Genomic DNA, 72,089 nt, shown 5'->3' on the forward strand with positions numbered 1-72,089 from the left:
GTTGAGGAAGGTGGTTTTGTGGTTTTTCAAAACCCACTAATGGTTTTCCACCTTGCTTTACCTTTTGGGAAAGAGATTGATGGTGGGAATTTGTTGTCTAATGGTTAAAAACAAGCCTTCTTTCAACCATACATAACCATACACCCATAAACATGTTCTTCTTTCAACCATACATAACCATAAACCTATAAACATGTTCTTCTTCAAATTAAATTGAAAAATTACCAAAATCACATGTGCCTTTGTCTCTTTCACCTCTTTGTCCACAAGTCTTTGACTGGTTTCAAGAAGATTGAATTAAACCAAAGCTCTATTACTATTGTCACGGATCCTTTTTGTACTTCTTGAAGAAATAATTAAAAACTCACAAATACATAAAAAAATAAAAACAAAGACTTGAATCAAATTGATATCAAAGAGCATAGCATAGCATAAGACAAGAGAAATAGAATAACATCACCATCAAAACAAGATTGGGTGCAATCTCCCCCCTCATGTGTGTAGCTCCACTTCCACCATATGAGTATTTAGAGAATTATATTCATAAAAATAGCCCAAGGAGCTAATAATAGATGTGCGTATAATTTAGACTTGCTTTTTCCACTTTTGGGTATTAAAGTTCCTAAGGTTTATACATATCAAAACCTTTGCCCAAATATAAATGTTAATGGGCTTTTACACATGAAATAACTTTGTGCACACTTGCACATACAATAACCTTATGCACATTCGCACATTCCATCAAACCGATTTCTGCACACATTAAATCAAGTATATTTTTACACGATTATTAAGCATTAAAAATATGATAAAATATATACCTATAAACAGACACTGTTCATCCAAAACAACCTAAAGCCTATCATAACCCACAAACCATTGGATATACCTATTGTTATCCTTGAGGTCAATGAGAACTCACCTGTCCCAAGCATGGAGATTCTGAACTCTTTAGGAGAATGTTTGAGTACGAGAACCTTGAACCCATTAAAAAGGTGGAAATTACAATATCATTAGCACCCTGAGGTGTAGGGTACTCCATTGAACATCCCTAAGTTGATCAATTTCATGGTTTCAAAAATTGAGACCACAATCACTACACGTCTGTGTAAAGACCCTCAACTCTTTGCAGCATTAAAAGCTCTTCTTAATGGGGAACTTAATGTTAGGCTACCACCCTTTGTAGATATGCATCAACGACATCCTTCTTTGAGACCATACCAAAGCCTCAAATGGATGAGAACAACACCAAATCTGTGGTCAAAATAACATTGAACAAACTAGGACAATACTTTGAGAGTGATGAGACTAATGCAACCCTCTCTGTCATTGTCAAGGGAATCGGAGTAATGGGAGTCCTAGATGTGTTGCTACGAGAGTGAGTTTAATCACCAAAAAGTGTTGGGAAAAGATGGGTAAACCTCATCTTGAAGTGTCTGACATTGTTGTCAAGATGGCAAATGGAACGATTGCCAAACTTATTGAGAAGTTATCGGATCTTAGGATCAAGGTACTGAAACATCGGGTGAAGTATACCTTCATTATGATGGATTTCTCCTAACAACTAGACTCTTATAAGATGATCTTAATATGAACCAGGGACCATCCCAATCAAAGGTCATAGATGAAGGTGATGATTTAAATTAGATTCAAATGATGGCCACCATAGACACTTGGGGAAGGTAAGGATCAACATGGGGAACACTGGATGGTAAGGAACTCCTCAAAGTTGTACCATTGTGAATGATGAGTATAATGCACTGAGACAATGAGGGACAGTGAGCTTTAATCCACATGGGAAGAAGACTCTAATTCCTACACTTCTAAATCTTACACCTCTGATCTAGAAATGAGATGAAGACAGAACTAAAGCAAACCCAAGTGAGTGGAACCAAACCAACACGAATTAAGATAAGTGACACAGAAACATGATCAGATGAAGAAGCTTCTCACCAAAGCAAAAGAACACTAAAGAAACAAGACAAACGAAAGCATCATAAGATAAACACGCACATGAGGCTGCAAGAAAGAACAACCATGGCCCAATGGCTACACTACATTGGTACCGTATACATTCATCGAAAGTTTATAGACAATTGGGGAGAAGAGTTGCAAAAAGTCATGTATTGTAGACCACCCCCAACTCATATAGCACAGGTAGAAGTCTTTGGCCAACCCAAACTTACTCGTTTGGCCCAAAGAAACCAAAACTGTGCGTTTGCCTAAAAGGAACGAGAGGCAAAGGTTAAAGCTATCAAGACAGCTGAGGAAAAGAAAGAACAAGAACCTAACTTATGCTAGGTACCGAATCATTAAAAATTATACACCGTAAGGGATTGTAAGTTAGTGTTTGAAAATTCAAAACGAGAACCTATGAGTAAGGAGAGTGGAGGCTCTAATGGACTCGCTAAAGTGAAGGAGGTAGACTTGGTAAAATTTGGTGAAGACTCTAAGCCAGTTTACATTACTAAAGACCTCACCAAGAAAGAGGAGCTTGAGCTTTTTGCTCTCCTCAAGGAGTATAGGAATTGCTTTGCCTGGACATATACCATGACATGAAGGGAGTTCGTGCAGAGGTGGTACAACACACCATCCCCATGGTACTTGATGCCAAACCAGTCCAACATCAATCCTATCCAATGAATCCCAAATATGCAAGCATTGTTAAGGAAGAGATTGATAAACTCATTGAGTGTGGATTCAACTATGAGATTGAACACTCAGAGTGATCTCACCCATTATTTTTGTGACCAAGAGGAACGGAAAACTCAGAGTGTGTGTCGATCTCAAGAAAGTAAATGATACCATGTGCATGTATCACTACCCCTTGCCATATTTAGAACATGTGCTTGAACAAGCTGTAAGCAAGGAGACTTATAGATTTTTGGTTGGATACTCGGGCTATAATCCAATTTCAATAGCACCTAAGGACCAAGCCAAAACATCTTAACATCTTTTGTCCCACCACCACTGAGCATGGTGTGTATGCTTACAAAGTTATGCCATTCAGTCTAACCAACGCACCAACCACATTACAAAGACTTATGAATACTTCTTTTAAGGACTTCTTAAGAAAGTTTCTTGAAGCTTTCTTGGATGATTTATGCATTCATTCATCTTGGAAAGAGTACCTAGTGTGCCTAAAAAGGGTGTGTAAAAGGTGTCAATTTTATCGCATATCCTTAAACCCTTATAAATGCTAGTTTTGGGTGAAACATGGAGTTATTCTTGGGCATATATTGTCCAAAAATGAGATTTCCACTAATGAGAGCAAAATCAAGATCATCTTGAAATTACTCCCACTAATAAACTACATGGGAGTCCAAAGATTAATGGGCCATGTCGACTACTACCGTCGATTTATTTTTTTCTATACAGAAATAGCTCATCCTTTGTATAAGCTATTGATTGTATTTATGTGGACCGAGGAGTGTCAACATAAGCTATTGATTGTATTTATGTGGACTGAGGAGTGTCAACAAGTTTATGACGTGCTGAAGTAAGCCTTGGCCAGTGCTCCAATCTTGCAAGCACCTAACTAGGATGTCACCTTTCATGTGCACATTGATGTCTCCAATTTTGCAATTGGATATATCTTAGCACAGCCAGGGGAACACAAATTGGACTATCCTATTAGTTTTGCAAGTTGGAAACTAGACTAGGCTAAAATTAATTACACCACCACTGGGTGTGAAGGGTTAGCAATGGTTTATGCTCTAAAGAAATTTTGGCATTACCTTCTTGCTTATTTATTTCTATGTCGATTGTCAAGCGTTGTTGTATCTCGTGAACAAACCATGCTCCATGGGAACGATCACAAGGTGGTTGTTGATTCTTCTTGAGTTTAATTTTACAATAGTTGTGGGGCCTCGCGTAAGAAACATGCTATGGCAGTTCATCTATCTCGCATACCTAATGGTGAAGCACCAATCGGAGTTAATGATGAGTTATCAGATGGTACATTATTCAAGGTAGAGGCTATTCTAGAGTGGAGTGAGAAAATCGTTAACTTTTTAGCTTGTGATTTTCTAGAAGGAAAGGAACTGCAGAAAGATTCAACAAGAAAGTTGCTAAAAAAGAGTAAGCCTTACCAACTTATTGCTATTGGAACTCTTTATAGAAGAGGTAAGGATGATATTCTTAGACGCTTCCCACGAGAGGACGAATATCTCATGATCATGGAATAAGCACACGAGGGGGTAGCAGGCGGACATTTTGTGATAGAAATGACAACCAAGAAAACTACTCCACTTGAAGTACTTGTGGCTAATGCCTTTTAAGGAATGTGTGCTATTTGTAAAAGGTTGTGATGAGTGCCAATGTTGTGCCAATCCATAGAAGGAGGACATGATGCCATTGCATCTTGTCAAAGTCGAGCAACCTTTTGAAAAATGGGGCTTAGATTTCATTGGCCCTATTAGTCTTACTGCACGTGGCACACAAGCACGCTTGATCATTGTTGCCACAAAATATGTAACCAAATGGGTTGAAGCAAGAGCTTCATGAAAAGAAAATGCCATGACGATTGCTAAATTTCTCTATGAGAACATCATTACTCGCTTTGGATGTCCATTTGAGCTAGTGAGTGATCAAGGTAAGCATTTCATCAACAATGTTATCAAAAATCTCACTAACACATTCATGATTGCACACCGCAAGTCAACGCCATATTTCCCACATGCAAATGGCCAAGCTTAGAGCACCAAAAAGTTCTTATTTTGGCTTGATGCACTGATTGGGAGTCTAAGCTCACATCAGCCTTATGGGCCTATCACACATTATACAAAGTTGTAGTTGGTTGCACACCATTTAAGATGTTGTATGGACTTGAGGTAGTAATACCTTGGGAGTTCCTGATCCCTAGCTTAAGGGTAGTTGTAACTGAAAAGCTTGATGGTAATGAATTGGCTAATTGGTTGTTTGTTTTGGAACAACTTACAGAGGAATGACAAACTGCAGTGCTGCAAAACATGCTGACACAAAAAGTACTGAAGAAATAAGTGGTTTGAACAAAATGTCAAGGACAAGGAGATCTTGTACTTATGTATGGGTCTGTAGTGAAAAGAAAAAGATCAAATATACTGGAAAGGGACCATTTCTCCTTAGGCACATGAACATATGCCGTGCACTCACTGCCGTGCACTCACTGACAAAAGGTTAAAAGCCAAATCTAGAATATAGAGAAGTATCTCTTGTCCTCGTCAGAACGGAAGATGGGGATATTGCCATGTCCATGCACTGGCACCATAGAAGAAGAATCACTCAGAGTGATCTCGCCTGATCTGGTAGTGAAGTCCTTGAACCAATCTCGATGGGGTGTCATATGAGTAGTAGCAGTGCTATCAACAATCCAAGACCATGACACTGAGAAGTCACAAGGGCAAGTATACGACCGAGTACCTGCTAAGAGAAGAATGCCATCATCCTTCTTGGGTTGAGACACCGCCGGTTGCTGCTTCATCACGCTTTTTCTTGTGACATTGGGGTGACGTGACCCTTCTTGCCACAATAATGACATTCAATGTCCTTATTCTTTGAAGATTTGTTGTCTTTATCCTTGTCGGAATCCTTGGAGTTCTTGTCAGAACCCCCTTTTCCTTTCTTTTGTTGATTCTTCCCTTTATCTCGCACTACTGTGCCAAAGCTCCATCAGGGCACCAGAGGTGCCAGTCCGCTCCTCAAAGCAAGACTCAATCTGCATAACGGAGGGGAGAACTTCCTCCCAAGTAACTGGAACAGGACGAGGAGAAGAAACAAGAGACTGAAAGTATGCATCAAACCTCTCTGGAAGTTTGGAGAGCAGCCGAATAGCCATGTCCTCTGTGGAGATGTCCTTGCTACAAACAACAAGCTCCTCCCCCTGGAGATCTTTCATCTTCGAGAGATGAAAGCAGATAAAGATGGAAAGGTAGAAACTGATAAGTTCATAAGCTGCTTTTCCAACGCCAAAATCCGACCCGGAGACTTAATCTCATAGAGATCTGCAAAAGCCTTCCAAACTTCATGTGCAGCATCTGCTGTACGCACATGTGAGAGAACAGAATCCTGACAGTTCAACATCAAAAAGGAGAAAACGCGTCGATCATTCGATTACCAAATATCAATCTGTGCCTGAGTCGCACCACCGGAAGTAAGGGTGGGAGGAGTGGCATTGGCCGGTGTAACAAGCCAATCCCAAAGATCCACGCCACGCAAGGCCAGTGTAACAAAGATCCACGCCACGCAAGGCCGATTTCACCTTCACCTTCCATAGGGTGTAGTTGGAACCATCCAACTTCGCAGACTCAGCAAACATATGAAGAGAAGTCGGTGCAGCCATCACAAAAGCTTGGGCTCAATCTCAAAAAAAAATTTGCACAAACTCTGAAGTAGAAGTGTCCTCCTTCATAGGTACCAAGAGTGCCACCAAAGCCTGCAACACCAAATACCCCCTTTGCAAGGGAGCAAACCCACGGGAGAGGAAAAATGCAGCAAAGGAAGCTGCTGTCCTGAAGAAAACAGGCCGCCTATGTCCCAAACTCCACGTGGAATAGAAGAAAACTAGTCAAACAGTACCTGAAGGCTGTGTTGATGAAGCCAAACTGAAGGGCGCATCAACTAGCAGGTTCAGTCCAGAAAACGCAGCAAAGGAAGCTACAGATCTGAGAGAAAAACATAGAGGCAAAGTGACCAGGTTCAACCCAGAAAATGTGGCATGAAAGAGCTGCAGATCTGAAGGAAAACGCAGAGAAGGAGGTGCTGAAAACAATGCTGAATCTAGGGCAGCAAAGAGGTTGCTAAACCGGGAGCGATGATACCATGAAAGAGTGCACAGAGCGGAAGCAGAGTGGCACTAGAATGTGTTGAACAGAGAGTGCAAGAGAGAGAGAGAGAGATACGGAGAAAACTATGCTGAATATACTAAAGCAAAACAGTCCCAAGCAAGAGACACAACAAGTCTCATAAGTGAGGGAGCAAAATATAGGCTGAATGAATGATGAGAGGCCAGCACCCACTATATATAGTAGATGTGAGCTGGCTGACTGGAGTTGCAAAATAGGCCGATTGGAAAATGCCAGAAAAGCTGGGAAAAATCCCAGGAAAATACTAGAAAAAGGGGTGGCCAGCCCACAAGCAAGGGCCATGCAAAAGGGACCAAATGGGCACCATAAAAGAGCAGAATCTGGGGATGAATGTGCTAACATATGGCCACAGGCTCAATTCCAGAGAGGCTGAGTGTGGGTATGATCCATTTGATTCCCATGGATGGTGGAGATAGATTGGAGACTCTGACGATGTCCTCTCTCGCACCCTTTCTTTTCTTGTTTTTTGTTGCTGAGGACATGAGCAGCTTCCTCTCTGCCTAGGAGATTGGTTTACAAGGGTTGTGCACCTACCTATATCAGCTCATAGGAGGAGCTGCTTGACTTAGAGTTTGTCGAATAGCAGTATACTTGTCATGAAATGTGAGGAATCTCCAAAGATTCATCGATGCGATAGAGATCTTCTATCATGCATCCGGCGCACATAGATCAACTCGCACAAGTCATGTGGATTTTGGGTTGGATCCTCGCCCACCCTGACTTGGAGGCCAGTTGAGGTTTTTCAATGGGTCTCGAGTGGCACTCCTGTTTGGTATCTTGGATGCCATGTTGGTATGACCATTTCCCCAATGCAGTTGCTAGCCCTCCTCTTCTAAGCATTCGGAGGAAGTTGTTATACTGGAGTTGAGTTAGGCTTTCCTCAGCAAGCTAGACGAGTCGTGGTAGCGAACTAGGTTCTTCTCCTATCATGTTGTACATCAATTCTTGTTGGGATTTCTCTCGAGCATGCATTGGTTAGGTTCAACAGTTGATCCGCAACTTCGTTTGGGTTGGTAGTGATGTGAGGCCCACATGGGCCAAGGTGCGAGAGATCATCGATCCTTTTATTTAGAGTCGAGCTCTGCTAGGCAAGTTGATCATTCTTCTTTCTTTGGAAGGACTTTCTCTTACCTCAGATCTTAGCATGCACCCCTGTTCTCGTCTCGGTGGTCCCTACCCCTAGAGTCCGAGATGGATCTTCACAAAGATATGGGCCGGTGGCTTTAGCTCAGCATTTGAGGACACATTTGCGGCTAGCCTCCTTCAAGCTTGGGACCACCTCAGACTAATCCTCCCCAACTTTAGCACCTCTGATGAACAGCCCCTTAATATGGAAACCTCTAAGTCCGGCTACCCAGTTGTCATATGCTAGGTGCACATCTGCACCTATCATGGGGAGCTTTGAGCATGGGCCCAGCACAATCCCTTGCGGATTGGTTACTTTTCAGACAACTTCCCCCGGAGGCCTAGGCAAGGAGCTTGGTTGGGATATACAAAGCAGGGATGGACTTAGCCTTGACATTGACTCTTCCATTTCTCGTAGTGGCTTACCTCGATCTCGAGCCCTCCTCCCTTGTAGTGACTGGGAGTGTTACCAAACATGACATACCTTTGGCAATGCATGGTGCTAAAACGAGAGTCCAACCTTCCTCCCTTATGAGGATCTCATCGGGGATGCACTCTATAGAGGGGGGTTGTATGTTTCCATGAGCATGGTTAGTACATCAACCCTCCATTGGCCAAGCTAGCAAAAGAGGGCTTTTGGGCAGTTATGGTTATGGGAGGGCTGCCGCTCACATGCCTTGAGTGGGACCTAGGAGAGTGGACATGGCAGATCCCTTTGCTAGTGAGGAGGCTCCGAACACCCCCTTCTTTACTTACACAACATGACAGGGCTATAGGATTCAGATGCATGAGATTGAGGGAGCTCTAGCAAGAGCAAGGCACTGACATTCCTAGGGCCTCCCGCTTGGTTTCTTTCAAATTTTTGGAACAGGTTATGGAATAGTTCTGGACATGCAAGATTGCACTCTTTCTATGGCAGTTAGCCCACCGAAGCCTAGCGGTTGGCCACCATCGGAGGTAGATCAACGGTTTGTTCATGGTGTGGCCATCTACATAGGAGTCCTAACGTCATTGCCTTTGGGATTGCCTGAAGTCTTAGCAAGTTTGCCAAAGGATTCTCCGCATCTTCACTATGGATCAAGCTTTGCCCCAGCACAATCACTTATGGCATAGTTCTTGGGCCGCCGAGGGTGAGGTAGCCATGGCATATGAGGAGGATGGTGGAGGTTGGCATTACAGGTTTCTCATCATTGGATCTCGACAACTCTAGTTCTAGCTCCCTCTTTAGTTTACTCAACCCGAGGCTCCTGCCAAAGATGGGAGATTTGCAATAGTATTACTGCATGGCATATTTGGCGAGCTCGCTCTCTGTAGCGAGGCCATCAAGGGCACCCCCGCCCCGCCAACGAAATCCATCCAAAGCATATGGCTTGAAATCATACGCATCCTCGATGGATACTTGGGGAAGCTTCAGGGTAACTCTGATCACATGTAGAAGCGCTTGCAAGCCTTCTTGTAGACTGGTGTTACAACCCGTTTCTCACTAAGAGTGGTGGTGAGCCCACCTAGCATTATCGACCACCGGTATGGTTGCCCCCTCCCTCCCCACCCGTCGTCAAGGCGCGCGCGCACTCGTTTTTGTCATTTTGATTATCGCTCTCTCTATAGAAGTGAGTTTGTGCTTAGCTTATGTGGCTATTCTTTTTGGTAACTAATAGAAGGATCTTTTTTAGAAAAAAAATCATTTCAACCTCTTGAATCGTAAATACTTTCCACCTAAGGTGAACTCTCTACACTTTAACTTGGATAAAGATGCCACCACATTTTTTTAAGCTTAGGGCAACTTTAAGGAGAGACAAAGATGTGGCACGCGTTGGATTTACAACAGGAGTGTCACGTTTGACAAGTTTTTTATGTTAACAAATAAAAGAATTATCTTCATGATGGCAAGAACTTAGTAGATGGTCCAATTTCCTTGTAAGAGCATGACCAAGTTGATCACAAACCCAAAACGAATTATCTTCACGATGCTAATAACTTACTAGATGGTCTAATTTCTTTGTAAGATTGACCACAAACCCAAAAAGATTTTGAAGCGAAGAGAGAAGCAATCGAGGAATCAACCTCTTTAAGGACATCCATTGATAGGACAAGGTTTAAGTGTGAAAATGAAGGTTTTTAAGAACAAATGAGCCAAGAAGATGCCATAGATGGTTCTAGATTCTAATTAAAGCTTTCTTGCACTTCAGTGCATTATAACACAACTTACAATTTGCACTAAGTTTCAAGCCAAAAAATGCAAATTATTAGTACATTGACTTTTTTCATATTGGAAATATAGTGAAGCAAGTCCAATTTGAAGTCAACTCCAAGTAGTCGAAAACTCTAGTTTTATAGATTGTTCTACAAAACACTAGGTTAGTCAAAATTGTTTAAAAAAAACCATGGAGCTTGAAGTCATGATTTTATTTAATTTAAAAAAAATTAAGTGAAATGCTTATGTTTTGCTCATGGGGAAGGACCTCTGAAAACTAAACCCAAATTAAACAAATCAATCAAAAGATTTTTCAATCATGCTTCATGCCTCACTTCCACTCTTGCAGGGTGTAGAATATTTAGTTAAACGAGAACACCCACTTGCACATAGGTTAAGGATGCCATTCGGGTGTTCAGTGAAAGGAGAGCACACACCCACTAACATTATCTACTACCAACTATGCCACTTAGCTCAAGAATGTTTCAGATTTTGCCTTAATTTTACAATTTAAGAATGTTTAATTTCAGATTTTGCTCAAGTTTGCTTGTTATTGTCACTTTATTCTCTTGCATTGCGAATGAAGATGGGGCTAGCATAATGACCCTCTGCATGTTCCAAGTGCTTCCTGACCACCCCGTGGAGTCCAAAAGTGCAGTCACATAGCTTTTTGAGGATCTTGAGCTTGTGTATGGCTTCATTGTAGCTAATGACTGTCCAACACTTTCATCATTACCAATTTATCAAGAGCATGTGGTTGCAAACAAGATCGACAACCCCAACATGCACATGAATGGAGCTTCAAAATCCCCCCACAAGCGTCCTTTCTGCACTGAAAAGACTCATGTCCGGCCAGCAAAGGCTTCAAAGCAGTGATTCAATCCCACATTCAAAGAATGACAACCCACATTGTTTCATATCCTCACCACTACATAGAAGAAAGTACAAGAAAACTTCTGATCATGTCTAGCCAGATAAAAAGGTTTCACCTTTCAAATTCTCACTTAGTCTCTGTATCTGCAGTGTCCGCTTTGAGTGTTTTCACCTGCTGGACTACATCCGGGTTTGCCCTCTCGGGGTAAGGCTTTTCAGGAGCAGTGTCATGCAAGAAGTTGCAGTAAATGCCATTACGGCAGCCTTTTGGTGTGTTGAAAAAGAAGCACTGCCTTTTAATTTTTGTGCCAGCCGGCCTATCATGTGGAGCTAGATTATTTCTTGAGACAGCAGCAGAAGACAGAATACTTGGATTACTTCCTAACCATGACTGCTGACCCTTTGATCCCGGAGCCGTAGTTAGTCGATAACGTTCTAAATCATGCCCTGGTTTGACTTCATCGAAAGCCATTGATGCAGAGCTTGGCCTTAAATGACCTTCATTAGTAATCATCCCTGCCATGCCATGTTGTTGGATGAGTTCTCTTGAGAAGTCTTGGCGGGGCAGGGGGTATGATCGCCCCAGGGGACCAGTAGTCCCAAATGCTCCCTGAACTTGTCCCAACATTACCTTTGTTGCACTCACTTGCTCATGAGTCCCTGCCACAGGAAAGCCCCTACCCTGGGAGACAGCCGAAGCACCAGCATGAAGATCCCACAGTTGTGTTATTGGGTTTCCTTGCAGCCCTGGCACAACCTTGCCTTCTGATGGATCATATCTTTGCCTTCCTTGCATGATGTGCGAGCTCAAAGAGCCTGCAGTGCCTATGTAAGAGCCTTTACCAAATGGTTCAAGTTTCATTTTGAGACCATTTCCACTAGCATTCTTTCTATTTAAAGATATGCTAGAAGAAACATCTTCGAATTGGTTCCTTAAACTTGGATTAGAAGCTGTCAAGGTTTCAATCAAAAGAGGGTTGCTCAAAATTTTGATAAGGAGGTCATGATCTATTAAGTTGCCACTCTCTTTTGCTTTTAAGACAGCATACGCTGCCGCAGCTGCAGCCGCAACATCCGGGTCTGCATTTTTTAAGAAGGTTGTAGTCAAGTCAGGGTTGAATTGACTGGCTGTTGAAGAGGGACCAAAGAAACCTCTCGATTGGCCTCCCAGAGCCGAATTCTGAGCATCCTTTGGTGGGGAATAACCAGGGGGCTGATTCAAAGTGGTCTTAGCCCCTGACAGGAAGTTTCTAGGGGGAGAGGAGACAGACTTGCTAGCCCCGACGTATCCTGCACATGTACACACCATCAGCATGTTGCACATTCCAGTGACAAGTTTCAAGACAACACTGAAACCTAGAGCATTCCCTTCTGTTCCCAAGACAATAGAAGATTATAGAGGACACAAGTTCTGTGAAACTGAGATACCTGAAACATTATCCTCCTCAATTCCTTCCTCTTCATCTTCTACTGGTATCAGAGGTATTTGAGGGACTTGTGAGTCGTCAGACTCTGTTGGTGCTTCTTGTGGCTCCGTGGAACTGTAAAACACAAAACTCGTGAATAGAAGTCAGCCTTCTTTCACTACAGTCTATCAAGAGGAGATCAAAGAAACAAAGACCTAGGGGGGATTGCTGAAGGGCGAGGATAGACAGCCTCTAACACCCTGACTTCTCGCTGTTGCTGTGCAGTGACTTCAGAGCTTTCATCGCCCACCGCAACTAGCCATGATGGATCATACAAAAACTGCAAAACAAATACTTGATGTAAAAGTGATTAACAGTGTTCGTACCACATGGACAAGGTGTAGCAGCATCACCCACCCTTTCGGGAGACCACCAAGTTATTTGTGCAACCATTGCAAGAATAGCAGTCGTATCAAGTCTTGCACGCTTTGTAGCAACACCCTCAAATCCTGGAGGCAAATCATCTGCAGAAACCGGAATCAATGCGTGCATAAATTTGGTCTTTTTGGCCTCCAAGAGGTCTTGCAATACCAATCCCGATAAAGATGGTGCATCCTCTGCTGCAAACAAGCGGACCTGAACCCAAGCGCATAAAGAATTCATCCTATCAAAACCCAAAGTCAGATCTAAAGACTGTCCTATCATTGTTACATGGAAAAACAGATAGCATTTACATTTTTTAACAGTAACTCTGGTTCAGCTTCCCAGACTTACCAAAGAGGAGCTTGCAACCTTTACTACATCAAAGCCTGCCCGCATTTTCCATGAGAACACCAAAATCTCACAGCTATCCGTTGTCACATGGATAAAATTCAGGGAATACTGACTAGTAAGAGGGCTTGAAACCATTTCACACTAGAATGCCAGAACCAACCGGGAAGGGGTGTTCACTGGCCCAAATCTCATCTAGATGCCCAGAAATCCATGCCAACACACCATTCAAGAGGAAGGACGACCATGCTGAAGATTTTTGTTACCATAGTCAGCACAGCAAGGAGCTCACAGTCCGGTAAAGCCATAAGCACTGAAGTGCCCATGCTTCGATTCCACATCAAGCTTCCTCACAGTCAGCCACTCCTAGAGAGTGCAACTCCTTGACTTCAACAAACAACAGTAAGGGTTTAAACATTAATCAGTGAAAAGAAAAAAGCTCTCAAGCATCCACTATAAAGAGAATAGCAGGGGACCAGCTCTCCATCTACCGCATGAGGAAAGGGCGACTACTCCCAAGTCCACTGGAAGGCCACACACACAGTGAGTCTCCTGTCAATTGATCCCACTGACTGCACAGGAGTGGATAACGTCCGTCCAAATGCAGCTGATAAACTCTGCTGGAGGGGTCAGAGATACCCTCAATGGCCTCGCCGCATCGCACACGCCAAACATGCCAGGCCACAATTGTCATGTGCACAGTGTGTATCTACCGTGTGCTACACGCACGCAAGACTAGTTTCGAGGCTTGGGGAAGCTTGGAGCTAGGCAGGCTGATTGACGAGTTGAGTTAGGGATAGACTAATGGGTGGGCACCCAAGTATGGACGGGCGGGCGCCCAAGTGTGGACGCCCGATGACCGGCCAAGAGCCTATAAAAGGGTGGCCAAGGTTAGTTATTGGGATATATAGAGAGTCTCGCGAGTTTGTGAGAGCTCTATGGTCTTGGAGCCTGGATCTAGTGCAGACGTGCACCTGCTTTACGCAGCCGAGGCCGGCAGCAATCTCGAGGCCCGCAAGGGTAGCTTCGTGGCGGTATGGGACGTCGCGAGGAGGAGATTGGTCGATTCGTCAACCTAGTTAGCTCAGCTCGTGGCTCGGTGGGGACAGCCAAGACTGTGGGCTCGCCCACGGCTGTCATGGTTGGGAGGTGAGTCAGGCCTGCACCCCCTTGTTGTTTGTTTGTTTGTTTGCAGGTTTGGAGTCTCGTACCAAGAACGATCACGAGGAGATCCCGTGGGGATTTGACAGTGGTATCAGAGCATACCTCGTGAACGAGCAAGTCGGTAGGTAGAGAAGATGAGGTCGAAGAAAGGAATGTGTTCAAAAAGCTTAGTGTTTTTTCTGTGCATACTGTTGTTTTCAGAATAGTATGTGTTTTTTTTTCATCAAAGAAACCCATGTTGATGGTAGGGTCGGTTTGCTTTGCAAAGAAGAGGCATGATGTTTGTGCAGTCGCACGAACTACATAGAGAAAACAGAAACAAAAAGCATGATTCGTTGCTTTTGGTTGAACGCGAACGAGAGAGAGAGAGAGAGAGAGAAAGAGGCGGTTTTGGAAGTGCTGGTTGAACCGGGCGAGGCTGGTGGGCAGGCGCTTTGTAGTCGTGCCTGTGCAGGCGGTAAGGCTGGCAGCCGGCCAAGCGTACAAAGGCAGCCTGTTGGCGGGCGCCTAGGGATATCTAGCCAAGCGGCCAGGCGCCTAGGCCTACGCAGCCAGGCAGCCAAGCCTATGCAGCGCCTAGGCCAGGCGGGCAGGTGCCCAGGCCAGGCCTACGTAGGCGCCTAGGCCAGGCGGGCAGGCGCTCAGGCCCACGTCGCCTTGTGGCCAGGCCTACACGAGGCTGGCGCAGGCAGCACCGGCCGTTTAGGTGGCGACAACTGCACATGTGACGCCTGCAGGCAGCCGGCGATGTTACTCCAGGAGGGAAGAGAAAAAAAAAACAAGGAAAGCACTCGCCGTTTTGGGCTTTCGTTTTTTTTTAAGTTTAATTTTTTTTAAAAAAAGTTTAAAACCCCCCCTCCAAGGTTAAAGGTGTTTTATTTTTTTAAGAAAATTGAATATATATATATATATATATATATATATATATAAACACAAAAGCAAAAGCTCAAGAAGCTTTTGGGGCTAGCTATATAAACCCCTTAAGTGGGCTTCTTGCCACACATCTCTCAAGTTTTCAAGCTCTCAAGCTCTCAAGTTTCCTTGCACTTTCATTGTGCAAAGATCAAATTTTCTCTCCACTTGTCCTCTTCACGATGTCGACCCAAGAATCGGAGTTGGAGCCCCTTGTTGAACGCGAAGGCTTGCCGGCTACGGAAGATACCGATGCCGATCTTTTTGATGATTATGTGTCAAAATCAGATTTCCAAGAGTTCAAAGTAGCTCTCGAAGCTTCTTCATCGGAACGTTAGGCACAAATCACAGCCCAGATGCAAGCTTTGCAAAACTCCATCGCTCTCTTGACCACTACCCTCTCTACTCTATCGGGTATGGATACCTTGGCCTCTGCTTTAGGCCCCAACATTACTCCGGAACCGTTTGGGGGCGAGCAAAAGCAGCGCACCAAGGAGATCGTGGACACGTGGCTACATAAGTGGTAAGTTCACTTTCAGTTTCATCCATATGATGATGGAAAAAAGATCTAGTTAGCAGCACGTTTCTTGTCTAGCAAAGCTTTGCTTTGGTGGAAGGAACTCAACCCTAAGCCAACGACTTGGGCACAATTCGAAGACGTCGTCAAGAAAGAATTCCTCAAGAAAGAGGATGATTATGATGTTGTTGCCCGGTTTTCAGCTTTGACCATGACCTCGCAGCACCTCACTTATGAGGTCTACCTCCAGAAGTTTTGAGACTTGCAGATGAAAGCTACAAAGATGGATCCCACTACTCTTTTGGGATTTTTCGTAGCTGGTTTACCAGACTCATACCGATTACAGGTTAAAAATAACAAATGCAAAACATTGGACGAAGCCATTCATTCAGCTCGTATCTATGATGATACAATGGTCTCTTCCAAGTCGAAACCCGTTACCGGCCAGGGGAACAAGCATAAAAGAAAGTTCTCCCCACCTATGGCTAACACGACAGAAGGAAAGTCTTCGGACCAATCTTCGAAGAATTCTAGCTCGACACCAGCGAAGAAGAAACGACTCCTTAGGGCTTTAAAGCTCAAGAAGGAAGGATGTTGTTTTATTTGCGAAGAAAAAGGACACATGCGTAACGAGTGCCCAAAGCAAAAGGGTACCAAGACGAACGCAGGACCCAAGCCAAAGGCAGCTAACCAGTTATCTTTGACAGGTACGTCAATTACTGTACTTTCTCGCCCTAGTACTTGTTCTGATTGTCTGTTCAATTCTAAAGTATTTGGCTTGGATGATCTTCTCTGAGTTTATGGAGAAGTGAATGGCCATAAGATTCACATTCTCTTAGACCCTAGTAGCTCACACAATTTTGTTAACTACAAACTTGTGCAGAAATTGAGTCTTGATACGACACCCAGCGATCATACCGATGAGGTACGCTTACCTACGGGAAGGCAAGGCATGGGATTGAAAGGTGGAGATGCTTCCAATCCAGATTCAGGACTACAAAGATACTCTGGAATGCTATGTTATGCACCTAGAAAATGTAGACTTGTTATTAGGGATTGAGTGGTTTAAGACTCTTCAAGTCCAGATAGATTGGTCTAGTCATATTTTTTCTTTTCAGAATAGGGACACCAAGTATAGTATTTTAGGTGATTGTATACATCCCTCTCAGGGACCTCTTGTAAATACAATTGATTTTGGAAATATAATGAATTCTTCTTTGTATACCGCTTTCCATTGTGTATTGATTCCACTTTCTTTCTTTCTCATTCCTTCCTTGGATGTAAATGAATTAAGTGTGTTTGAAAGCAAAGAATTACAGAAGATACTTGATTCGTTTCAAGATGTATTTCCTAAGGAACTGCCATCGGGTTTAAGAAATCATTTACTTGGGACACAAGATCACTCGAGATGGATTGAGCATTGACTATGACCGAGTTTAGAAGGTTTTGGACTGGCCTATACCGCGAACAGTGAAACAACTTCGTTCTTTTCTCGGTTTTGTAGATTTTCTTCGGAAATATGTGCGGGAGTACTCTCAGCTCACACTACCGATGACTGACTTATTGAAAGGTCGTGGACGTAAGTCAAATCAGCCTATCACTTGGAATAACGATTTGGATATGGCCTTCAGACTTTTGAAAGATAAAGTCAAGGAAGCACCTATCTTAGCATTACCTGATCCTAGTCGGCCTTATGTTCTTGAAACTCATGCCAGTGACTATGCTATCGGGGCTGCTCTATTTCAAGATGGTAGACCGGTTGCTTTTGAAAGTAAAAAGCTAGACGACACTCAATCTCGTTGGCCAACCCTTGAGAAGGAGCTTTATGCTGTGATTCATGCTCTCAAGGTTTGGAGACATTATTTATATGGCTCCAAGTTTGTGGTATTGACTGATCATCAATCAATCAAGTATGTGTGATGCGGATGATTTGAGAGGAAGGAAAGCTCGTTGGGCTGAGTTAATGCAAGATTTTGATTTTGAGATCCGTTATCTGAAAGGGTCCATGCATAGTGTTGCAAATGCGCTTAGTCGAATTAGAGAGGTGAATTCTTTGTCGTTCATCGAGATTTCTACTGACTTATTTCAGTCATTGAGAGGGCTTTGCAAGACTGATAGTTATTTTGGTCCATTTTGGCAGAAGATCCAGGACGGGAGCTCATTGATTGACCAAGACTCAATGACTGAGCAGTCTACCATTCAGGTTGCAGGAGGTCGGTGGATGATTCGGAATGGTTTACTATTCCGTAATGACAAAATTTGTGTACCACAGATCCCGGACATTAGGTCCAAGATTCTTAAGGAGTGTCACGACGCTCCTTCTGCTCGACACCCTGGGGTACATAGGACACTATCGTTAGTGAAACACACTTTTTATTGGCCAAAGATGAAAGGGTATGTAGAAGATTATGTTCTCAAGTGTCAAATTTGTCAGGCAAATAAAGCTGAACGCTTTAGACAGGCTGGGTTGTTGCATCCTTTGCAAAACCTAGGTAATAAATGGGAAAGTATTTCCATGGATTTTATTACCGGATTGCCAAGAACACATCAAGGCCACGATTCTATTTGGGTTGTGGTAGATCGCTTGACAAAAATGGCCAGATTTTTACCAACCCGAAAGACTATTACAGCTACGCAATTAGCACGGCAGTTTATCGAGCAATTGTTTAAACTGTACGGGTTGCCGCAGGACATAGTCAGTGATAGGGACTCTAAGTTTACGAGTGATTTTTGGAAACTTGTTTTTGAGAAGTTGGAAACAACTTTGAATTTGAGTTCCTCTGATCATCCTCAATCTGATGGGGCCAGACTGAAAGAGTGAATCAGATTTTGGAGGATATGCTTCGAGCATATGTATTCAAAAGACAGAGTTCATGGGAGGATTATCTTCCTATGTTAGAATTTGCATATAACAGTACTAAGCATACGAGTACAGGTTTTAGTCCTTTTATGCTTATGTATGGTTTTCAACCTAGATCACTTGTTACAGTAGGATTCTTAGGACTTCAGCATGATGCAGCACGTAATTTTTTGCAAGATATACAGGAAATGTTATAAGTTGCGAAGGAATCTATTAGAAGTGCTCAAGACCGAGACAGGTTTTATTCTAATAGACATCGTTCACCCAGAGAGTTCTCTGAAGGACGATGGTGTATTTGCGAGTTCCAAAAGATTCCGAGACTTTACGGACAGGTCGATCTCCGAAATTATCCCCTAGATACTGTGGCCCATTTCGTGTTACACGACAGATTGGTTAAGTTGCATATGAATTGGATTTGCCTTCTCATGTGAAAGTTCATCCTGTATTTCATGTCAGTAGACTTAAGGAAGTACTGGGTGGAGCAGATCAGTTAGTTACTCCTCAAGAAATTATAGATGTCGAGGACATGACATTTGTTCCGCACGAACCTGAAAAGATTCTTGGATTTCGTGAAAGAAGATTGCGTAATACGCTTATTACGGAATACAAGATCAAGTGGAAGGATCGTGTTGAGGAGGACGCTACATGGGAGACATTGACTACTCTTCAGAGAGATTACCCTGGCTTTTTAGTGAGCTCAGGAGTGAGCTCTTAGAGGAAGGGGAGTATGTCATGTGCACAGTGTGTATCTACCGTGTGCTACACGCACGCAAGACTAGTTTCGAGGCTTGGGGAAGCTTGGAGCGAGGTAGGCTGATTGACGAGCTGAGTTAGGGATAGACTAACGGGTGGGCACCCAAGTATGGACGGGCGGGCGCCCAAGTGTGGATGCCCGATGACCGGCCAAGAGCCTATAAAAGGGTGGCCAAGGTTAGTTATTGGGATATATAGAGAGTCTCGCAAGTTTGTGAGAGCTCTATGGTCTTGGAGCCTGGATCTAGTGCAGACGTGCACCTGCTTTACGCAGCCGAGGCTGGCAGCAATCTCGAGGCCCACAAGGGTAGCTTCGTGGCGGTATGGGACGTCGCGAGGAGGAGATTGGTCGGTACGTCAACCTAGTTAGCTCAGCTCGTGGCTCGGTGGGGACAGCCAAGACTGTGGGCTCGCCCACGGCTGTCATGGTTGGGAGGTGAGTCAGGCCTGCACCCCCTTGTTGTTTATTTGTTTGTTTGCAGGTTTGGAGTCTCGTACTAGGAACGATCACGAGGAGATCCCGTGGGGATTTGACAACAATGCTGCTAATGATCTCCCACCTTTGGTCTGTGTGGGTGTCCCGCATCCAAGGGGACACCAGGGCCATAGATGTTGTAATGGCAGTGATCTTGAAGTGTGTAAGCTGAAGTGCGATGCTGTCACCACTCTCCTCATAGAGGAGGGCCAAGCCTGCCTCTGCAGCCCACGCAATAGGCCCCCCAAGGAACTGCCCAGACAGTCCCTGGATCTGTTGGAAAGAACCCAAGGATCCGCCACCAAGTTCCGCCTTTGGGCAATCCCAAAAGCAGGTACATCGAGACTCCCGGGAATTCCAGCGTATGGGCCCCCCTTTGGAGGAGGATTGCAGTGCTCCGAAGTGGAGGTCTGGGTTATCGGCTTCCACGACCACAGCTGGCACATCGACCCTTCTCCAGACAAAGTTGCAAGCAACCCCTCTTGGTGCCTGTGGCTTTGGGAGAACTGGTCTCTATCCCATCTTCGACAAGTGGTGCAGGGAAGATCCTACTCTTCCATCCGAACACCCAGGTTTTCCTTTGGAGTACTCAGCCAGCTTGGATAGGCGGATTCAGATGACTGGGATCGGGGGCCTCTCCAGCCACGGCATGGTATTGGAGCTCTCACAGTCCCCCCGCCCCCCGCTTCCTCTCCGACTTCTGGAAGCATCTTTGGATAGTTTTTGGCCTATGAGGGTCCCTCTTTTCCTTTGGTAGCTTGCTCAGAGAGCCCTTGCGGGGGCACTTGCCTGGCAATCAGCGGTCGGTCCGCCTCAGCGGTCGGAAGGTGGACCAATCACCCAAAAACTGGCCCAATTCCACGCAAATCTGGTCCCACAGAATGTGAGTACCAGCCCAAAGCTAGTCACTGTTGTAAAGGATGAAGATCAGACAGAGGACTAAGGTGGGTGGAGCTTCTTCATGTTGGCTCTGTGTGTATAGAGAGAGAACAATGATAGAGATACAATATTGCACGACTGAATGAAGTTGATTGATGTGATGTTAAACTCCACCAACAAGTACAGTGCTTTCATAGCCCTAGGGTTACACCAACCCCTTTAATGCACACTTATCCACCTACATACAAACTAACACTCATAGGGATTGTTCACCCGTAAGTAGACTCCAAATCCCAACAAAACCCCATTCGTAGTCAAGGTGGTGTTTTAAGGATTGACCTTCATATCCATGGCGATTTGGGCCCACAATTGCACACGTGATACAAAAGATCAGAGTGGCCAACACCTGGACTCTCATGCCAGGCTTGATATGGGGCTTGACCACACATTAGATATGTCAACCATCCTGAACTGCCCCCCTGACTGAAAACAGGGATTTAGTTGAGAAATAAAACTTACAAATAGAATGAAGCCTTTTATAGCATCAAGGCAAAATACAAACTCACAAACAAATATAATCATGTTTTGGGAGAAACCCAGGCAAAGAACCCTTATTGACTCATACATATATTTAGAATGCCCAATCACTATCTATCTTTGAAAGAGACGTATCGGAGACTGTAGCACTGAAAACTTTTTCATGTACTGTAGAGGTTTTTGGCTTCTCTACAGCATCTTCATGTACATTTTCAGCCACCAAGTTGGCATGATTCTTCTCTTGTTCCTTTGCCATTCTTTTGACACAATGATCTTCTGTGTGACCTAGCTTCTTGCAGAAGGTGCACTTGACAGCTTTCCCTTTGGCCTTGCCCTTCTGTTTTGTGATGAAACCCTTTTTTTTAAAGTCTATGCTGGCTGCAGCTTGCTCTTGAAGACATCTATCCTCGTCAATGAGGATGGCCACCATCTCTTCATAGCTCATTTCTCGAGCTGTCCTCAGTATGGATAGGGTTTCTAAGAACTTTGAAATGTCTTCTATGCTTGATAGAAGGACTCCTTTCCTATCATCCTCGTCAACTTGCGCTTTGAGGACAGCCCGTTGTTGAAGGATGGACCTAAGATTGTTTAAATGTTCTTGCAGACTGTTACTTTCTTTCATATTTAGACCAGAGAACTTTGGCTTTAAGAACACTTTAGAGTTATTGATTTTGTTCCCAAAGAGGTTTTCCAATTTGTCACATACCTCTTTTGCTGTTTTATCTAGATCAAGGTGTCCCCTTACCCGGAACTACACATTGGTCAAGCAAGCATAAAAACAACATGCAAATTCAATTTGCAGGCAAGCACATGAAGATGCTATGCAATGCAACATTGGTATGGACAATCCCCGCTCATGAGACTATACCAAAGTAGATGTGTTCCAGGCAACTACACGAGGTACCAGACCCAATGGAACACCAATCCTCCGAGCATTTTCGAGCATGTAGACAAGCACAAGTCTCAATGGAAAGCTAAGTCCATAGTATCACATGAGTGGCATCAATCCCCGGCATATGCAACTGCCATGGACGCCGGTCCAATGTATATACATAATGAGAAAGCACGGGTGGACCGATTGGGTGGCCAAATGGTGACAATAAGTGTGCATTAAAGATAAGTCTTTGGGGTTGGTGAAACCCTAGGGCTATAAGAGCACTATACTTGGTGGAGTAACATCATATCAATCAACATCATTTAGTCACACAATATTGTCTCTCTATCATTGTTTTCTCTACCACTCTCTCTTCTCTCTCTTACACACGCAGTCAACATGAAGAAGCTCCACCCACCTTAGTCTTTTTGTTTGCTCTTCATTGTTTACAACATGGTATCAGAGTTTAGGGTCTCTGCTCCTGGTGATGACTTGCGCCAAGCTCCTGCACACTTCCACTGCCACTGCTACTAACATTGCACCTAGCAATGTCATTGGCCCGCTATTTTCCCCTTGCAAGTGTTTTCTACGCTCTCCGCCTGAGCAGCATGCGCCCGTTGCTGTGTACCGCTTGTAAAACCTTACGTCACCAGCGTGCAGCAGTCAGCAGTGTCGACTATTCTGTGATATGGGAGGACGAGAATGACAAAGCCCTTGCCCACATTGGCTTGGGACTTGTAGACAACCTTATCCATCGCCTATCCATGAAATGTGCGTGTGAAACTGTCTGCTGACATGGTTATGTGGCATATGATAGGTGGTCATTCTCTCCACCTCCCATAGATACTAGGTAGCTCTTAAATCAGCTCCGTAGATGCTCTTTGACTTTTAGCCTTTTTACTTTTTGCTTTATCTGGTCTCTTTTACAAGAGCGGGTTCACATGCCTTTGTACTTTGTACTTGGATAAGTCTTGTACTCCAATAATGGCATCCTTCAATCCCTTGAAAGCATTGCTTTCAGCTGTAGCCCACTTAAATGCAGCCCTCTTCTTTGTAGGAGCATGCAAAGGAGAAGAATGCCATATAAACCTCCTACAGTATGAGTATAGCCCAAGGAAGCTTCCTACTTACTGTCACGTGCATCCTACACTTGGATGCCACATGGACATATTTGCACCGCTTGTCGAGAAGGAGATTGATCTTTTTAGAAGGAGATAGGGTACATCTCAGAATAATGAAGCAAAGGTTGAAATAGGTGGGCAAGCGATGCCCAAAGTTGTCATTTCGGAGCTTCGGACCCTTTCCCATTCTAAAGAAGATTAATGAGGTTTCCACGAAGCTAAAGCTACCTCCTAGTTGGACTATGCATGATGTGTTTCATGTTAGTTGGTTGAAGGTTGAAGCCTTATATTGGACCTCCTCTCTTCGATGTCCACAATGAACAGGAACCAAACATAGTGGACGAAGCTGAAGTTATGGTTCTAGAACAGATTCTTTTACATCGTTTCAAGCATGGCTCCGGTCGAAAAGAGAGATAGTTCCTCCAAAGTTTCAAGATTGAGGGACACATGAAGCGGCTTGACAAGAATTTCTTCGAAGATTACCCGGCATTATTGATGGACTATTTGGAGGCTTTGCGGCTTCCGTCAAGTTAAGCAGAAGGGTATGTCGTGTGCATCCCGCGCTTGGATGCCACGTGGACATATATGTACAAGCAGGTGTAGGACCTGGAGGGCAAACTAGTCCCTTGTGAGTCCCAGTCCGGACAAGTCAGCTAGGGTTCCACTCTAAGCGTCCAAGGTCACGTGTGCAAGTCCCTTACATGGTCTTGGTTAGGTGTGCAAGTCCTGCACGTGAGGCAGTGCCAGTCCGTATTGTGAGTTACCCTCTGGAATGATGACAGGTGTTCCGGGTATTTGGCTTGTAGCTAGATGCCAGGCATATGAGGTAACATGTAGTTGCATGTAGGTTTGCATGGAGTATAGGGTGGAACCCTGGGGCAGCTCATGGGCCATGACTTTGGCTCATGGAGCCCCATAGCATCTAGTGGCCAGCTGTAGGAGGGCATAGGTAGCCTATCTTCTAGCTTATACCAAGCTTGGCCAATATGGCAGCTAGCCCAAGGGCTATAGCCCAGTCGGCCAGCCCTTAAAGTGTTAGTCCAGCCAGGTGGCCAGGCCATAGAGGGCCAACACCCAATTCAAGGCGGCCAATAGACTGGACGAAAGGCGCATATATAATGAGCATAAAAACAAGTCGTGGAAGTGAATAAAAGCAAGCCGACCCCTGCTGAAGTCCACCGACCAGCATCCTTGCGACTATAAGCATGGCGTAGCCAAGGCTTTATTCATCTGATAGCTCACAAAGTGCTGACGGTATTCAAGGGCCATGACAGCCAAGGAAATCCCTAATGCAAAGGTGAATTTGAAGGTCAAGAATCAGGTCATCTTCAGGCTGCAAGTTTACAGCCAAGGAAGTTCATCAAAGTCAGTCTTTTTCTCATCATTCAAAAAATCAAATACACCATCCTTGGTGGGGGCCCTATAGAGGGTATTTGGGACCCAATCAGGTGTACGTCTTTATTCGCACTTGGATGCCACCTGGACATACCTGTACAAGCAGGTGAAAATATGTCCACGTGGTATCCAAGTGAGGGATGCACGTGACACTTACAATGTGCCCAAGGTAGTGTATTTTTTATAGGAAGAATTCACTTTTCTTGCCATTGATGTAGAGTTAATGAGTTCTTAGCTCTTCAAACACAATGGCAAGGTGCTTTCTTGGATACAATATGTTAGGTGCACAGCCGTGGACATGGATAACCTCATCATTAGTCCCTGACTCGGAAATGTTTTAGGGGAGATTCAGGGGCAGATTTAGAGCTGATTTTGCAGCCCAATAGGCTCTCGAAGTGCCTAAGACATACATCCATATATGGGTCACCTTTTGGACACAAAAGATGACTTTTTGGACGAAGTTATGTGGGCTGAGAAGGGAAAACCGACTCGATTATGAATTTTCCTCTTCTCCCTATAAATAGCTAAGCTCTCATTAGTACATATGATCTAATCCCCCTTTGGGATCAGGTCATAGGCAGTCTGTAGAAGGTCTAAAGTCAACCTTTCAGTCAAGCCAAAGGCCTCGGAAGTTTTGCAAAAATCATCATCTTTTTGTATCATATAATACATTGAACCTCATCTCTCTCTCTCTCTCTCTCGTTCTAATGAGCGGTCACTGTTGGGGTTCGGAGTCTATGTACGCGTGAGCACTCCCTATGAGTATTAGTTTGTGTGTGTGTGTGTGAACCACCTCTTATAGCTGGATAAGTGTAATTCCACCGGTCGGTGGAGAATGCTTGGATGAACACAATGCTAATCAATACACTTAAATACACCAAGATTTAATGGACAACAAGCACAATACAAGGTGTAATTTGCTGAATTGACAAGAGATGCACAATGAGCCGAAATAGCCAACCCCTCCCTTAAATAGTGTATATTAATCTTGGGAGAATCAAGTACATAGTGTCATGGACATTTCTGACCAGATTTCCATACCAATGCATATGAATACAGTATTGCAAACAATATTGTTGTCGGTAAAGATATGCAACTCACACTACCCTCTCAAGTGTCCGTGTTCCCTACCATCTGCTCTCTATTGTTCCACCAACACATGGTCGAAACAATCTACAAGAGAGCACGTAGGACAAAAGAACACTACACAGGTATGTGAAGAAGGAAGTCCTTCTCCCTCTTGTTGCTTGCTTCCATAATTGAGCATTAAAGCTTACCAATTGCAAGTAGAGTTGATGTGACAGGGGAAGTCTTCGCGATGGAAGTGTAGGGAGATTTAAATCTTCAATGTGTCATGATTCTTCGCGACAAAAGTTTTCAAGTGGATGAAGGGAACCCTGGGAAAGCTTTCCCTATGGTTCAACTTGAGAAATAAAGGTTGAAATTAGGGTTTTCAGCCAAAAGACCAAAAATTACAGCAAATATAAGAGCAGTTTTTTAAAATTTTAGTCATTGGGGGTGTGTAGGAGAGTAAATACCACCTAGAAATACTCTTGGAAGCTTGGAAAACACACTAGCAAGCTTGGATATGGAGTTGGGAAGGAGAAAGCGCAGAAAATACAGCCAAAGAGGCTCATGAAGAAGGGCGCCAACTTCTAGAGAGAGATGATGAGATGTCCACACTAGGTGTTAAGCATAGAGGACAAGTGACTTGTGATGCAAGCTGGGATGGACACATGGCTGATTACTCTCTTTGAACAAAGGGGATAAGGTCTGGGCGGTGCACATTGAGCTTTGTCCGCCTCGGGACATCAGTGTGTGCGAACACAAGGCTGGTCATAATTTATAAGTGAGTTTTGGTCCCTCAAAACTTAATGAAGTGTGTACACACTCACTTATACATTAATGCTAGTTCCTAAGCCTAGGTTTTGACCAATACTTACGGGCACCTGATCTTCTCATGAGCAAAAAGTAAACTGTATTAGCAACGAATTAGATTCTTGTATTGGTTCCATTCTCAATGTTAATCATCAAAGCATTTTCATCATTTTGTCTACTGCTTCAGTTGTGTTGTTTTCTCTCTCTCTCTCTCTCTCTCTCTCTCTCTCTCTCTCTCTCTCTCTCTCTCTCGGAATTGTTCATATGACGTTAAAAGCTTCTCTCTCATCCTGTGTATGGGAAAATAAACAAAATGGGCTAACCCTTCTGCCGCCCCAAGTGTCACAGAAGTGGTTAGTCCATGGAGTTGATATTCAGCGCATCCTGTGTTCGAATCTCACTCCGTCAGATAGATCCTTGCAGTTACTTGGAATTGTTCCTGCGATGTTAAAAGCTTCTCTCTCATTGGTGTGTGGGTAAATAAACAAAATGGGTTAACTCTTCTACCACCCCAAGTGTGGCAGAAGTGGTTAGTCCATGGAGTTGATATTCAGCATGTTTTGTGTTAGAATCTCACTTCCGTCGGCGGATAGATCGTTGCAGTCTCTTGGGACTATTCCTACGATGTTAAAAGCTTCTCTCTCTCTCTCTCTCACATGCCATAGCCATGGCGTTTGACTTTAAGCCACTTTAGCTTGATTTTCTTTAATTGGTATCAGAGCACTCTGCTCTTGGCCCCGTCACGCTCTAGTCAGTGCTCTCCATCTCGCTTCTCTCACAGTATCTCAGCTGTGCAGACTCTGTGTACTACTTGTCTGCATCTACTACATGCTTCTGCCCGTCGCCTGCCATTGCTCATCATCGTGCGGCTTTGCTCCTCGCCGCTGGACTGCCCCTACTCAAGCTTCACTACCTTGCATCATCAGCGCCTTCGTCTCGCCGCCCAGCCTCCAAGGGGGCAGGAATAATGGCAGCTCATTGGTGGAGGTCCGTCCTCTTGCCTCCCGCTTGGTGGCTCTCTTCCCCGTGCCCTCTTACCTAGGCAACCCCCTTTCTGAGAGGCCTCTTCGTGGTGGGCAGCCCGATTACTGTGGCCTCTCCATGTGCGCCACTTCACAGCCATCTAGCAGCTCCAGCTCGGTGCTGCTCCTGTTGGTTGTCATCAGCCCTGCCTGCCATTCCGACAGCCTTGCTCCAGTTAGATCTCCTCTGCTAAGACCTTCATAGATCCATAGCATATCAAGGCCACCCACATGTTCATTGAGAAATTTGATGGGAAAGTTTCCACACTTGGTAGACTAAACTAATTTTTTTCTCATGAGAGAGGGCCTCTAGCCTTCATTTAAGGAGTTGAGAAGATGCCGGAGACTGAAGATGCCTTTCGTTAAGGAAGCTCTTTCCCAGGAGACTTGGAGGAAAGCCATGCAAGTGGAACTTGAAGCCATTGAGAAGAATAACATTCGGGAGTTGGTTCCAAGGCCGTTAAAACGGTCACTCAATGATGTCAAGTGGGTCTATAAGACCAAGTATACGTCTGATGGGTCAGTGGACAAGCACAAGACCAGACTTGTGGCTAAGGGCTATGCTCAGCGGCTTGGCATCGACTATGAGGACACCTTTGCATCGACAGCGAGGATGACAACGATTCGGATAGTTCTTGCCCTTGCCTCTTCTCAGCAATGGCCGGTGTATCAGATGGATGTAAAATCTGCGTTCCTTAATGGTGACTTGCAGGAGGAGGTGTATGTTGAGCAACCTCCAAGCTTTGAAGTTCTGGGATCAAAGGGGATGGTTTACAGGTAACGGAAGGCCTTGTATGGTCTTAAGCATGCTCCCAGGGCTTGGAATCAAAAGATTGATTTCTTCTTTCTACGGAAGGGTTTCCAGAGATTAGTTGCAAATCCAAACTTGTATCTCTTTCGAGAACGTGGTATGGTCACCTTGATTATCCTTTATGTGGACGATCTCATTCTCACGGGCGGTCATGTGGAGCACATAGCTGTGACGAAGGCTGCCTTGTCAAAGGAGTTTGAGATGACGAATTTAGGCGTACTCCATTTCTTTTTGGGATTGGAGATTTGGCAAACCCAGAGGGGGTTTTTTGTTTCTCAGCAACGGTACGTTCATGAGTTGATGGATGCCTTTGGGATGGAGAACTGCAAGCCTATTTCTTCACCAATAGACCCGAATATGTCATGTGCATCATAGATGCCATGGACATTTTCAGGGCTAAATCCAGAAGAGACAGCCAGATAAAGAGTATGAACCAGGTAGGGTCAGCATGATGGAGCACAGAGCACTTTTAGCAGTATAGGTTGGAGCAAGGCATGGAAAACATGAAGAGGATGCTGTCGGCTACAAGAAGGGACTGTCGGCTGCATGAAAGATGACGTCGGCTGTACCAGAAGACAAGGCAACTGAAAAGCGCATCATTACATGCATCAGGACCAGTCGACTGAGTTAAATAGCATTTAATGCGTTTAAGACTGGCCGACCAGCAGTCGGCCAGTCTACCAAGTGTCCAAGGGACCTATAAAAGGCACCAAGTGCTCATTGTTATGACCATTCATTCCTTTCGGGAGTGGATCAAGTTCTAGGACAGTTTTGGGTGTGTTCCACCTTTTATGTAAGGCAGCCTATGGCTGTAGTAGGGGTACCTTTTTGTACCATATCAATATACTGAATTTCCAGCACTTCTCTCTCTCTATATCTATGTTTTGCATCAGATGGTTTTCCAAGAGTGTTTAGGGCTGAAAGAAGACTCCCAGAGCTTCCGCGTGATTGGTATCAGAGCATCAGGCTCAGCAACGCTAAACACTGATTCAGTCCCAGATGATGGTGTACAGGTCCAAGGTACAGAAAAGTACACGGATTCAAAGCCCAAGGCAAGGAACACAGATCGGGAAGAACTCCCAGGAGGTTTGTTGGTGGTGTTCCACAGTGCCAGAGGGGATCGCAGTCCTGTGAGCCAGATAGGTTCTCGGGCAACGGTCCCAAGGGAGGTATCCTCCAAGGGTGATGTGAGAGTGCCAGACTCATTTCTCAGGAATGAAGACCAAGACACTGTTCAGAGTCAGGGCAGGAATGGATTGTGGACTAGAGGAAAACAGATGCATAGATCTTCGTCAGAGACAGAGTGGTTTGGAGAACAGGCCGGGTTTTTAGAGAAAAAGGGTTGCCACGGATGGATGATGATAGAGGGACTTCGGGACAGGATTGGGATGATAAAGAACTAGGGTTAGCCGCTGGGGTCTGTGTGGGAGCTGAGCTCACCACGGAAGCTGTGGAGGCGGCGGCAGCCTTTGGAGGCTTCTTCGGACAATCCCGAGAAGTATGTCCTTTTGTATGACAAAAGAAACATCTACCCTCCTCCTTGTACTGAGAAAGCTCCTCAGCACTCAACTTGCCACCTATCTTGCCTGCCTCCGCTTTCTGGTCTGGAGTAAGCTTAGACGCATTGTTTGAGTTCTTGGAGCCAGAAACTCCCGGGCTTTGTCCTGGGGAAGACCCCGTCTGGTTCTGGCTTTTGCCCCCCGAGATGTTAGCCCTGGGAGAAGCCGGCTAGGAAGTCTTGGGCTTGCCACCATTGTGTTTCATTTCTGCACTCTGCGCAAGCGAGAGTGCGTCCTCAAAGGTGGCTGGCCTAAACATACGCACCTCCATTTGCATGTCCAGGCCATACAAAAACTGCCCTTTCTTGTCCGTATCAGATAAGCCTAATTGCAGACATAAGGTCGAAATTTTATTGGCAAACTGAAGGACTGGTTGCGCGTTCTAACGCGCTCCCCTGAACTCGTCTTCGAGTCGCTCAAGGTAGTGAGGCGGTAGAAACCGCTGCTTAAGGTCGCGGACGAACTCGTCCCACACAGAAGCTGCCATACCTGCTCTGGTGTGGGCATGAGTCCACTGAGTCTACCAAGGAATGGCCTCACCTTCCAAGTACCAACTAGCTAAGATCACTCTGTCAGTATTTCTTTTCCTCACTGCGGCAAAGTAAGCTTCAAATTGATGTAACCATGAATAAAGAGTTGTGGGGTCGAGTTTACCATTATACTTACTGAAATTCATTTTCTCGGGAAAATATTCGAGGGCGCCGCCGGTGTCAATCTGGCGTCCAAGGCTCTGAGGTAACGCTCGTGTTCCACGCATCGCATGGCGTCGTCTTCTCGTTGTCGGATCTCCTATGCACGCATCTGCAACTCAAGCAAGGAGCTTGGCTGCGGCTGTGACCCCGCGAGAGGGACCCTGTGACGAGGATCTGGTATATGGGATACGGAAGGAGAGGGAGGAGGAGATGGAAAACGCGACGCTGGAGGGCGGGTACGCTCCTCCAGAGCCAAGATCCGCGCCTTCTGCTCATCCAAATTGGCGGTCTGTTCTGCGATTGCTTGCATCATCTGCTGGAACAGGTCTGTGACACTCAAGCCTGGTGCCCTAGCTGGGCTGCCTAGTGCACTCTCGTCCCATGGTTCTGGGTCTCTCTCATCGCCGAAGCTCGCCATAGCAGGAAAATGCAATTCCTTTCCGGAACGCAATCTAACCATCCACTATCTGTGTGGGAGACTTCCGGAGGCTAAAAACCAACCGTCCTTCGAGGGACAGAAGTCACTCCGAAAGGGGTAGTCCACCGGCGTCTAAAAACCAACCACACGAGCGAGAAAAATTTTCTGGTTTTCTTTGCTGAATCTTTGTACTTGAAGTAGGCTCTGATACCACTGTAATATGCGGAAGCTTCGAAGAAGAATCGGTAACTTCAATACTCAGAATTCAGCCCTCTTTTCGCGACGGAAATTAACGCACAAACTGAAAGGACAAGTGCAGAAAATAGAGAGAGAGAGAGGGAGAGATGGAGAGGACAAAGTATTGGGTCCCAATTACCCTCTGTAGGGCCCCCACCACGGATGGTGTATTGGTGGGATGGTGTATTTGCTTTATTAGAATGATGAGAAAATCTGAAAGAAAATACAACAATCTTGGACCTTTCTTGGCTGGAAAATCCTGCCCTTGACCTGAATCCTTCACCCCTTTGCGTTAGCAAGCCCTTGGCTGTCTTGGCCCCTTGGTTTGCTTGAGCACTTGGTGAAAAATGAGATGAATCATTGGGATTATGGCCTCCACTATTTATACTTCTCATCAGGAGCAGTCGGCCAGCATAGAAGCAGTTGGCCAGCCCAGAATTGTCCCACGACTGGGAATTCAGCATTAAATGCTGAAAAATCCCATTAAATGCTGGAAAAAATCCCATAAATTCTGTGCATCTCTTCTTGGCTGGCTGGACATCAGGCGCCTGCTTCTGAAGGTCTGGGCACATCTTTTGTCCACAATCCCAGGGCTGGGCAGCCTGTATGGGCTGCCCCATACTTGCCCTACAGCCATATAAAGGCTGTAAGCTCCTGGAAATAGCCTTATCTTTGCCCTAGGGCTGTCCTACAGCCCCTCCATGGCTGGTGGGTTCAGCCTGGGCCTTCTTGGCCCTCATGGGGGTGGTTCTACACCATTCCCATGCCCACACTCAGATCCGGGGTAGCCCTATGGGCTGGCCCCTTGTCCTAACCACTATCTACTCAGTGATCTGGCATCCGGTACCATACCAGATACACAGAACCACTAACATCATTCTAGAGGGAGACTCACAGCGCGGACTGGCACTGTTTCATGTGCAGGAAAGTGCACATCTGACCTTGGACTCATGTGCAGGACAATGCACACCTGACCTCGGACGACTGAGATGGATCCCTGGCTGACTCGTCCCGGACTGGGCTCACATGGGACCAGTTCACCATCCCAGGTCCTGCACCTTCTGTACAGAAATGTCTACGTGGCATCCAAGTGCGGGATGCACATGAGAGAATACCAAACTTAAAGTTACTGATCCTTGTGCACAAGTTGATGCCTCCTTGTATCGGAAGCTTGTTGGTTCATTGATTTGGTTGATGAACACCAAATTGAACTTGAGTTTTCCAGTGGGGCTGTTGAGCTCATTCATGCAGACACCTTTGAAGATTCATTGGGATGCAAGATCGTGGATCTTGCGGTAACTGCAGGGTACAAAGGATCTTGGACTCTTCTATGTTACTGGAGGGGGACCGAAGGACCGAGTCAAACTCCGTGGTTGGAGTGACTTAGATTAGGGAGGAGATCTAGACACGAGGAGATCTACATCAGGCTACGGATTTACCCTTGGCTCAGGAGCGCTATTTCTTGGAGCAACAAGAGGCAGCCACCTATTGCCTTGTCTTCTATACAGGCAGAGTACCGGACTACTTGCGAGGTTGTGTGGCTATGGATGTTACTTGGCGAGATTGGGTTTCCACAGAAGGAACCCACGGTCATCTAGTGCGATAACCAGAGCTATAAATTGGGTTTCCACATAAGGAACCCACGGTCATCTAGTGCGATAACCAAAGCTATATAGCTATTGCTCAGAACCCAATCCTCCATGCTTGGACCAAGCACATAGAGAAACAATATCACTTTGTTCATGAGAAGATTTTGGCTAGTGACATCTTGCTTGTTTATTGTTCAACGGAGGACAATGCAGCGGACCTCTTCACGAAATCTCTACCTCAGGCGATGCTCCATCAGCACTCCAGCTCACTTGGGTTGGGTCCACATCTAGGAGCTGAGAGGGGGTGTTAGCAATCATCTCCAATCTGTACCATATTACTTAGTAGGGAGTGAGGGCCTCTGTTGTGGGTGTGCCAAGGATGGACAACTTTTTCAACAAAACCAAAGGCATAGCTTTATTTCTCACCACCCATGTTGCTACGGAGACTGCTTGAGATAAACTTGGGCCTTTTATACATGTCAAGAGCAAGCAGAAAGTATGGAGCTGTATATGGAGTGGATGCACTACTATAATAAGGGAAGTGTGCTAGTGTCTCAAAGTACACCTGCACAGCCTTACCCACGGCTGTGCAGAGACCTTGAAGGGCACCAAGTAGCCCTACCAGAGAAACTGGCACTTTTTTAAAGCTGTGTATGCATATCAGACACAGTATGCCCCTTGGGATTGGTTAAATTTGGTCTTTTAGTAGGCCTTTTCGCTCCCTTTTTTTCGGTCTAGAATAGCACTTAATTTAAAACTGAACTTCAATTCACCTTCCTGAAGAGATTCTAAGCTTCTTCACGATGAGCAAAATATGAGAATCAGCTTCAACATTGGTAAGATGCATGCTCTGACTGGATTCATGTTTGATCTGGTATCTCTAGCCAATGACTTGATATCGAGCATGGCCCTCCTGCCAGATTGAATGCCAAATTGAAGAAGCCAGAACTACTTTGGGCCATAGCATCTCCTCGCCTCTCTATTTCCTCTCTACTCTCTCTTTAAGTTGTCCCTCACCCACAGTAAAACCCTCCATCCCACATCCATTATCCAGCCAAGTTAGTCGCTCACTGGATGCATTAATCCAATTGATTATATGCTTTCAAATATTATATCAAATGGAGAGAACAGCAATGGCAGATGAAGACTGCCAGGGCTTTCTCTATAAATAGACTGCTTAGGGTGACACTAATGAAGACTGCCATGGCTTTCTCTATAAATAGACTGCTTAGGGTGACACTAATGGCATGCTTAAACCATGAATTAAATAATATCTCCTCATGGATTTTCTATAAATATTACATATATTTTCCACCACACAGGCTACAGGCAGCAAGATTGACCAAATTGGAGCAGAACAGAGTTGCCAGAGTTAACCCTGATGACCCTCAGGAGCTGAACATCCATAGGACATGAATCTAGCCTGACACACTTTTGAAATCTCAGGAGGTGGAAGCAGAGGAACATGGTATACTCCATTGCTTGGCATACTATGGATGCTACCTTTGACATCTAAAAGTGTCCTCCGCAACAAAGACCAGAGATACCTCCTCACTCGCATGAGATCCACAACTATGGAGAAAATCTTACCACATCAGACTTGCAGACATGAAGACAGCAACCAGAACTCCTTCAAGTTCTTTCTTTCCATGAATTGGCCAGCCCAGAGCAGGGAAACAAATAACACTACCCCAAAAAACTGTCCATTCATAGATCGAATCGAGGCTCGTGGAGGAGTCATCTCAAGAATCTTATAGTCTTGCAGCATCCCACACACTGAGGATTCAAGAAACCGCATACATTACCAGGAGTAGATCACAAAGAGCCCAGAGGAAACCCCAGCAACAAACCAACAGCAGTGATGAGTCACTGCTGGCATGCTCTGTAGGCACACAGAAATTTAATCATCCTAAACCCTGAAAAGATGGGAGTCTTGGATGCCGTCACAACCCAAGTCACTCTGACAGAGAGCAAGTGCACATAGTCAGAGCTCACCAATGCATCACACTATAAGGAATGCTCTACGCATCTGCTCCTACGGTATTACATACACATTTTCAGCCTTCTTGCAAACATACTAGTGAAGCATAGGGCTTTGTTAGGCACTGTGCTTTTAGGCAAACCATGCATACAAAAAATATACTTGATGAGCGAGTTGGCTGCCTCTAGCACACTTAGAAATCTCCTTCAAATAGTGAAATGAGCTTCCAAGAAAGGCCCATAAAATGAGAAGTGTGAGGGAGTCTCTTAATAAATTCCATAAGCACACATTCCTAATATAGGATAGACAATGGCTGAAATGAACCAAACATTTTCGCCTATAACAAGTATCACAAGCTGCAACAAGGTTATGCACATGTCTATGCACACTTTAATCAATAGAAAGACCTTTTCCCCTGGAGTCCTGCAAACGGCAAAGTATAAGACACTTCAAATACCTTGTCTAAATGCGCACAACACTTTTTCGATTACCAAATATATTTTGCTGATGTAAGCATCCCTTACTAATGGCTATCCACAAATTTCAAAAAGTTTTCCATGCAAGAGCATGTTGCACACCACGCAGGTCCTTTTTTCTCATGACCTTTAAACTGTCAGCTCTCAAAGCACACTGTGTGACTCTCCTGGTTCTCCATGCACCTTCCAGAGGCTTTGTTACTATTGTGGAGCATCCAGATTTATAAAACCAGCCTCAAATGATGAGAATCACCTCATACAGGTAGAGCATCAATTGATAACTTCAACTTCGTGGGGCTTTCAGTCTCTTACAAATTTACTGATAAGTAAGAAATAATCAAGCAATCAACTTCTAAGCCTTCTCAGTAAGGAAGCTTCTGATAAAAGTGATTCATATGCACCCACTTCAAGCATACTCATGTATTCATGAAAATCATGTGGAGCTGGTGACATATAAGGTCTTACAGTGAATGATCCCAATGCCCATCATGAAATAGGATGATTCAGATAACATATAAGTCTGAGCTTGACAGAAATGAACTATGACTATAAATGGCCATAGGGCTAGCAAAAGAACAAAAAAGCAACATTTCAGCATTGAAAAGCAGATAACTGCAGCAACAAACCGTGTTATAGTGGACCTTAATAATCAACCATACAATGAGCCTTGTTATGGTGGGACATTATCCATGAGCCTTATTATGGTGGACAAAAATGATAAAAAATGCTGTGAACGAGCTATCAAAAACATCATCTTGCACACAAACTCAATAAATCTCACATTCAAACAAAAGGTGAACCAACCTGACATAACTTGTCTTGTGTTGCCCAGGTGACATTCTTTACTCGTGGCCGCTTTGCATTGTCGTCTAATCGCTGATGGGTGACCTGGACAAGTGGGGAGCTGATGCTTGGCGTCCCAACCGCCGTGGTTGTCATTTGGTTGTATAGCTGTATTTGTAAGATCCTTTGACCTTAAATGTAGGTATTTGATCCTCTCACTTCACTAAGCTGATGTGACATTCACATAGCCCACTGTAGCCCACTTTACAGTTACCTCTTATTCAGGTGCTCGTGCAACACGTAATTAAGTAAACGTTAGAGGTGTACATCCAGGCTTCCAATCATGATACTCTTAATGCAGTTCTGAGGGGCTTTGCTTTATTGGACACAATACGAGCGGAATAATTTGATGCCCACAATCTAGCTTTTAGGCAAATACCAATTTTCTCCTTGCAGTTAGATGCAGTTAATGGTTGTTAAGACCATCTCATATGTTTACTTATCATCCATTCATGTTAAAGCCTTAGTTTAGGCCTTCTTAAGGCTTCATTAGGGCCTTATTAAGCCTCCTTGTAGTACTTGTAAAGCCTCCTAATAGACCTTTTTCAGCCTTCTGTGAGGCGCCTTGTTTTGGTGCTGTGATTCTCAAAGGCTCAACGCCTTATATTTGAGGCAGGAAATCTCAATAAATTAGAGCTACCCTAAAAGACCCAGCTCCAAAAACGCCTTAAAAAGCTATCTTAGCCTCTTAACTTAAGCGAAGAGCGTTCATGTGGAGATGGGTCTGCAAGGATGCTACACCGCACTCGATGTACTGGCTGGAAAGTTTAGTTCTACAGAGCCCCTTAATTGCAGATCTCTTTGTCAAAGGTGTGCAAGAAAAGCGACGTTATGTTGAAAAACAAGGGATTTGCAAGGATGCTAAGGCCACATCAGGGGAAAGGGGAATACAAAGAGGACTGTGACACTGGTGGCACAAAGTGGATACTGTGCTCGGGTGGACTCTTCTGGGTGAAAAAAAAGGGGGGGCGGGAGGCAGCAAAATATGTAGAAAAATAGGGCTTTTATCTGAGGATAGGAGATTATGAAGCAAAGAGTAGCTTAATTCTCATCAACGCAGTGCCTAAAGGCGTGAAACATGAGCGCAATCAGTCTGGAAGTCGCGGTCGAATAACAGGGCTTTTACGTTCTTCCCCTCTCTTTTATTGCTTTTCTTTTAGGGCATTGCTTTTTAGGCGGTAAATAATAATAATAATAATAATAATTTTGAGGGGGTTTTTTTTATAGGGCTTTTTGGTAGGAATTCCACCACCCAATAAGAAAAAAAATCCTCAGAAAGAAAAAAAAATCCTCAGAAATTTGGATTTTAATTTTTTGTTCCAAACCCAACACAAGGGGGATTTTTTATTCAAGTGGGGGCATTAAAACACAGACTATTAGGTACATAAGAAAAAAAGAAAAGCATGTTTATGCTCATAATTTACAGAGGCCTAATAAAGTACACATATAAAACAACTTCATTGCACAAATTTGGGTGGGCTTTTGACATGACAAAAGGTATGTCATTGAGTAATAGTAATAAGTTATTAATTCTGATTTATAGCTCTCTCTCTCTCTCTCTCTCTCTCTCTCTCTCTCTCTCTCACACACACACACACACACACACACACACACACACATTCATAAGGCAACCCACTCTCCCAACCACCTCCTCTTTATGTCACATGGCTTTTCACTTTTACACTATTTTGTTTGACATCTTGGTCTAATGTTCCTAGCCAAATGCTATGTACCAGTTAAATCATGGACATTTGCTCATATATAAATTGCACATTCCAAGGGCCTAAGGAAAGCTTGCACAAAGGCTGCCCTCTCCTGCCATTTGGAGTTCATGGCTAGGTGCACATAGAAACCATCAATCTCATGCACTTCACAAGCAACTGCCCCCCATGTGGGTTATTGTGGGCCTATTCCTTACACAAAACCAACTCTATGCATGTTATTTGTTATGCCAAGCTAGGCTTTGACAACATTTCTAGTGAAAAAAGAGTGCATTGAATGCCATTTGTGTAGTTTGGGGGAGTCCAACGTAGACATGTTCACGTACGATGAGGCATGCGAGCAAGGGGCAGTATGCATCTACCATCCTATCTAAAGGCATGTCGAGCTAAGTGCCATATCACACCTTCTTCATGGGCATTTCTTTGTTAAAGTGCTCTTTACACATATGTGGTTTTACTAAGCTTTTAATGATCATCACTATAGGTTAGAAATGAATGGGAAATCTTGACCATCCAAGCCCTCCCTCATGGAATTGGAAACCATATATATAAAGATATGAAGTCATCTTACTTTATTTCAAAGGCTTGAAACTATGAGGGTCTAGCTTCTATGCTATTACAAAATGTTTTTCCCTTCTAGTAACCATGGTATATTAAAATATTGTGACCATTTCTTGTATAAAGCAATTCCTATGGCCCTTTACATCGATGATGTTTATGCATCGCATGCGCCTTAGTCCTTGCACATTGGTGAATGATGGGAAATCATGTTGATACACACCCTCACCCATGGGAAACCTCAATTCATTAATATGTATAAAGACCTCAATTCATCTTCTAAGTTTGAGCTCAAACCTATTTCAAAATAGTTTTCCCTTCTTAAGAACCACAATTTATATAAATTATAGGATTGAAAAAATGCTTAATGTGTAACAGCCCATTGCACATAGCTCATTCAAAGAAAGACTTAAAATGACCAAATCCACCTTATGTTTCTATGAACAATTCTTTAACTCTAGTCTATGTGCTCTTATGCAATGCATGCTACATAAGCTCTCTACCCCATGCCGCTAAGAAACCACCTCTTGTGTGGCAATGTGTTCAGAACAACAAGTGACCTTGTTCTTTATCATTAATCTACTTTTAAACCCCAATAACACATGCTAAATAGTATCTTTCTTATAAAATATATAGGTCACCACCATCACCTTGTGACCTGTGAAAGCACCTCATAAATAACTTCTTAAGTGGTTCCACTTTTTTCTCACACCATCACAAAAGTGTGAACTTTTTGGGGCTTCTTCAAGCTCCTATAAACTTCTTTTCTCAATGCTTTTTCCTTCTTTCGTCATCTTTTTTTATTTATCCAACTATTGATTCTCTGAGGACCACAAGTATTGATCCTTTTGAAAATTATTATATATCTACCAATCAAATTTTTATTGGTGTACCAAAAGGTACACTGATGTGTTGTTCCCACGTACAATTCATCATTTTCTCATATTGCGATTTAAGTATCCATAAAATTATAGGTACGTAAATACATTTAAGAGCTCATTTTAATGGCTATTATTAACTATTCATGCTACAAAACCCTTTTTCTATAAAGATAAAAGGAACAAGATATCAAAGACCAACTTCAGTATTTATTTAAATGTCAAAAAAAAATTTAAACACCTACTCCTCATCCTCTTTCACTAGCCAAACAAGAGCTTAAATAGTTACATTTCATCCCACGAGCTTTTGCCACACCATACACACCTCATAGTGTTTATATCAATTATTGGCACTCATCATTCTATCAATTTCTTCTCCTTTAAGTATGTAGCACCACCATTTGAAATGGCAACTTTGTGTAGTAAATCCTTTTGTCACACATCCATTAAATACAAGATTCTCATCCAAAACCTTATTATTGGGTCAATGGGTTACCTTTAATGTCTTTGTGTTATACTGATACGATGGTTTCCTTCCTCTTAGAATGTCAACATTCTTCAATGGTGCATTATTTCCTTTGTTGTTATTCGGATGTGTTGCATAACTATGCCCAAACATATAACAATATGTGCATTGATGTGCATTGCATCACTATGTCGAAACATATTACAATATGTGCATTGCATCACTATGCCGAAATATATTACAATATGTGTGGCATTTTTTAATTCCACTTAAGTGCGTTAAAAATTAATAATGTATGATCTACTTGTGACTACATGAATACCGACTGGGTCGTGTTTATGAGACCCTCTTTCTCAAGTGCACCATCCAATTGGCAAGATTGTGTTATAATGCTAGATGGTGGTTCACTAGATATCCAGATGGTTAATTAGAGAATAATTAAGCACTAGGTAAGGTATTGCATTAAGAGTAGCATTAGCCTATTAGTATTACCCTACATTGTTTAATTAGAGAATAATTCAGCATTAGTTAAGATTTAATAAAAAATGTCATTGTATGATTAGCTTGTAGAGAAGGATTGTTTTGCTCATAACTTGAGTTCGCGAACTTAGATTGGAAATCTAAAACCACTGTTGGAATCATGAGATTAAGCTCTACAACCCTATATCTTCAGATTGACGAGATATGGGCTAAAAAATCTAATTTTTTAGCCACTAGTTAAGAGTAAGCATTTCCAACATTGTAAACTACCATGCATAAGCTCTCATTTCATATAATGCATTCACAATTAGAACTTAATTAGTAGAAGTAAGGATAAATTAAAAAATTTCTCTCTATACTCCTGTAACACAGTGAACAGAGAGTTAAAAAAATTTATTTATTGTTAATGGCTAAAAATGATATAATTTGCTTGCACTGATTAGGTGCTCTTGCTCTAATTTGATTAGGTACACATCCTCTATCATTGTTAGAGCTCTAGTAATTGATTATACATATAAAAATCATCTTGAATGATGCATTGACGGCTGGTCATTAAGTGGATTTTGGGACTAACTCTTTGATTAAGAATGTGCAACAAAGAAGGGCATGATCATCAACAACGATCATGGTGGTAGACGTCAGGTAAACAAGGTTTATTATTCTAACTTTCACCTCGCATAGTTTACTAAGGTGGAATTATAAAAACCACCTAGTTGCATTTTTACGTGCTTGCCTGTTGCATGCTATCGGGTTTTGACTTCTTGGATGATTGACATGATGAGTATAGGTAGTAAGTATTGGTAAGAAATCTAACCTTTCCTGCACCCACCTTGCACAAAAGTCATTTAGCAACATACCATCAGTCCTGTTGGCAGGTCCTCTCATCACAGAGTCCTTGAGCATGGACACGAATTTACATCTTTGCTTTCTTTGTTTGCTAGGACTAATCTTATTTGAAAATGTAATTCCATAAGGGTAAGTGAAGGAGGGTTGGGTGCTGGGAGATCCATGTAATCTATAATATAGTTCAGTGGACCACAAGTAAGTAGCTAGTCGAACTCTGTCTAAGCATATAGGTCTTAACTAAAGCACAATTTGGAATATTGCACGGTTGATAAGTTCTCCTTGGAGACTTGACTTTCATGGGTGTTTCATATTGAGAAACTTTTGGAAAGCACTCGCTTTACTTGCATGCATGGGCCACTTCTTAATTTAGAACATAGTGTATCCCTTGATCATTGGTATCCATTATGTGTTGTTGTTGAGTCTACTAGAAGCCGTGGCTTTTTGTAACTCTCATAGTTGAAAATTAAAAGATTACCTCTCTTTTGGTGGAGGCTTTACTAAGATATTAAATCCCGTTAGGATGCGTGTGATAATAGAATAACCTTGGGACTACTTTGCAATCAAGCTAGAGCGTGGAACAAAGTTCTGAGGTGCGAGTACAGATTGGACTCAAAAACCAGCCCGTGAGGCTAGGTTTCTACACCTACCTGTAACTCATGATCCTTTTAACTTTTCTCAGAACCAATTGCAAGGCAGTGGTCACTGCTTTAGTTAGATTATCTGCACACCAAATTTGGTCACAATGGACAAAAGTGGTATTTGGCCAAAATTAGTGACTTGTCTCATGAGATTTTTCCACCTGGCTAAAAATAGTAGGCAATGATCAGCAAAGGAGTTTGAGACAACCATATTGATAAACACCATATAAAAAATCACCAAATCCGGTCTTGCACGAAATGGATAATTTTTGCCTCCTGAATGGACCGAGTCAAAAACCCTTCGAGGTACTTTGTCTTAGCTGAAATTTCAGTCTAAAAAGAAGGATTTTTAGCCAAAAATTGAGGATTTTCACATCTAGTCATAACTTTTGGCCAACGTACCGAAATCAGATAGGGTTTTACATGGTCGTTGAGACTCTATGCACATACCCTTCGAGGTACTTTGTCTTGGCTGAAATTTCGTTCAAAAAAGAAGGATTTTCAACCAAAGGATTTCCACATTTGGTCATAACTTTTGGTTAGCATACCGAAATCAGATAGGGGTTTTGCATAATCTTCGAGACTCTATGCACATACCGTGATCCTATCATGTCAAAGTCTGAAAACCCTACACAATGATGGAGTACAGAGACCGAACTCAGAAACTGGTTAGATTTCCATGCCTGCTTCTAGAGGCCAATCTAGAAACTTTTTTTTGTATCTAACTTTGAGGTTACATGTTTCTAAACCTAGCCTCACACCAATTTTGGTCTCAAAGCTCACATTTTGCTATTCTTGGTGATCCCACTTGTTGATTTCTTTCGTCTGGCTAAAAATAGTTTTTTTTTGGCAGAAAAGTGTATGCATTCATGCGTATTGGCTGAAATCTAAGTCAACTTAAGAGATATTTTGGGCTGATTTAAGGCTTACTTCCATCTAGCTATAACAGATAGGGCTTTTACTCTTTCCAGGCAAGAATTTGCACCAAGGTAGATGCATATAGGGTCTACTCAAACAACATCTAAACACCTTGAATGGAGAACCATAGCAACGGATAAAATTGGACCCAAAAATGGACAAGACAAGCTAGGTTTCCACGCCTACTTCTTTCTCTCTCCCTAGCTACCCAATTCCAAAACTAACAGGTGCACCTTGCTACCAGCCACACTTGCACTAGGCACATGCCAAATTTGGTCCCATTCTAAAAAGTTTGGATTTGACCATTTATGGTATCCTCGCCTCATTTGCTTTCCATGCATAGCTGATGGCGAAAAAGTACTTCTGTGGTGGTAGTAGTGATAAATAGAGTTTTGACAACCCTCATATCCAATCTTATGTAGTTTTGACATTTTTTGACCATGTGCAGCTAAGGAGCCCTTGGACACACATGCTTCAAAGCTGAAATTTATTCAAACTCTGGAGTTTGAGGATTGAAATCAAGCATTTTTATGTTGGGGCATAACTCGTGGCCGGTTGATCCAAATCATAGGATTTTGCTCAAAGATGGCCCCACTGACCCATAGCCTAGCACTGTCAAGTTGAATTCCAGAATAGCAAGAGGGGTGTGAGAGAACAAGCCGGAATCAAAAACCTATCTGATTTCCACGCCTGCTTCTTTCTCTCTCCTCGGCTTGTAAAAGTGAAATCTGACAAGTCACTAATGCTCATGGGAGCTTGGACTACCTTCATGCCAAATTTGGTTTAACGGACATAGTTGGATCACTGCCTATTTTTAGCATTTCTTGCTAAACTTAGCTAATCATCTCGAGAAAGTAGAAGTGAAGCACCCATAGTGAGCTTGACACTTTCAACAACCTCCATGTCAAATTTGGTACCATTTGGGTTTATAAACAGACTAGATAGAGGCCTTTTTTGGTCTCTTTTGACCTTAAAAGCAAATTTTTTCTACATTTGGAACTCCAAAACCACTTGGAGAAAAGCATTCTTGGTTTGGTTGCACGATTGATCAGAACCAAACAAGATTTTGCACAGAGCTCACCCATATCACATATAATGTTGAAATATGCAAGTGAATGGGTGTGTGTGGGAACAAGCCCTTAGCTAGAGATTGTAAAAGGGAGTCAATAATTGTGTGGGTAGCAGTGAAAAGGTGAGAAGAATCTATTGGAGGAGAGAATCAAGGGTAGCATGAGTGAATATAGGGGTGTGGAAAGATTCTAGGAAAATGTGCCCCTAGATGTAGGGGAGGTGGCACAAATCAAGGAGAAATCAGTCGGGGTGGGTGCTTGGCACCTTGTGGATGTAAAAGCTATAAATTGAGGCATTGGCCTAATGAGAATTTGTTGGTTTTTGAGTATCCATGCCTATATTATACTATTAGATTAATTGTGCACTAATCCTATCTTAATCACTTTTGCTGATCATGTTGATTCTTGCATTTGATCCACCATAGCTCATCACATTGCTGCAAATTCAACATGGTATCAGAGCCTAGCTTAGCATTCAGCTGTTGTTTTAAGCCTAATCACCTTCTTAATTACTAATTAGGTGCTAATAGCTTTATAAACCATTTTTTTCACTTTCTGCAGTACCCACACTCAATGGAGCTTAGATCTCTCCCTCTACACAACTCCATTGCCTACAAAACTCACAAACCTTCTTGCCAACACACTAGCACTTAGGCGTGGCACCTCAGAAGGTCAAACCAATGTTCGATGCAGTCGAAAATTGCGAATTTGCTGGTGCCTTTTTTCTTGAGAAAAATTGCAAATTCATCATCAAGCCTTGGAATTGGAAGCATTGGAGCTAGCCCTAGTTTTTGGGTGTGCTGAACATGCTGGTGGCCTTAGAATCTTGAAATTCATCAAGGAGAAGCTACAGCAAGCTCTGGATCAAATCTGCAAAGTGACTTTGGTAAGGCAGAGATTAAAGATTCAATAGTTTGTCAAATCTTATGTTTTTGGGCTTGATCTTCTACTAGACTAATTGCTATTGATGCCCTTAAAAGGATTTGAGCTCATTTGAACCCTAAGGCACCAGATCTGGCCTCCTCGTACACTCTATTTTTTGCACACAAAATAGAAGATTAATCTCACTATTTAGTGATTAATTAGCACTAATCACTGTATTTTGGTGCAATTGATGGTTCAAACTTACCATTGGGTATCTGATACAAATCTCTATCACTTTAGTTTGCAATTTGAAGTTGGCTTGATTTCCTAGCCATCCAGTACAAAACCAACTATCCTTGGCTTTATGCAACTTTTGGTGTATTCATGCTTGTAAACTTGTTGTAATCATCATCAAACACCAAATTGGAGTCCTAAAAGGGTAGACAGTGCCCTTGAATCTTTAATTGGATCAAGAGGTAACACTCCCTTCACATCATCTCATGAGCATTGCACAAGAAGTAGCTAAATTCAAGGGGAGCAATTCCATACATGATGGCAAACAAAGACCATGTATTTCCATTTTCAGCTTCTTTTAGATTAAAGAGCCTAAATTTTTCCAAGTTTGGAACCATGGAAAAATCCTAAAGAAGAGAAATTTTGGAGAGATTGTAACTCCTAATCTAAAATCCAATCCAAATAAGATTTTTCACGAAGTAAGTCTGTAACCCATAGTCCAAGCCTATAAGTCTGTAACGCATAGTCCGAGCCTATCAAATCACTTCTCTAGGGGAACAAAGTTCTAAGAGCTTACATAGACATGTCAAAAAAGCTTTCAAGCGAAGTCAATTTTCTACGTTTAGCACTAAATTACTCACATTGTGAACCGGTTTTGAAAACTGAGAATAGGGTTGTTCTCCTGACACTTTGGACTCTTTACCCACCTAGGTTGAGTTTATTCTGACAACTTACTGGGTATTTTTAGCTAGTTTGTTGGAAACACGATTATAAGATGGGTGTATACTAACACGGGGGGAAAAACCTCCTAAAGAGGGAAAAAGTGCCGCCGTTGGTCCTAGTGTGTTCACACACATCACTACCAAATATGCCTACAAATCCCCCCTAGGAGTGATCATGTGAACAAGGGGTGAGCTGGCACTAAAAGTACAGAGTTGTGCTAAGCTCTTTGGACTATGAGAGGGAGCCCATACTAATCCGCAAAGGGTAGTACACTCAAAGATTTGCAAAAACCTTTAAACTTCTCTCGGGAGAGATTCTTCATGAATAAATCTACCATGTTGTCCTCTTGTGTTGGCACATAAGCCAAGCTGATTTCCCATATAGAACATCTCTCCTTGACATAATGATGATGCACCTCAATGTGCTTTGTGTGATCATGAAAACTCGATTCCTCGCAAACTGTCACAGCACTCTGATTGTCAGTAAAGTTGGTAGTGGCTAAGGATTTGCCAATACCCAAATCAACAAATAAGGCGTCTGAGCTAAACGCACTCAATTGTAGCTGTAAAACATTTCCCTATACTCATCTTCACAGCTAGAAGTGGCCATAGTGGGTTGCTTTTTACTGAGCCATGATATACATGAATCACCAATGTAAAAGTAAAAACCACTCGTGGACACTCGTGTGTCGTAACATCCAGCCCAATCTAAGTCTGTAAATGCATACAACTGTGATTTAACCCCCTTGGGATAAAATAACCCAAAGTGCATGGTGCCCTTTAGGTAGGGAAACACCCGTTTGATATACTGCCAATGCTTTGTACCTGGGCTATGCATAAATCTACTCAATACTGAGACCCCATAATGAATGTCAAGCTTGGTGTTACATAAGAAGATAAGGCATCCAACAACTTCTTAATATAGGCCAACATCAAAAGAGTCACCTGTGCAGCTTCAAGACTAAGTTGCAAACCTGGTTCTATAGGTGTAGCAAGGTTTGCAGCCTTCAAGATTAAGTCTCTTCAACAATGCCTCTATGTATTGTGTCGACAACATATAAGGTTTCCCCCCTTAAAGAAATAGGGGAAACCATAAGATAGTCTACTAAGTCTAACTCGAGAAAAATTTCCTACTCGTGACACCTTGACCTCAAGGATACGATTTGTAGGTAAGACCTAGAACGTGGTCTTCTAAATGACTCTTAAAATCAGATCACTCTCATAGAGTGACTGACTTTAATTCGGGCAACCTCTATTCTTATTTTTAGAAACAATGCTTTTTTTCTCATCTGTGCAAGGCACAGTCGACCTAGTCCTCTAGAGTAGAGTTGCCTTGGAACCTACTTACGTAGAACTTCCAATTAATCTGTTGGAAAGCTACCTGACTAATCGGGTCCACCCGTCCATAGGATGGTGTTGTCAGGGCACTCCATCCTCCCACTTTCCACCCAACTCACGCATCAATTTTGTTTTCTAATTAGTCCTACCACGCTGTGTGACATATATAGACAAGTTCCTTAATTAATAACCTTGCACATTGTTCGTTTAAACAGCCTTTAACAATGATACAACAATGCTTACAAACAAAGGATTTAATAAAAGAAATAGATACAATGTTCAAAATTATCCATAGCTAAACCCAAGCTCTCTTATTCCTTTACTTTATTCTGCCGATGATTTAGAATTCGACCTTCCAACCTCTATAGACTGGGCAATCCCTACGGGACCATACGCCTCATTGTGTTGACAGCTGGTGAGGACTTATCGCCCTCTCAGGCTCCATTGCTTGATCCTCCCGCTCCTCAGAGGGCTACACACTAGGGAGGGCTTAGTCACCACACTAGCCTGGGCCCATAGAACTAGGTAGCATCATATTACTCGTCTAAACCAGTAAACCTCATCTTCCCAATAGTAGGAGGGATACCTTGGGTCCGACTCCGGGCCTTGCTAACGTCCCTGCTGCTCGGCTACACAAGCACGGAAACGGGGTTAGCCTCAAGGTGGGGAGAAGATGTACCAATACTTTTTAACTTAATCAAATGGTGATGCCCAAGTTTGTGTAATGACCTAGCAAACTATGGAAGCCTTAAGACTTAAGGTGAGTGCACCTTCAGAATTCAGAGTTAGAATGCCCAATAATTCAAAGGTTAGATGTCTAGGAGTAGTGAAGAGATCGCAGGGTGACTATTCTTAGGCTAGAAGCTAAGATGGATATTCATGTCATGCCAGTAAGGACAAAAGCTTACCCTTTGATTTTGGGGAGACCATGGTTGATAGCAATGAGAGAAGGGAAAGATTGGTGGAGAGGACACCTAATTTTGGGTCTGGATCAGTCTGTTAGGAAGAAAGTTAGATATGACATGGCCAAGGGGAGAGATATGATCCCAGAGAATACTTGAGAGGATTTTGGTAATTTTCAAAGCAAGGATAGTGATATCTTTCTCTTAATTAATTCAATGCCAATATTAAAAATTCAATCAAAAACCTCTTTTTAAATGATGACCAAGCTAACCTAGCCATTAATTCCTTGTGGGACTCCCAAGGGGAGAGATGGGGTCGCATCTAGAGCATTCCCTCTAGGCTCGTTATGCACGCTTCTCGAGGTGGTATTTTGGCATCTTTGTGGATGATCCATTATCTTCACCTTCTTGTAGCCCACGTCGCCGCCGCAAACACAATCCTTCAGTCGGATCACAAATCGGAGATCGTTTGCTCACTTTATGACTAGAAAACTCTAAGGTGGGAACCACCTTTAAGAGCCAAAGAGGCCTTACTACTAAAGTCACTGCAAATGGGGGGGGAAGGTGTCCTTAAACTGGATTTTGGGGCAAAAGGCTGCACCTACAGGGAGAGAGGGGGGAGTTCTCCCTTAGGTCTATTCACATGGGGAAGGGGGGGGAGTAGCTAAGGACACCCTCTACTCAACACAAAGGTGAGATGGTGAAAAAATCTCTGCAGAGCTTACTTAGAGATGGGTTGAAAAGGCTTGCTGGGAGAGTGGCTGTAGAGGGTTGTCGGGTACAGTCTTGCATAGAGTGTCGGTAGTACAGACTGTCGGGCAGAGCATTGATTACGGACTGCACAGGGTGTCGGGGGTACTGGCCATGGGGGGTTTATATAGGAGCTGGTATGGGGTACGGGTGTAGGGAAAGGGCAAGCAAAGTGGGGTACAAAGGATGGTGTACGTCGAAAGTATGCCAGCTTGTGGGTGCATGAGCCTGGGGAAAGAGATGGTACCTATGCATGGGCAAAAGCTGACGTATGCATGTACCTTCCGGGTTAGTGGCAGCATGAGCGTCCACGTGTTTGTCAGTGTGGACCGTACATTGGGGTGGTCGGCCTTTGGTTCTTACGCGGCTATTCTACAAGCGTCCGAGTATGTAAACACCATCTTTTTGGGACGGGGATCCCTAATTTGGGACACCGACATCGGTATGCGTGTCGGAGTGCCTAGCGGGTGCAAAAAAAATCGACAAAAATGTCCGGGGTGTTTCATTTATTAAGGTTTAAAGTTTACCATATTTTAACTGAAAATAACTAAAAATTTGTGTATAGGCTTAATCCGGTGTTCGTTTTGAGTGCTGTAAAATCCTATATTAGGATAAAATCATGCCTAGATTCCAAATTTGGACTCAAAATTTTAAGATTCCAAGTGGAAATAGCTTGATTATTAAAATTGACAATTTTTACATCATAAAAGACCATAAATTTATCTATTAAATAGGCATATATTATTATTGAAGATGGGCATGTTACACAGCATAACAATGCCATCATTACATTGCCAAAACTCAATGCCCAAATAATAGTGCAATGGGCAATGATCTGACATTTTAAAAGACTTTTGTAAATTAGCTATAAAAGCTAGAATATGGTCATCATTAGGGCCCGTGAGCAGTATGACATTAGCGTATATCATGATTGATGACCACCAAAAAATCATCTTTAGTCCTTTGTCAGACTGTTGCAAAAACCTTGTGCAACCAAGTATGCATGTATCTTCTCATACCATGCCTTGGGAGCATGGTATGACAAAAAATTCACCTTTAGTTCTCTCTCAGTAGGACTGTTTGTTGCAAAAACCTTATGCAACCAAGTATGCATGTATCTTATCATACCATGCTCTGGGAGCCTACTTAAGACCATACAAAGCTTTTTTTTAATCTTTTGAATCTTGACCTTTCTGAACAAAAACATGAGGTTGAGATACATAGACCTCCTCATGTAAATATCCATTCAAAAAAGCAATTTTGATGTCCAGTTGATATACCTTCCATTATGTGCTGCTAATGCAATGATACTCCACATGGTAGTCATTCGACATGTGGGTGCAAAGGTTTCACCGTAGTCAATACCTTTTTCATGTGCATAACCCTTTGCAAGAAGCCTTGCTTAGTATCACTTGACACTACCACCATTAGGTTTATGTTTAAGCTTGTAAACCCATTTCGCACTAATAGTCTTCTTGCCACCCATGAGGCAAATGTGACAACTCCCAACAAGTACCATTTTTGAGTAAAGCATCATATTAAAATTGCATAGCACTCATCCATTGTTTTGATTCCTTTACTTCATCAAAGGAGACAAGTTCCTCTTCATTACATAAACTAGAATTAAGAGCATGACCTGCGTTAACATGAGATGCGTGATAACTTGCACGTGTTTTGCTATAGGCAAGGAGTGGCCAATTTGCTATCATGTAATGTTTGCACTAGCCATTTTGGCAGACTTTTGGACTCCTTAATTTCCCTTCTTTCCTCATCAACTGCATCATCTATATTTCCTTATCAATAGACTGATCTGTGGGCTAAAAAACATGCTGGTTTCAAACCTATGTCAGTTGATCTCAACATTCCTTTGAGTACTCAAATTCTCTACATTAATGTATCTTGCATTGAATAATGGAAGGAGAGTGTCGAATATGTCATATGAACATACATTTTTCTATTTTTTACACGAAAGCAAGGACTGAATTGCATCTTCCATAAATACAATATCTCTTCTCACAAGAATCCGCTTGGTAGCAAGATGATAGAGATGCTCACCTTTACTTTCCGACCTATACTCCACAAAAATATATTTAACAGCCTTATCATCCAGCTTATTGCAAATTTGCTTAGGCACACATACATAAGCAAGACAACCAAAAATACGTAAGTGAGCCACAAAGGGCTTTCTACCATTCTAAGCTTCAAAAGGCATAATTATATGCAAAGCCTTTGTAGGACACCCGTTCAAAACATATGTTGCACACATGACTGCGCTTTTAGCCAGAAACCATGAGGCAACTAAACTTTTGACCATACAACGTGCCATCTCCATGAGAGACCTATTTTTGCTTTGAGATACACCATTTTGTTGAGGTTTATAGGGCACAATACATTAGTGTTTTATGCCATGATTAGCCATGTATGCATGAAAATCTTTAGACATATACTCCCACCTCGATCAAGACATAGGGTATCAATCCTACATGTAGAAACATTTTCAACCACAATAACAAAGTGCTTAAAGCACTTAAAAACCTTAGTAACAAAGTGCTTAAAGCACTTAAAAACCTCAGATTTCTATTTCAATGGATATACCTAGGTATGTCTGGAATAATCATCAATGAATGTGACAAAATAGAGGTAGCCCCAAATAGATGGTGTCCTTATAGGACCACATACATCAATGCATATGAGCTATAATTTTTGGGTAGCTCTAGTTGAACCATCTTTGGGAAATGATGCCCGTTGCATTTTTCCAAGAATATAGCCCTCATAAACATGTTTGATAGGGGCTTCAAGATGTGGCAGCTTAGACACCATGTCATGCTTATGCAAATGTAGCAACCTGCCAAAGTATAAGTGACAAAAGTGTGCATGCCAAAACTTAGCATCACCCATTGTCTTTGTGACAGAAACTATACATACAACATGATTTTGTCTTTCATATGCATCTAGCCTGTAAAGGCCATGAGACAAAGTACCAGAAGCAAAAATTATATTGCCATCATTGCGATCATGAACAATATATCTGTCATCCACAAATTGAACCACTAAGCTATCCTTAGTAATGGCAGAGATAGGTAACAAGTTCTTCTTGATCCCTGGTACATATAATACATTTGAGAGTGTGATTGTTCCACCATTTGAATCAGTGATGAGAACAATTTTATCAACTTCTTTTATATGATATGAGGAGTTGTTTGCACATGTAATAGTGTTTCCCTGTGGAGCAGATTCAGGTGATGAGAAGTAATGTGCTTACTAGCACCACTATCAAAATACCAGACAGATACATCTATAGCAACCATGTATATCCTTATGCGAAGGGTCAAAAATACCACTATCAAAATACCAGACAGATACATCTATAGCAACCATGTATATCCTTATGCGAAGGGTCAAAAATGCATTACACAATGAAAGCCCAATCATAATGTGTATAGTTTGCAGATTCTTTGTTTTCTACATTCAATGCTAACATATAAGATAACATTCATACTATAGTCTTTATTTTTATCCTTCTTCAGCCGCTTCCTGCACTCATTAATGTAGTGACTAGGTTTCCTACAATAGTTGCATTTGCCCTTTTTCTTTGGCTTCTCTCCTTCCTTGTTTGCAGGCTTGCCTGATGACTAACACTGTTTGCGAGTAAAATAGGTAACTGACGAGGGTTACCTAAAAAGATTCCCTCCCAAAATGTGTGAAATCTAAAAATGGCTTAAAAACATAGTTTTTTGAAAACACAACTAGAATTTCATGTATGAATTTAAAAATTACATGAATTTTGCTATTTTTTTCAAGATTGAGAACACGTGTGACCTTCGTAGATTTATAAACTGCTGTTTGTGACATAAAAATAAACTTGACTTACAAAATGACATAGGAGTCTACATAACTTAAAGAAATATCAATCTTTTTTAAATAAAAATTTATTTTATAAATTTCATGAATATAAGACACTTTTTTTAATGGACTTTCTTGGGGCAAATTCTACCACTATGCATAAATATGCACATTATTTGACAAGCACTCAAAAATATTAAAATACATAACAATATAAGCTCCATAATTTATGAAGTGTTAGAATAAAAATATTAGCTCCAAAAATCGTAAAAGAAATAAGAAGACAAGAATAGTTCTATTAAGAGAGATAAGTATCTCCAAAAATAGAAATTTGAATTTAGGTGATAAGAGGTCATATTTAGAGTAATTTTACATATTTAGAGTCCATGCATACTAAAAATGTGAAAAAGCAACGCGTTTCTAAACATGGCGCGTTTGCAGCTATATACAGACGTTTTTGCCTATTCTACCCGGGTAGGCTTGTAGACTAGATGGCTTTCGGTTCTTTTGACTGGTTATACAACCATATTCTGAGTTCTTATCAGAGAGTTATGGCCGAAACAATTTGCTGATTCTGTCAGGGTCTCTACACAGGAGGGAAAACTGTAAGAAGGCAGCAAGTAGCATCAAGGTAATCTTAGAGCTTGAGATGTATATATCCCTTCATTCTTATCTAATCTCTTAGAAGAGAAGGTTAGATTGCTATGGTCTTTCGGAGGAAGAGACCAAAAACTCCATAGCTTTTCTTTTAAAGAAAGAATAGTATGCCGTAGCCCTGTAAGAGAAGGCTATTTTGCCATAGACCTTCGAAAGAGAGAAGTCAGAGTACGAGTAAGAGGAGATAAATCTTGGGGATGATCGGATGATTTCAATCCTAAGAGAAGGTATTAGAAGACTCTCTATTCTCATATATCAAGTTTTGAAACTCTTATTAATGAGCAAAGACAACGATAAATGATAAATTTCTATAAGGTATATATATATATATATATATTTTTGTTTTTCAATTATATATCATTCTTAGGGGTAGAGGTATGGCCCCGACTTCTCTATTAATTGTTAATAGTGATCTATTTGATTGATTTATTAGTTAAAGTTTGTATTCTTTTAAACAACAGCATATGCCTTAATAAAGAATGTCTTATCACAATCTCAAGTTGAAATGCTAAAATCTTTAAGAAAAGGATTGTTTTCTTAGGAAGGTAACATGGATTCTAGTCCTATGGTTTAGTTGAGTAAATGGATTGTTATCTTGGTTAAATTAAGGTACAGGTATAACTCTCCCTGCCTTGACGCTGCCCCGTTCTTGTGCTTGTATAGTCGGACAGCGAAGACGTTAGTAAGGCCCGAAGTTGGCCCATGGTATCTCTCATACCATTGGGAGAATGAGGTTCGTCGCGATTGAGGTGAGTGATTGTGATGCTGCCTAGTTCTGAGGGCCCAGGATAGTGTGGTGAATTAGCCCACCCTAGTGCGTAGACATACCTCTGAGGGACGAGAGGATCAAGCGAGACGGAGCCTGAGAGGGCGACATGCCGATTTGAGTCCTTGCCACCAGCGGCCGACGATGAGGTGTATGGTCCCGTAGGGTTTTGCCCAGCATGTAGAGGCTGGAAGGTCGAATTCTAGATCATCGACAGTATAAAGAAAAAGAATGAGAGAGCCAGTTTGGCTTGTATGAAATTGATTAATGTATAAACCTTTTTTATAAATCTTATCTTTGGCATTATTGTACTGTGAAAAAAGGCTGTTTTAACAAACCTTGTGAAAAGGACCTTAATTAAGGAACATGTTTATTTATGTCAAATAGTGTGGTAGGATTAATTAGAAAATAAAATTGACGCATGAATAGGGTGGAAAGTGGGAGGATGGAATGCCCCGATGGCACCATCCTACGGATGGGTGGACCCGATTAGTCGGGTAGCTTTCCAATAGATTAAGTGAAAGCCCTACGCTAGATAAATAGGTTCTTGGGCAATTCTATTCTAGAAGACTAGGCCAGCGGCGGCTGTGCCTTGCATGGATGAGGAATAAAGCGTTGTCTCTGGGAATCAAGACTAGTAGTAGTTGCCCAAATTATGATCAATTACCCTATGGGTGATTTGATTTTTAGAAGAACACGCTCCCCCTCGGGATAGAACTAGGTCTTACCTATGAATCGTATCCTTGAATCTTTGCATGGTCAAGGTGTCGATGAGTAGGAAATTTTTTCCAAGATAAGACTTAGTGGACTATCTTAAGTGTTTTCCCTATTTGGAAGGGGGAAACCTTATAGTTGATTTTCACAAACGGCCTGTTTTAGTAATTCATCTGCGATGGCATGCTCAGACGACCTATTCCACAAATTTTGAGTACCAACATGACTATGTTTCGATGTGATGTGCAGACGTCACACTCGTGTTGATACTCAAAATTTGTGGAATAGATCGTCTGAGCATGCTAACATAAACGGGCTTGTTGATAAAAAAATCCCTCCGGGTTTAGACTCATTTGGGCATAGTTTCTATGCACTTGCATAGTGGAAGAGTCTTAGAAAGCTCACAGTTAGGAGGATCTAATTGAGCTTCTCAACTCCCATAGTGGATAACAAAACAAATCCGACTAAACCTAACAACAATGGGTTGGGAACACGGCTACAAGTGGAGTTGAGTAGTGAATTAGACCAGTTATCCGTTTTGAGTAAGGACTCTTGGTTTCAAGATATAGAGTGGGAAGAAAGGACTCACATAGAAGATTGTGCAATGTCGAGTGGGGATATGAACCCCTTTAATAGACCTTTGACTACTAGAGAACCTGTTAGATAGACACTAAGTGAGCCAGCTCTAAGAGATTGGACAAGGAAAACTCTGAGAAATTTCGCACTACGAAGATTTTACATATCTTTAGTGGCCAAGTATGTGTACATGGACCAAGAAAACAAAGATTTCAACATTATTCCCAACTAGGGGACTAGTTCTAGTCCATTTCTAGAAAACCCATGTTCAAAGAATAGATAGACCTAATTTAGGGTTTTATTTTTGTAAGGATGTTTGGGATAATAGATATATCCTTTGTGATGAGCCGAAAGCAGATCAAATCTTGGAAGAGCTAAGGCAAAGGGAAATGGAAGCCTCTTTAATTCCTAACCTTGAGCCTCAATCATCTGGCTTTGGTTCGCGACCTTAGTAAATATAAATACAAGGATCGTGGTGGAGGATGAAGTGATTTCTAAAGGATCGTGGTGGAGGATGAAGTGATTTCTAAAGGAGCCTGGGAAATAGGGGCCTCTAGTGGGTTTCCTGAATTTACTTTTTATAGTGTCCCAGGGGACCAAGATCTCCATATCCCTAGGACTACATAGTGCATGACTCGCTTGCTAAAACCCATAATGATGGACAACCTAATCATATGCCATATAGTTACACCAATAAAATTATTCTACCTACACCATATGAGGAGCATGATTATGCACATTCTTTAATGTGAAGCATGCCTATGCTAATAACAATGGCAACTACTTCCATGAAACCCATGTTTGCTATCGGAAGTTCTGAAATGATACCTAGAATACATCATTCAGCTCCCACATACACCCCTTCTAGAGTGCATGCTACCCCAATGGGAGGAGGAGCCACCATGGGAGTTCCTTCACCCATACATATGAAAAGGCCCATTCGTATCAAACCAATTGTAAATCTTGGACCACTGGTGGCACCGATGTTTGTGCTGATGATGCCATCGCAATAAAAAAGGATTGTTTCAAATATTCATAGGTTGCCTTACCTTCTAGTTCCAAGGTTCTAAACCACTTGGTAGCCTCGTGCTCTAGGGTGAATCTGAATGCTCTAACCTTTGTAGGATTGTCATTCACATCCAAAGCATCATAGACTTGCTCAAAAGTTTCAAATGACCATGTGCATCACCAGTCCCACTAAATTTTTGCTTTTCCTTACTCTAGAAATTTGTCTTTCACGAGGTCCATGGTGAGCGGCAGCACAGGGTGAGTATAGTAGTTTCTCTGGTTGCAACAACTACTATTGTAATGGCTTTAGCCATCACTATGCCAAAATAGGAGCCAAATGGAGTTTAGTCATAACCAACTAAATACTCTTTGACAAAACAAGAGCCAAATGGAGTTCAATCACATAAACAATTGAATACTCTTTAACAAAAAGGGCATAAGACAATCCTTTTTGATTTCTTATGCCAAAACAAGAGCCAAATGGAGTTTAGTCAACCAACTAAATACTCTTCAATGAAAAGAGCATGAGACAATCTGAGAGTACATTAACTAGGCCAAATATCTCTACAGCAGGTGCAAACCCGATGAGAGATCTAGCCAAATGAGTTTGATATCACTTTTCTTTGAGGGTCTACAAAGTGAAAAGTTACATGATGTGCTCTATGCTCAAAGGCATAGAACCTTCACTGAATGTTCATTGGATGCCATATACTATGATGATAATCTCATGGGACCACCCAACGAAATATTAGGCTCTGAAGCATCATTCAAAGCTACAATTGGAAGCAATAAATCATAAGGACAAAAGTCAGAAGAGAAAAAGGATGATCCAGATCTCGTTAGTAAGCTGATGAAACAACTAAAAGATGACTTTAAGATCACCCCAAATGAGGTAGGCAATTTGCACCTCTATCCGAAGAGAGATATGGTTTGGTGCGCATACTATAAATCAAATCATACAACAACCAAATGTCTGCACCTTAAACCCATGCAAGCAATGAGTGTTGGCTCTCCCTGATCCTCTGGAATGAAGGGATGTAATGCATGAAAAATATGAGTAATCACCATGTAAACATGATGCCTAAGTGTGTTTAGTCTCTCACCAAGAGAATGGAAATAGCCTTCCACAAGCCAAGAGAGAAGCCATGAGCTCCAAGAAACATAAATTTCCATTTCTAAAAATGATCATCAAAAGTTACAACCATGGTCCAAGTCCCCTCTTTTATACATGGACTTGTCCCATTATTAACCCTATTGAATAAAGTTCCTACTTTATTACAAACCATCCCTTCCCAAAGATTTTGTCCTCAAAATCAATAACATGTACAATCTCAAAGTATGAGACTCTAATGTAATCAATGGGAAGTGGTTAAGAGTTCTCAAGTACATCCAAAGCACATATATAATGAAAATTCGGATGTATACAAGTCCACAAAGCTTCAAGCCCAAAGTGTATGAGTGGGACTGTTATGACAGCCCTTCTAGTCGATGAAGACCCTTGAAAATCCTTCATTTAGACTCCATATATTGGGCTGAAAATGATATGTACACTCAGCCATATGTAGCCCACATCATAATCTTTCATTAGGATACGCCATGAAGCTTGTTGGAGTAGAAAAATAGGCCCAATAGTAGACCTTCCCAAAGCTGTCCAGAAATTACAGCATGTATACTTCTCCTCATATTACCCAATTTGCTCAAGTAAACCATACCACTTGGTCACGGAAAGTCATCCACAAGTAAGCCATGTTGTTGGACATACTCCAATGATTGCCAAGTAGCCTCATCCATGGGTAATTGCTTCCATTTGACAAGGTATTCATCAATATTCCGATTCCTCAACTCTCTTGTCCTCTTGCCAATAACCCTCTGGCTCATAAATGATCTCACCTTCTTCATTCATGGGTGGAAGCTCTTCCATCTCTTGAGGCAAAGATCCCATAAACCTCTTAAGGTTAGATACATGAAACACATTATGGATCCTTGTCGACGAAGGCAAATCCAACTTGTAGGCCAAATCACCAACCCTCTTGATAATCAAGTATGGTCCATAATACCTATGAGCCAATTTTGAGTTGGTTACACCTTTGAGAGTGTTATGCCGACTCTTGGGAAGCTTCAATAGCACATAATCATCCTCTTGAAACTCCATATTCCTTCTATGAACATCCGCATTAGCCTTCATGACATCTTGAGCCTTCTTCATATTGTCCTTGCAAAGTTGAAGAAGTTGTCTCATTCTTTCCAACTCTTCTTTTGCCAATGGATTGACCACTTTGTCTTCATGGAAGGCTATCGATGGCACATGTACTTGATATCCATAGAGAGCCTCAAATGGTGACATGCCAATACTCAAATGCTTGCTTGAATTATGGCAAAATTCAGCAAGATAAAGCCACTCATCCCAAGATGTTTGCATGTCATGACAATAGTGCCTCAAGTACACCTCAAGCCATTTGTTTGTGCACTCCGTTTGCCCATCTGTTTGAGGGTGATAGGCCGTAGATGGAGTGATTTGAGTACCCAAGCTCTCATATAATGACCTCCAAAAAGTCCCCATGAACTTGGTATCTCGATCACAAACTATGTTGAGTGGCAAGCCATGTATCTTGAATACATGTTCCAAAAATTGCTTGGCAATATGAGATGCTCCATAAGTGGTCTTTGAAGCAATGAAATGGGCTGATTTTGTAAGCCTATCAATCACCACAAATATTTGATCCCATCCATGCTTTGTAGACCCGTGATGAAGTCCATAGAAATGTGAGTCCATTTACCATCCGGAATAGGTAATGGATGAAGTAAACCACTTGGGAGTTGATGGCTATCCTTATTCTTTTGACAAGAAGCACATTCCATCACAAACTTCTTCACATCTCCCCATATACCTTTCCAATAAAAACTCTTGCTCACTTTATCATAGGTTTTGAGTACACCAAGATGGCCCGAAAGTGGTGAAGAACACATCTCATGAAGCACCTTTGGTATGTAGAATGAGGTAGGAACCAAATACACCTTATCCTTGTACCACAAGAGACCATTGTGAAGCTTGTAATGAGGAAACTCTCCACCATCACCTTGCTGTAATTTGGTATAAATATGGGCAGCACCTTCATTGATGAGGTATTCCTCTTGAATCCCCTTGATCCATTCACTATATACCTCCATGATTGAAGTTGTAGCGCATGCCCACATTCTAGACAATGCATCCGCCACTACATTGTCCTTCCCGGGTGTGTAGGATATCTCAAAATCATATCCTTGAAGTGTGGCCAGCCATCTCTTTTGCTTTGGAGAAAGATTTGGTTGGGAGAGGAAAAATTTCAGCACCCTATGATCACTTCTCACCTTGAAATGAGCACCATAAAGATAGTGATGCCACTTCTTGATGGCATGAAGTATGGCTAGCATCTCTTGCTCATAAACATGAAGCCCCATCTCCTTTTCGGTAAGCTTTCTGCTTTCAAATGCAATGACTTCATGCTCTTGATACAAAACTGCCCCAATTCCTCTACCACTTGCATCCGCCCTCACATAAAATGTCTTTGCAAAATCCGGACATACAAGTATAGGGGCTGAAGTGAGCAACTCCTTGAGCTCATTGAAGCTCTTGTTGGCAATGGAATCCCAAAAGAAAGCCTCCCTCTTGAGCAAGTCGGTAAGAGGTGCCGCAATGGATGCATAATGTTGCATGAATCTTCTATAGAAAGAAGATAATCCCAAAAATCCTCTCAATTGAGTTGTATTGCTTGGTGTTGGCCACTCTTTGACACATGCCACTTTCTTAGGATCAGCCCTTATGCCATTCTCACCCACCAAGTGTCCAAGATATTCCACTTCATTGACCATGAATGTGCATTTGCTCTCCTTTGCATAAAGCTTGTGCTTCCTCAACACTTCAAACACTTGCTTCACATGACATAGATGTTCCCCTTTGCTCTTGCTATAGATCAAGATGTCATCGAAGAACACTAGCACAAACTTGAAAAGAAGGGGAGCCAATATCCGATTCATCAATGCTTGAAAAGTGGCCGGAGCATTTGTAAGACCAAAGGGCATCACCATGAAGTGAAACAATCCCCTTTCCGTCCTAAATGCTGTCTTCTCTTCATCACCTTCCTTCATCCTTATTTGATGATATCCCGATCTCAAATCAATCTTGGTGAAGAACTTTGCCCCTTTGAGCTCATCAAGAAGATCATCAATGCGAGGTATGGGATACCTATTCTTGATTGTGACCTTGTTCAAGTCACGATAATCAATGCACATGCGAAAGGATCCATCCTTCTTCTTCACCAAGAGAACGGGAGATGCAAATGGAGATTGTGAAGGTTGAATAAGACCCATAGCAAGCAAATCTTGCACTTGCCTAGCCACTTCCTCTCTTTCTACCTTAGACAAACGGTAAGGAGGCTTGTTGACAACCTTTGCATTCGGTTCAAGTACTATGGCATGGTCAATCTCCCTCTTAGGTGGTAGACTCTTTGGCACTTGCAAAATATCTTCATACTCCTTAAGAAGAGTTGCCATTTCCTCATCTATGTGCTGTCCACTGCCTTCCATCCCCTCTTGGGTAACATGTAACACATAGATAGTGCCAAAAGCCTTAATCTCTTTCTTGAGTCGCCTTGGAGTGATCAAAGAGAGCTTCTTAGGTGCATTTGCAGCAAGTACCACTTGTTGCCCATGATGTAGAAAGCTCATGAAACCTTATTGAAGGTTCATGTGAATGTCACCAAGTGAAGCCAACCAATCACACCCCATGATAATGTCGATGGGACCCATATCCAAAACCACCAAATCATCTTCCCAAGTGTATGAAGAGGATAAAACCACTTTTGTAGAAGGGCAAACCAAGCTAGTCTTCTCACTTTCCCCATTTGCCACTTGCACTTGGAACGTTGTAGGTGTCTTCTTTGTGTTGAGTTTGAGAGAGTTGATGGATTTAGAGTTGATGAAGCTATGAGTGCTCCCGGAATCCACAAGAATATGTGCAACCCTCCCATTGATGGTCCCCACCAACCTTAGTATGCTTGGGTTCTTGCAACCCGCCAACAACTCTTGTGAGATAGAGCATATGCAAGCTGAAATTTCTGCATTGGTAGGCATGTCTCCGTCCACAAGGCTTTCCTTAACTCCACCTCCCGGATCAAACGGAAAATCACCATCCTCCTTGATGAAAGAATGGTCTTCAAGTGACTCCTCATGTGCTTCTTCATTGCAATCCTCCCATTCCTCAATGTCATGAGAGTCATCCTTGTTCTCTTCCTCATCCATGAGGATCATAGTGGCCACAATCTTCTTTGATTTGCACACATGCCCGGGTGGCCACCTCTCTTTGCACTTGAAACATAGCCCTTTGCTTCTCAACTCCTCAATCTTTGGATCATCCATTCTTTGAGTCTTCTTGAAGGGTTGAAAGGGCTTCTTCTTCATGAAGTCACTACTCTTTTTGGCATCAAATTGATGTATCCCATTCTTTGGCTGTCCACCCCCAAATGATGTAGGAGTTCTTGGATTAGAGGATGGTAATGTAGAGGTAGGACCTTTCCCAAAATTGTAAGAAGTAGTGGTTGGTTTGAGTGTGTCTTTGGTGAAGGTCATGGGCTGAGACCTCTTGTACTTTGGCTCATAGAGTTCGGCTAACCTCATAGCTTCTTTGAGAGAGCTAGGCCTTTGAGCCGACACATCCGCCTTGATGAAGTGTTCAAGCCCATGCACAAACTTTTTCATCTTCATGTCTTCACTCAAGCCTTCCACGTACATTGAAAGCTTCAAAAATCTCTTGATGTAAACTCTCACCATCATCCCCTTTTGAGAAAGCTCATACCATTCTTCATGGTATCGGTCGAGCACTAAGGGTGAAATGAAGGCCAAGTTCATCTCCCGCTTCAATCCTTCCCAAGTTGATGGCGTGTTCCCTTGTTTGACCAAGTGCCTCCACCATTGATGAGCATAATCTTCAAGATGTAAGGAGGAAAATTGTACCATATCACGCTCACTTTTTGGGTAAAGTTGGAAATAGGTGTCAAGCTTGGTAGCCCACTCCTCCAACTCTTGCGGAGATGACCCGTCACCTTTGAACTTTGATAGTGAGATTTTGTCTTTGACATCCTTGGAAGATATGTGGGATGGTGGGTTATCATGTTGGGTAGAGGGCTTGAATCTTTGCATCTTCGAGTATGACTCCATAAATTGTGCAAAGTCTTTGTAATCCCTCTTGATGATATTCGACAATTCCATCCACTTCTCGTGAGCATCCCTTTGTCTTTGGGCAAAGGACATTTGATTCCAATCGAGTGCAATCTCCTCATCATTCACAAACACCTCATCCTCTTCCCTTGAATGCATTGCCCTAGAAAAGGTAGGACCCTTTGATGCATTGAGGTGAGACAAACCCGAATGAAAAGAAGGAGGAAACATGTCCTTGACAAGAGGTCTCCGTGCATCCGCCATGAATCCCCGAGTGGATGCTCCCAATGGATTCTCTTGTACGGCCTTCATGGAATCCTCATTCAAGATGCCCTTGCCTTTTCTTTGCTCATAGTCACCATAATTCCCATGCTTTTCTTGTGCTTGAGACTTCCCAAACTTGTCCTCCATCACACCAATCCGTGAGGATAATGTTTTAAAATGAGAATCAAGCTTGGAGTCTAAGGTCTCCAACCGTTGTACAAGCATTTGCATGAGGGTGTCATGGTTAACCGCTGCTTGTGTCCCTTGAGAAATTTGATTATGTACATTGCCCCCATTGTCTTCATTGATGAATGCATCCCTTGTATCCATATTACCTTCCATGTCCTCATCACCAATGATCATTTCTTGCACAACATCCCCACCCTTGCGTGGTCTTCCCTTCGGCATAGTGAAGAAATGCAAGATGTTGGTAGAATGCCCAAATGATGTCAGAATTGGACAAAAGAAGGTTCTATGGGTAGGTAATGGTGTCTACTATCCTCCCAAATGAACACAGTAAGAATTAGGTGTGGGCAAGTACTCTTTGTTTTAGGGTTTGTGCGGGACAGCTGAAAGTAGTAATTTGGCTCTAAAACGCAAAATATATGTCGGAATTAGGATTTTGACGGCTCTATAGAAAGCTAACGGAAGATAGAACCTACCCCTAAAAGCATTTTGATTCAGTCAAAGTGGAAGTATATTCTGTTTGACTTTGACCAAAAAGTCAACATGACTACTTTGACCGAGATTGTGATATCCGATTAAGGGGTTCTATGGCTCATTTGAAAACTCTCAAGGAGTAGAATAGAGTCGTGTAATCACTCGGACCTAATCCCAAAAACCCTAGGACTGAATTAGGGTTTTGTAAAATCCCAGAAATTCCCAAAATTCGGTCCCAAAGCTCAATCCGGCTACAAATGATTGGTGTTTCTCCCCTTGGTAGTTGTGAATAACTCTTCAAGTGTATCCATGGGGTAAATCTCCAATCAATAAGCTTGTTTGGCTCCCTTGTTGGAAAAATTCCGCTAGAGTCTCCTTTGTAATTGGAACCAAATCTCAAATGAAAATGCAACTTCTCAAATCACAATGCAATACTCTTTGTATCCCACAATGTCATGAAAGATCATATGCACTCTTTGTCCATCAAAGCATTTGCAATATCCACACAATATGACGGAAAAGGGGCCCCATTGCCCAAATGCATCCACAAAGTCGATGGTGAGGATTGTTGAGGACGCGCGTTGAAGCTTGCCGATCTCCCGGCCAAGCTCTTCTCACCCCTTCACCGAGTTTTCCTCCAAGGTGAAGGTTGAGGCCATTTCTTCACACCGGTGTACCTAATCCCCCTTTGTACCACTTTACCAAGCAATCACGGCACAAAGAGTTCAAGCCATTCTCCCCTTGGCCTCTCCAACCAATGCCAAGGTACCCTCACACATTGCTAGATTCTATAGAAACTTGAAGTGGTAGCAATGGTGAGTGTAGGTACAAAATGATGTGGATAATATCAAATGATAGAACAAGTTTGTTGGCTTACAAGTATTGAGCATGACTCATGCCCTTTTACAATTTAGAACTCATCAATAAAGCATGGACTCATGCCTCAATCCATCATCCAAAAGCTCCAACACAAACCAACAATTCACAATGCCCTCACCATGGCATTTGCATAAGCATTTGTTAACCACAATCAAGGCATTTGCAATTGCATTCCAACAATCCCTTTCACATCATATTGACAAATGCATGCTTCCAAAACTTATGCTCTCTTATGCCCATGTGTAAAACATAGCATTGGCATGGCTATGTATAGCATCCATAGTGTCCATATGGCATCAAGATGAGCATGAGGGACTCCAAAAACATTGCATAAGCTTGCTATTCCATCAATGGCATGCCAAATGAGACATAATGAAGAAAATCCCCCAAAATGTGATCTATGAATTGGCCAAGCTCATGTGGAATCAATTCCTTTCACCATTGCCATCAATAATGCTTGGAGAAGCAATATTGGCATGTGAATGGTCAAGCTTTAATGGTTAATTTCTAAAAATTAGGGGAGTTTGAATGTGTCCAACCCTAATCCATTCCCAAGCTCCACCAAATGCTTCACACTTGCAAGAAATTGATCAAATCACTCACCAATGTCATCCGGAAAGCTTCAATGGTAGAAATTGTTGAAGAAGCCTCTTGTAGGAGAAAAAAAACGTGGCCTCTCTTTGCTCTGAAATTTGCAGCCAAAGAACACCTCCCATGTGCTTGAACATAGCTTGAAAATTGCTCCAAACAAGTGCTAAAAACCCTCTTGAATGGCTTCCATCTCATGAGGTAGTAAAGCTAGGCTTCACCTAGCTCTCCCTCCACACATTTCAGCGCGATTTTGAGGCGTGAGCATGCTGCAGCCCGTCGTTTTCTCTTCTTTGCCTCCTTCATGAGATGATTAGAATAGCAATGATGCTTATGAAGTATGTAAAAGCTTAGCAATGAAAGATATGGTCAATGTGGCAAGGTATACTAGGGTTTCTCACAGCCATGGAAGAATGAACAAAAGCTCTCCAATCTTGAGAAAAAATTTTGCAAGAAGAGGCTCAAATGAAAGATCTCAGTGAGCTCTACAAAAACCCTAAGGTTTGGCATCAAAACGGGGAAAGGAAGAGCATCCCATGGCTATGGAAAGCTTGAGGAAGAAGAAGATGATTACTAAACGTGATTAGCAAAAAAATTAATTGCAATTAGTCACTTGCCCTAAGTTTTGGCCCGACTGCCCCAAATTTTTGGTCCAAAGGCCCAAAATTTGGTCCAAAAATGGCAAAATTGGCCAGAATCACTCAAAATTCAAGCAATTTCCATGAAATGCTCACCATATCCATGAGATTAAGCAAGATTAGAGAAGATTTGTCAAGAATCACTCAAGGATTACAAGAAAATGAGAAAAAAATTAAAAGAAACTCAAATTTTCAAGCAAATTTTCCCAACAACCCATGCATGTCCATGATCAAAATCAAGAGCTCTGATACCAATTGGAATGAAGGGATGTAATGCATGAAAAATATGAGTAATCACCATGTAAACATGATGCCTAAGTGTGTTTAGTCTCTCACCAAGAGAATGGAAATAGCCTTCCACACGCCAAGAGAGAAGCCATGAGCTCCAAGAAACATAAATTTCCATTTCTAAAAATGATCATCAAAAGTTACAACCATGGTCCAAGTCCCCTCTTTTATACATGGACTTGTCCCATTATTAACCCTATTATTGGAATGAAGGGATGTAATGCATGAAAAATATGAGTAATCACCATGTAAACATGATGCCTAAGTGTGTTTAGTCTCTCACCAAGAGAATGGAAATAGCCTTCCACAAGCCAAGAGAGAAGCCATGAGCTCCAAGAAACATAAATTTCCATTTCTAAAAATGATCATCAAAAGTTACAACCATGGTCCAAGTCCCCTCTTTTATACATGGACTTGTCCCATTATTAACCCTATTGAATAAAGTTCCTACTTTATTACATCCTCAAAGGTTGCTTGCCTTACTAGCACCACCCCAGCTGGAATTCAATATCATGCAGCTTTGGGATGAGGAGCAAGACGACCTGTGGAGATGCCTCCACTAATCTTAGCACCTCAACCAGCTCCACCCAGAATCACTCCTATGCCTTAAGTATGCGAAAAAGAGGGGAATACGTTAGAAAGTATTGCGATAATTATGAGTCACCTATGGGAAAGTCCTGAAACACTTGAGTATTTTGTCACACCTCTAGGTTTCGCAATGGTTGCGTAAGACGAGTACATGTCTTTGATGAACTTTGATGAACATTGTAGCTTCTACTTGGGGAAAGGACATTAACTCCTTGTCAAGAAGAGCCCCACTATCTTGCTACACATGTGGTGGACCTTACATTAAAGCCGAGTGTCCAAACAGAATTTATAAGGATGCCCTAGTGGCTGCTAACCCTGGTCCTTTGGATTGGTGGTGTAGTGGGTGTGGTGGTATCAAGCATCTACTTAAGGACTGTCCCTACCGTACTACTCCTCCAATAAGCAATGGAACTTTGGGACCAACTACGGCTTTGACTATGTTGAGTGTCTTACAAGGTCAAAAGATCGATTCTATCCTTATACCAATTAATGTAGTGTTGACACCACGAACATAAGCAAAGTTGACCAACGGGAAAACTAGCAAAACCATAAATGACCCTAAGGCCAATGCTTCCAAGAATGCAAAAAGAAAAGTAAAACATAAGAAGAAGAGCATCCAAATTGGAGAAGGAGCTGACAAGGTTGAAATACTAGATGGCACAGATTTCTCTTCTTCTGAATCTCTACCTTCTATTCCCATGGATGAAACTTTACAATACATAAGAAAAGCAATAAAAAGTAGTCTTGGGGCAAACCCCCAAGCACTACATAAAAAGCTATTGCAATATCCTAACATCATTTAGGAGAAAGAGCACCTTTTGGAACCTCAAGAATTAGTAAGAAAAAAAAGAAGGTCTTCCCATGGGGCCTATGTTGGCTGTATAGAGTCATATGCCAGTAAAACTTTATCTCTGCCTGATGCATATTAGGCCTTGAACAATTACGACATGATTTGATGTGTATTTCGAGCACTTACACACACACTGACCCTCGGATAAAATTTTACAAAAATGGACATAAAAACGAAAAGTTTATGAGTCTGCTCTGCTCTGGTAAAATGATTTTGTGGACAAGTTTGCAGTATTCATTTGCAAGACATATCTTCTAGTTGTCATTCACCCTTGTATCAAGTTTTGACCAATTTTGGTCAACTAAGCTGAACAAAAAGTAGTTTATGTAATCAGATGCACAAACAAGCATCTAGCTTTCCACGCTGGATAAAAAGAAGGCCTTCCTCCCAACGTAAAAATTAGACTATAGTGAGATGCACTTGGGCCATATTAGTTAGCGAAAAAATAGTTAAAGTGATTTTTAGAGGAAAAGGGGAATATCAAATATCCAATAATTTTGGAATTATAAAACTATTTTTTCGGATGGCTCCAACGGGGCAATTGACAAAAGGTCAACAATATATGAATGCAAAGGCTTCCAAGATGCGCTCTGGAAAAAGCAAGCTGCTTATTTGTCTGCCATGAGAAGTTACAAGCGCCACTCAAAAGGGTGCCCCAGATAACATCTTTGCATGATGGCCTGTGGCTTTCTGAGATTGCTCTGCAATCATCTGGATTGAACCATGCTTTTGTATAAATCTTTTAAATGCTACAAAGGTTCCATATATCAGAGCTCCAACATACATTGATTTTCATGGCTGGACCTAGAAACTAGACAGTTTCTCTCTACCTACCATTTTGGCAAGCCCGCCTTACCTATTTTGATGTGGCTAAAATTTTATATAGGAAATTTCCTCAACAAGGTCTACATGCATGTTTCAATGTAATCCCAGACACTAATCGACAAAAGCCTAATTTAGTGATCGACTAGATAACGGGCATCTTCATCATAATTAATGATATTAATAATAAATTTTATGCTTAATTCATGGTCCCCCGTGCATTTTACATGTCCTCTTCACTTTTTGGGATTCTTTTGGGCTTTTTTTTTTGAATTTTCGATCTAGTTTATTGATTTTTTTTTTGGGGGGGTTTTTTATAAGCCTATTCAGCCAAAATTCAAGTTTTTAATCACAAAATACTCAACCAAAGAGTAAAAAAATAGGTCGACCCCATCTGAGCAGCTTTTTTTATCCTAGCTTGACATATTTTTCTTGAATTTATACTTTTGTTGAGAAATGTGGTGCCATGGAGGACAAGTCTTGGTAGGGAGTATCAAGAACATTAGAACAAGTGCATTAGTCAAAGGGTTCATTGTCAAAGGTTGTTTTGGATAGTCATTTGTGAAAGGTGAAGTTAAAGATAAAAAGGTAGCACATGGAAGGCATAAGGGGGCACATGGAAGGCACAAGGGGGCACATGGGAATTCTTTTTTTGCAAGCTTTCCTTGTGAGCTTCAAAGAATATCTCACGAGCTTTTGAATTGGTGGAGTTATAATCGATTATTCTCTCTCCGCCCCCCCCCCCTCTCTCTCTCTCTCTCTCTTTAAATCACACACCATAATGCATGTTGGATTGTAATAAGTCCATGTCTTTTATTATTCAAATCTTTCACCACACAAAGCCTTGGCCAAATCAAACGTGCTCAAAAAGATGCCTAGGGCCCTTAAAAAGATGTTTGAGGCCCACAATATCCCATTCCCACTCGAGTCGATGCTTAGACTAGCTTGTGTCATCACATAGGCACACACAAATCACCATTATGTATACATATATATATATATATATATATATATATATATATATATGCTTAATTTCATACTTCTATATATAATATAAAGTAGGAACATCGTTGACTTTCTCCTTGCCACATGGCAACTTTTTTAGCTCCCCTCCTTACCACATGGCAGTTCGCAAACTGTGTACATGGCGCCCCTAGGTCATAATTTTTACACGGTGCCCCCCTCTGACCTCTTGCCTCAGAGCTGCTTGTCCTCAATGAGGATAAAGGCATGCAGCCCGCCTCAGCCGTCCATCATTAATGAGGATTTGAGGACGACCTTCTTGAATATCATGCAGAGGGTGACGCGTTTTGTTCTTCCTCATTTCCTTTCTTTGAGTTGGTGGCGCATTTCATTCTTCCTCATTTCCTTTGTTCGAGTTGGTGGCTCCTTAGCAACAAGGTTCTGCTTTGATGGGTGATCTCTCTCTCTCTCTCTCTCTCTCTCTCTCTCTCTCTCTCACACACACACACACACACACACACACACACACACACACAGTGTGTTGCTTTAAAAAAAAATACAAGTTGGCGCCTGGTTTCGCTTCACTTTGCTTCATTGACGGGTCACCTCTCTCTCTCTCTCTCTCTCTCTCTCTCTCTCTCTCACACACACACACACACACACACACACACACACACACACACACAACTTGCAAAAAAAAGAAACACACTGTGTGTGTGTGTGTGTGGCACCCGGTTTCGCTTGTTGACGGCGGGTGAACTCTCTCTCTCTCTCTCACTGTGTTGCATGTTCTCTCTCTCTCTCTCTCTCTCTCTCAAAGAGAGTGCTGTTTTTTTTTGGCACTCAGTTTTCGCTTCGCTGCTGTGACGAGTGACTTCTCTCTCTCTCTCTCTCTCTCTCACACACACACACACACATTGTGTTGCATATTCTCTCTCTCTCTCTCTCTCTCTCTCTCTCTCTCTCACACACACACACACACACACACAATGTGTTGCTTTTTTTTTGGGTTGCAGTTTTCGCTTCCTCTGGCGACTTCTCCCTCTCTCTCTCTCACTCTCTCCCATTGTGTTGCATGCTCTCTCACTCTCTCTCACTCTCTCCCATTGTGTTGCATGCTCTCTCTCTCTCTCTCTCTCTCTCCCTCTCTCTCCCTCTCCCTCTCTCCCTCTCTCTATTTCTCTCTCTCTCTCTCTCTCTCTCTCTCTCTCTCTGTCTCTCTCTTTCTCTCTCTCTCTCTCAGTGTGTTGATTTTTTTTTGGTAGGTTGGCACCCGATTTCTATCTCTCGCTCTCTCGCTTGGCTTTGCTGAGATGGGTGACCTCTCTACGGTGGCCCTCCCTCTCTCTAAGGCGTGCATGTCAAATTTATTTATTTCCATGTTTGATAGAGAGAGAGAGAGAGAGAGAGAGAGAGAGAGAGAGAGAGAGAGAGAGAGAGAGAGAGAGAGAGAGAGAGAGAGAGAGAGAGAGAGAGAGAGAGAGAGAGAGAGAGTATACACTTTTGGTGGTGGTGCGCAGCTTTAAAGCCTTAATCATTTTGTTTGTACATGTGAGAGAGAGAGAGAGAGAGAGAAGTTAGACTGACTACGCATGTAAGAGAAAGAGAGAGAGGAGTTGTGCGGCATTCTATGTTGTTTTTTAAATGGGTGTGTGTGTGTAAAAGAGAGAGAAAGAGAGAGAGAGAGAGGAGTTAGACTGACCAGAATATGGTGATTTGTGTTAAGGATATGAATGAACTATTTTTTAATAATGAGTTCTGTATGTTTCTTCTTATAGAAGGGATCTCTATCCCACGATTCTAAGAGGGTTGATCAAACTTTAAGGAAGCCCAGAATCAATTGGATCTAAATTTTAACTCCTTTTTGGATATAAATAAAGTGGTCTTTTCACCTGAGAGTCTTGGTTAAGTTGGAAAAAAAAAGGACTTGACAAGAATTTTCGTATTGATAGGATTATGGATCGAGGTCGTCGTGGTAGAAATGTTAACCCCCAACTCGATGAGGAAGAGCTCACCCCAAATGTTCGTAAAGCTCTTGATAGATCTCAGCCTGGACCTTTCAAAGGTGAAGGGGAGCACTTGGGAGAAACAGTAGAGAAGTGGATCGAAGCCATGGAGGAGTACTTCGATGTCACAAGCTACAACGAAAAAGAGTAGGGTGGCTCTTGCCAGGTTGAAGATCGTAGAAACAGCTAGAGTAGCGTGGAGGAACCACTGTGAGACAAACCGCTTGGATCAGAACACACAGAAGTGGGATGATGTCAAAGCATACCTCAGAAAGAGATTCTATCCTCCAGGCTTCTTGGAGACAAAGATGAACAAGTTCCTGGAGCTAACCCAGGGAACCCGAACTATGGAGGAATATCACCAAGCATTCGCTCTCCTCCTCAAATACTCGCCACCGCTGGATGAAGAGCAGCTGATGGCCAGGTTCATTTGGGGAATGAATGAGCCCTTGGATACTTTGGTGAAGAATGCTAAGCCAGTTTCTATAGCCGAAGCAGTGCAAATGGCGAAGGATTTCGCCAAGGCCTTTGTTGTCAAGGTCCCACCAAAGCCAACACCATCGTCCTTCAAAAGATTCCTAACCCCAGAAGGTGATTCCAACTTTTCGCCTCCTAAGAGACAACAAGGTCCTAGTCAAACCCAGGATACGCGAAGTTCCAGAATGAAAAAAAAGCCTTTTTCTCGGAATACAATCCCCTCCTAGAACTCAACTTAAGAAGTTCCACCCTTGAACAAAGGAATTAAATGCTTTAACTGCCAAGGATACAATCATCGTAGCATGGAATGCCCAACTCCTTTTGGATCAAGGTTTTCAGGACAAGAAAGTCAAGGACCAAGATTAAAGATTCTAGCTCCTTCCTTCCCAGATTCTAGCTCCTTCCTTCCAGAGTCATCAAGGTCCTTCACGTCAAAATCAGGGAAACCCCAGAGGTAGACTCCCTAACCAACCCTCAGCTTCAATGCAAAGTAATGCAAGACCACAGTCTGAGGATTGGGGAAATTAAAGAGAGAAGTTTCCAAACCAGCCATCTACTTCCAAGGCAGTAACACTGGAAGTAATCGAAGAAGAAAGAGATGAAAGAGATTATCCCAACTGCGAGATGGGGACATCTCGCATTTTTTAAGTGGGGTAGGATGTAAGATTCCTCCCTCCAGATTTTGAGATGTAAAGGTGTAATAATCTCTCCTTCAGTCTTT

At 42.5% G+C, this 72,089-nt stretch overlaps 1 protein-coding gene across 2 annotated transcripts; it reads right to left on the minus strand.

Annotated features, from left to right (window-relative positions):
- Positions 1-10,630: 10,630 nt before the first annotated feature.
- Positions 10,631-36,964, minus strand: LOC147640396 (zinc finger CCCH domain-containing protein 6-like). 2 transcript variants are annotated; one of them, XM_086780115.1, is made up of 5 exons: positions 36,166-36,964; positions 12,858-13,076; positions 12,656-12,780; positions 12,463-12,575; positions 10,631-12,324 (listed from the first exon to the last, which is right to left on the minus strand). In XM_086780115.1, exons 1-5 carry the CDS (start codon positions 36,298-36,300, stop codon positions 11,162-11,164), a joined length of 1,755 nt encoding a protein of 584 aa, XP_086636241.1. In that variant the 5' UTR covers positions 36,301-36,964; the 3' UTR covers positions 10,631-11,161. The 2 variants fall into 2 exon arrangements, with proteins under 2 accessions (XP_086636241.1, XP_086636248.1); XM_086780122.1 differs by having other exon boundaries at positions 12,858-12,964; positions 36,166-36,292.
- Between the last annotated feature and the right edge of the window lie 35,125 nt (positions 36,965-72,089).

This window comes from Cibotium barometz, chromosome 3 (genome assembly GCF_041138505.1).
Source record: "Cibotium barometz isolate CiBa-2024 chromosome 3, ASM4113850v1, whole genome shotgun sequence".
NCBI classification, from domain to species: domain Eukaryota; kingdom Viridiplantae; phylum Streptophyta; class Polypodiopsida; order Cyatheales; family Cibotiaceae; genus Cibotium; species Cibotium barometz.

Coding starts and splice junctions, on each gene's coding strand:
- LOC147640396 (XM_086780115.1), bottom strand. CDS start 36,300: ATGACAACCACGGCGGTTGGGACGCCAAGCATCAGCTCCCCACTTGTC. Junction 12,576..12,655: donor CCTTCAGCAATCCCCCCTAG/GTCTTTGTTTCT, acceptor TGTGTTTTACAG/TTCCACGGAGCCACAAGAAG. Junction 12,325..12,462: donor TGAGGAGGATAATGTTTCAG/GTATCTCAGTTT, acceptor GTACATGTGCAG/GATACGTCGGGGCTAGCAAG.